This window comes from Sylvia atricapilla, chromosome 9, assembly GCF_009819655.1.
Source record: "Sylvia atricapilla isolate bSylAtr1 chromosome 9, bSylAtr1.pri, whole genome shotgun sequence".
Lineage (NCBI taxonomy): Eukaryota > Metazoa > Chordata > Aves > Passeriformes > Sylviidae > Sylvia > Sylvia atricapilla.
This window is the reverse complement of record NC_089148.1, coordinates 28,077,495-28,148,661: the sequence shown is the minus strand read 5'-3', so window position 1 is coordinate 28,148,661 and position 71,167 is coordinate 28,077,495. Positions and strand designations below refer to the sequence as shown.

Sequence of the window (71,167 nt, the reverse complement as noted above, 5' to 3'; positions counted from 1 at the left end):
GCTGCAGCATCCCCTGGCGTGGCTGGGTGTTCCCAGGGGCTGTGGTCTCTTTTTTGTCTCACACTGACCCCTCCCTCTGCAGGAGCCTTTGGGGTCTCTCCATGGCCGGCTGGTTGGGTGGGAGGCAGGGAATTCACAGCCCTGCCAGAGCTCCCAGCTGGCAGGGCAGCACTGCTCCTCAAAGGGAAGGTCATGGTCCCTTGTCAGCACCAAGGAGGGTTGTGCAAGCCCAGCGTGAGGCAGGGAGGTGTCCCCAACATGGATTTTGTGACGTGGATGTGCCGGGACAATGGAGCCGAAATGATGCTTTTCCAAAAATAAAGCCACCCCAGCAAGGCTTGAAAGGCTCCAACAGCTCCTGTGCTGCTGGCCCTGTTGGACATGTCTCTGCTGCTGAGGAGGGAGCAGGGGCACCAGGAATGCCAGACATTCTCCATGTCCCAGGGACAGCCCAAGGACAGCATTTCTTGGCGTGCCCAGGACAGCCCAGTGCTTTGGGACTGGCCAGATTTCACCAGGCAGTGGGGACTTGAGGCTGGCTATCCCACGGCTGTATTCCTGGTGCACAGCATGGCTTTTTCTGAGGCTTTCAGCTCCGTGGCACCCTGCACACCAGTCCCCAGGGCCAAGCCATTCCCACAGGCTGGCTGAGCACTGCCTCACTGGCCTTGCTCGAGCCGGGTCGCAGCTGATTGCAGAAGGGAAAATGTGTAATGCAGGCAGGGAAACAGGCAGCATGAGCAGAAACCTGGTCAAGGGTGGTCACTTCCTCCGTTTGTATGAGGATTCAGGAAGTCCATTACAAAGCACTCCATCACTGTCACTTAATTCCAGACAGATTACAGAAGATTAATAGTTCTGCTCCTTCTCCCCCCTGCCTGCATGTGCGTGGCGTTACCAGCCCCTCTGTGCACGCCAGGTAGAGTTCCCCAGGACTTTGAGGAGCTCTCTTCAGCTTTCTAATTCCTTCATAATTTGAGGCAAATCATCCTGGGAGCCATCAGTGTCCAGAGGAGAGACAGGGTGGGAACAGCAGATGAGCAGGGACATGTCCTTGGGCAGCAGGGACGAGGCTGTGATGCCTCGCTGTGACCTGGCTGTGCTGCCTGGAGCAGGGACCCTCTTCCATTGTGTCGTCCCTCAAGCTGGTGTTACTGTCACTGCACACCAGGATGAACCCTGGGATACAGCACTGAGGGGATGAGCAAGGCCATTAAATACTGCATCCCTGCCTTTGGCCCCAACCTGATCTCCAGAGGATTCCCAGCTTATTCTTTTGCTTTTTAAAAAACCTCTTCCCATGTAACCTGGCTTTGATCTGAATGAGCTCTGAGTAGGGAAGTCATGTGAGCAACCACAAGAAAAAAATAAATATTTGCCAGCATCTTGCACTTCCTCTACCTGTTTTACACACCTTGGACCCAAGCACTTGGTGTAATCAACTGAGCATGGTGTTACTTTTCACATGACCTCCACAATTCCAGCAGCTCCTCCACTTTCCAATAGGAATATGATGCGTGTGGACACTCACCATGCAAAATTCAGGGGTTCTGTGTGGGGTGCTGGTCCAGGATGGGGAGGCAGGGCTGACCCAAAGTGCCTCAGCAACATCTGCTCCTGGGGAAGTTCTACCATAAATTCATCCCTCCCAATGAGGCTTTGGGAAGAGAAGGACAGTGAAAAGATTCAAATCTGGTGAGTAGTTCCTGTAAAAAGAGAGAGCCCTGGAAAGCATCTCTACTTTTCTATCAGTGTTCCTGAAATGCAAAGGTTAGCCATGGAAATGCTGCAATGTTTCCTTTTTTTTTTTTTTTTTTTTCTTTTCTGAGTGTTCACCTGTTTCAGATCTGCTTTACATCATGCTTCAGTTTCAAAAATTAACTTGAACCGAAGGAGAAGGTTATCCAAAAAGATTACACAACCCCCAAATGAAGTTAAACGTCTTATCTCATGTCTAGCCAAAAAATTTCATTTCGACCCACTAATGAAAGTTTCTAGGGTTGTTTCTTCCATTTCAGTGACAAAACAAGAAAGGTATTATCACTGGGCTAGACACAAACTAATAGTCAGGACTGTAAGAACTACAGGAGAAACATAAGCCGAGGTGATGAATTATCAGTATAATTATCAATATTGCTGCTGTAATAATTTTTTATAGGGATAAATCCTGGTGGTAAAGGTGGTAGGACCTCCGTGATGTGGGATCCAGTGGCACAGATCTATTTTCCTTCAGGGAATGTGACTGGGCATGCCAAAATAGCTGGTGACCCCTCTACTCCATCTGCTTGGCTCCTTCACAGGATGGCAAGCAGACAGATAATAAAAAAAAGGGGTCAGGGAGCTGGGATAACAGAACGTCAGACCAAATATCCTGGACAGAAATGTGCAGGTTGTTCTGATCAAACCCCTCTGAGAAATTGTCTGGTGAAAGACTTGGGCGCTTCTGTGCCTCATAGTTCACACATCATAATTTCTGTGCCTTGTCCAGCATTTTTTCCCCTGTCGTAATCGTATAAAGGGTCTTAGTTCACCGGTGGATCTGGATTCTGCGGTCACAGAAAATGCAAGGATAAGCCCTGTGCCTTAACAGAAAAAAAACACGGTCCAAAGAGCCATTTTTTCCCGTATGACTCTTCAGAGCTGGCCCTTAGTTCACTGCTGGCCAAAAAAACCCCACAAAGGCTTGTTTCTTTCTTCTTCCAGAGTCTCTTATTCCACTAAGGACGCGTTATTATTTTAAACTGAACGGGAATTTAATCAGAAAGGAGTGACGCAGCGACTAGTCACCAGCTGAGCTCTGCAGAGCTCTGAGGGATGGGGCCAAGCCCCAGTCCAGCCTGCCAGGGCTCTCATCTTGGGTTTGGAAATCATTCCTGTTGCCTCCCACGGACGGTCCATGGCCGTGGCAGCTGATGGAAGGAAAGGGGGAATGAAAACCCTTCACCTGCCGCGGCTCTTGCTCAGCTCCCCTCCCTGCCAAGTCCTGTCCTTGCTGGTAGCAGCCTGGAAAGGCCCAAAGCATCTTGAAACTGTGGCAGATGTTTTGTTTTAATAGGGGGGGAGGAGAGGAGGAGGAAAGGGAATGGGTGACAGGCAGTGAAGAAGAAAGGTGGGAGGGAAAATAAAAACTAAAATGGAACCATCTCATCTGCCATTACACCTCTGTTAGCTGACATAGACTGGTTTATCTGGGAGGGATGCTGTGCTGCTGAATGAAAAACAAGCTGGAGGTGCTCACTGAGTACTTCCAACCCGGTCAGAGCACTCAAACAAACAAAACAAAACCCCAAAACTAAAAAAAATAAAAAACCCCAAAAAACAACCCACCAAAAAAAACCCCCAAAATCTAGAAAAGCCAGGAAGGTCCCAAAATTTGACCCCTGAATAAACTCTGACCCCTTTTTGTGCCTCATTAATATAATCTCAATTTTCTATCCTGTTCTCATGCCTCTGAGTTCAGCCCGAGATTTTGTTTTAAATGTCTCTGAAATATGCAGTTGTTCAGGTCAAGGGTTTTGCTTTGGCACTCACTTAACTATTCCTGGCTGTTCCTGTGCTACAGGAGGTCTGCGAGTATTTCCAGGTTTATCAGCAGCTTTTATTCTGGAAGTTGCTCCTCTAACCCAGCATTTTTGTGTGCGTTGCTGATAACCCGTGTCTGAAATAATGGTATGACTCGTTGGGATCCACCTGGGTGTGGAAAAAAGGATTTGCCAGAGGGGTGCAATTTTGACATCTCTGTTCCTACCCAGGAGGCTTCTGAGTCCTTGAAGACCTTTAGACATAATGGAGCAAATCCTCAGTGAAATACCAGTGAGACTCAGACCCCAGGTTCTGCAGTGGGGATTATTTTGTTGAGCATTTTCCCCCCCTCTTCTTATATTCTGCATTTTTTTTTTTTGGTGTCTGTAAAGCAAATCCCCAAGTGCATCTTCTCCCTCAGCCTCGCCAACAATCTCTGATGATGTCCCCTGTTTTTTTCCTTCAGCTGTGACACTGCCAAGCCAACAGCAACATCAAAGAACTCTGCAGAGCTTCCCAAGTCAGTAGCAGTGGAAAGGAAAGGTGGGATGCCAAGGTTGCTGTGGTACAGCAGGAAAGCAGGAAAGTTTTTTCCATCTGGTTAAAGGAACTGTAGACAAATACAGCTAATATTGGCACCAGAAAGCACTTCCAAGAGATCCCCAGCTCACAGGACTCTTTTGTAGCCGCATTGATTGAGGAATTATTTTAAACCGAAAACAAGGATGCAGCCTTCTTGTTCTGGTGCAGAAGAAAGTCGCTGTTGAGAAACCCCACCTGCTTTCCATTTTTAGGGCATTTTTCCATTCTTGGGAAAGACTGTGGACAATTGTCTAACTATATAAAAGATGTTTTATTTCCCTTTGATTAGAAAAAAAATGATATGCAGGATTTGCAACTGTTCTGAGGACAAAATGTGTGACAAGAATGAATGGCTCTTTTTTTTTTTTTTTTTTTTTTTTTCATTAATATGTGTGTCTTTGAACTGAGCTTTTAGTGGAAAAACTGCTCTAAAGAAGCCTAAATGTGACTTGAAGTCTGATCCTCTGCTAACTTGGCAAATACCTGAGGATGAAGTATGGAGAAGAGCTAACCTATAAAGTATCCTGTATTTTAACAGCTTGTTTCCCCATTAAGACTTTTTAGACATCAATAGAACGAATTGTCCTGTATTGTATGTTACATGTCTGTGTGCTGTAAAAACATTAAGGGTTTTGTCAGCTTTCTGCCTTAACCCTTAAAGACGCTCCTGATGCCTGGTGCTCCAGCAAAGTCCTTGTCCTCAGGCTTTTTTTGGGAGCTGCTGTTGATTTTATGGCTGTGCAGCCACATCATGGCCTGTTTTCACCCTCGAGGAGGTCCAGATGCTGCTGGTGGATTTATCACCATTCCTGTTCTTATTTGCTTGTGAGCTCCTCCGTGGACCATGATACTCTCAGAGGAAGGAATAAATAAATATCAAGCGACGAGACACCAAAATATTCTGTAATTCCAGCCTCAGGAGGGCAGGTTCTGCAAGACAGGGACACCCTGCAATGGTGAGTTCCAGGTAGGTATTGCTCAGCTTTTGCCTGTCTCTGGTTGCTCTGACCAGACTTTGAACCTTCTCTCCAGGCTTTCTGGCGCCATCTTCGCTCCTTCCTGCTTTGTTTTGGGACGGGGTGACTCCGTGTGTGTCCTGCCTGACCTGGGAAGCTCTGATAGCCCCAGCAGCAGCTCCCACCTACACAATGTTCACGTCCTCCTGGTTGCTTCCTGCCTGCCTGACCTTGAGATAACCACTGTCCACTCCCTCCACGGGTACAGCCTCTGCAGCAGGTTCCCACCAGGCAGGGGCAGCACCAATTTGTAATGGATTAATTGTCCACGTCCCCACCTTGATTCACAACAAACGTAAGAGAACTCCAGTTTCACTGAGCCCTGAGAACCCCCAAGTCCCATCACTGTTAGCCCAGGATGACATTTGTGCAGGGTTGCCACACTGGACAGCACCTTGAGCTCAGTCCTGCAAATATATATATATATCTATTTCCCCAGAAATACCTATTTTTGACTATGGTTTCATGGTGGCCCTGCCTGCAAACAGAAACAAAGTAAGAAACTCCTTCCTGCCCTTTCCTGGGGCTGAGGTCTTGCCAGTTCTCCCAACTGCATGTTGGGCTGTGGAGAAATTGCCCCCACTGAAATGAATTCTTTCTCCCTCTAAAATATTGTTTATAGCCCAGATCCCCTCCAAGATCTGAGTCACACCTTGGCTGTGCAGTTTGGGCAAGGGGGATGATGGAGCAACACCATTGTGAAGATGCAGAAGGTGTTTCAGCTGTTCTTGTGTTACAACAAATTACTCACTTTAATGATTCAATCAGTCACGACAACCTGCTGGGAGGAGCACAAGAGCACTTGGCTGGTCTAACCACCAACCCCACAGTCTTCAGGCTTCAGCTGTGGACCACCAGGGCCGCAAGACCTGGAGAGGAGGGCTGGGAAATGATTGACGACTTTCCTCCCTGTGGTGGACAACCAAACACAAAATCCTGGCCAGGTATTAGTTCTCAAGAGCTCAGGGGGATAAAAACCCAACCAACCCATAAAACAGTGCAACAAGTGAGCATGCATCCTAGCTGTATTTTTCTAGTTTTCTGGAAAAAAAAAAAAAAGGAAAAAAAAGAAAAAAAAAAAAAAGATGATGGCATGTGGATGGTGGACTCAGGGATTCAGGGCACTCTTCAAAAAAAAAAAGGCTCTGAGTAGTTCAGTTTGGAAAACAAAAAAATGTTGAAGGCCTCCCAATATTTATGCCAAGCTTTTAATAAGCGAGGGGCAGCAGCTGCAGGACTAACCAGGAAATCACCGAGGAGCTGGGGCTTGCCCAGCTTGAGGAAGGTGTTTGTGAGGAGCTGGTGACTGAGCCCCGTGATGCAGGTGGTCCCTTCCAGCCCTGCCTGCCCGGGAATGGCCGTGCCTCCCTCCCAAGCCAAAGGCACGGATGGATTTACCTTTCCCTGCCGTGGTAGGTGCAGCAGCTCTGCTGGAGCCAGCAGGTTTTGGACCTGGAAGTCCCATAGGTGACCCTACACAAGTCTGAAGGGTTCACCCTGATGCCTTGAGCTTTAGATTTCGTATTTTCAGGTTCTGTGCTGCCTAGAGATACAGTTCTGAGCCTCACATTAAGTGCTAATAAGCTCTCTTCACACAGTAGTAGCTAAACAAATCCTTTTCCTGCTGCACACCAAGGACAGCTTTCAGGCCCAAAAGCACAAACAGCAGTGGGCTGAAGGGAGGAGCAAAAAGGATGAGATCTCACAACCTGAAGCTGTAACTGGACAATTAAACCCCAATATGCAAATGGACCAAAACATACAAAAAGTATAAGATCTCGTGAGTGGTCAGCTATTTTGTGGCCATTCTTAGTCCACCTTGGGTGTAGCCCTGGCCAGGCTCTTGCCCTGCCCAAGGTGGATCCTAGAGGCTTTTCAATAAATACCTAGTTTATTTTTAGCTCTGTCCAGTCTCTGTTTCAGGTCAGCCTTCCCAAAGCACTGGGCTGATGACAGAGGCAGCCAGGGCTGCAGATTTACCCAATGGGTTGGAATCCAGCACCACATCACCCCAACAACTCACATCCCCCTCTCCCTTACCCCTGGGTTTTTTAGTGTTTTACTCTCGAACACGAGGAAGCCTCGGTGTCTGCTAAGGGAGACTTTAGCAGAAGGACAAACAGGTCCTCCTTTCTGTCTCTTTGTGTTCCAACAGGGGAGTTCACATCCTCTGCCTCTTCCTCTGCACTCCTGGCGCTCTGGAAGAGCCAAGCACACCCCAGGGACGGCACAACAAACAGCGCCGAGGGGCAGCCGAGGAGAACAAAGAGCCCTTCAGCCCTGTGAAAAGCTCGTCCTGGAAAAGGGAGTCCATCCCAAGGCAGGGCCGGTGCGGGGATTAAAAAAAGCACCAGGAAAGCGGAACAAAAGCAAAGATAACCAGGCTTCAGCGGTCCTCCCGTGCGTGTCCCGGGCTCCCTGCGTGCGTGGGGTTTTATACACGTTTTGCCAGAAAGGAAACATGAGCCTTGTTTATAAAAATTACAGGTTTGCATCCGAGTTTAACCCCAGCCTAAGCTTGGGAGCTGCTTCGCGCAGGGCGAGCTGCTGCTCTGGGCTTTAAAAAGTGCGAGCAGTTGAAGGTTTTCTCACTTAGCTGCTATCTGCTTTTGCCTCCCGGGATTCCCGAGAAAGGTGAGAGCTTTGCAAAGAGCTGCAGGGCTCTTTGATTGCATCATTCCCATCCTGGCATCCAAACCCAGGCTCCTTTTCCTGTGCCCTTCATGCTCCCAGGGCTGAGAGCCTTGAACCCACTTCTGGCACGTAGCCTTGTATCACCTCTTACAGTTTCCCTTGCAACCATCTCGTGTAGCTATTTTTTGTAATTGCTTTGGATTGTCCTTGTACCTGCAGCTCTTGCTGGCTGTCGACAGATTATGTGATGCCTATGATAAATATATTTATGACTAAATGCCTGAACTGTGCAGTATAAATATATCTATATCTGTTATTATATATGTATTAATACCTTTATATATTAATGTAATAATATAAATATATGTATTAATGGTGTAGTGCACCTTTAAGCCTGTGATATGTTTTAATATATTTTATATTATATGTTGTGAGTAGATAGATAGGTAGATAGATGGATAAACACCTAACTCTTTCATTCATTCACAATGAGTGTTTTGGGCATGTAGAAAATAAACAGTGGTAGATAGAAATTCAACCCCAAAATAGAACTGCCTTTGCAATACCACAGAATTTCATGGGAAAAGCACAAACTGGAGGACATGGGAAGGTGCTGCCCATAGAGATGTCTTCATCATATCCTGGGCAAACACAAGTGTTCCAGGCAGAAGAGAAGATGAAGGTCTATGTGGACTATTGGCCTCTTGTCCTGATGATAAACAATGGGTGTTTTTTAATACTCTCAAACTGGGTGTTTTTAAATAGCTGAGATGTTAAATACAAGGTGTGAGTGTTCAAATGCATGATTTAATCCTTGACTACAGCATGGCAATGTAAATTAGCACCATATTATGCCTGGGATTGGAGCCTTCTCCCAGGAACTTTGCTCTGGTACCCACCAATGGGGAGTCCATCCCAGGCTTAAGGAGGGACAAGACCATTAAAATCCATCAAAATTCAAAATAACAGAAACTGGGTGCTGTAGTATTGATCATTACCCTTCTCCCAGGCAAAACTCCTGCTGGGAGCACCCAAAGGTTTGCCCAGTGTTGTGCTGCTGCATCAGAGCACCCAGAACAGAAGACTCCAACCAGGCAGTTGCATAAATGTGAATTTTTTGCCTTGTATCTGTTGTTACAATTCACATGATTCATTGAGCGATTCCATCAGAGCCTGTAAATAACAACCCCCCCCACGCCATTATTACCCTAATAATTCTCCTGAGATTGAAAATGTGTTTATTTTTACTCAGAGATTGTAAAACCACAGGAATAAAACAAGTTCAGGCTGCCAGCACTTTATTTAATTTCTCGTTCTCTTGCCGAAGCTCTGAGAATAACTTCTGTTTCCTGCCGAAGAAGGAAACAGTGTTTTCCTTGACTTGTGTCAATACAACTTCCCTGCTCGTACATTTTCCCACTGCTGGAAATAGGCAGGAATCTTCCCAGTGCCTGAAATTTGCAGCCCATGTGGAAGATTTTGCTCTCCACCCAGTTCACCCTGGGCTGGCTTGGAGCGGGGGGTTGGAGTTTCCCGGGATGGAGGTTAAATCCTGATGGATTTTGACCTCAAGGCAACGCTTCTATGTCTTCTTTTATTTTTTTTTTTCCTTCTTCTACGATTTAAGTCATTCAGCCAAACGTATAATCAAGACTTCCCTTACCAAGAAAGGGCTGCAGCAAGAACAGAGGGAGCAAAATACAGGCTTGGCATGTAATGGGAGCGTGTGAATGTGGGATGGGAAGTGCAAAGGGAAGGACACTGTGTAAAAGCTGCACGGACATCGGGAGCCATTCCTCTGGCATGTGTATAATCAGAGGATAATATCCAGTTGGGAGAACGTGGGGCAGCCTTTCCAGCAAAGGAGACAGCCAGTGCCTGCAGCTCCTCTGCATATTTATTACATCACCATAATGATACAGAGAAATAAAAGAGAGGCAGAGGTTGGCGTTACGAGCGTGTGAGTGTCCCTGCTCCTGTGTGGAGCTGCTGGGAACGTGCCTGGCTCAGCTGGGCTCTGCAGAGGACATCAGAGAGCTACTGAGGGTTTAGGAAAGCAAGCCTGGAAAAAGATGTTTGAAAACACTTGGGCTGGGGGTGAGCATCTCACACCCACGGTGGTGCCCCGAGGAGGGCAGGAGGTGTCTCCATGGAGCTGGATGGTGCTCACAGAAAGGAAAGGGTTGCTGGTGCCAAATCAGCCTTGCTCTGAGCCACCAGAAATGGTGCCAGGGCTGGAAGCTGAGCCCAGATAAAATTGGTGCAAATGGCAAATGGGAAATCACCCCCAGTCTGACCCCTTCTAATGTAAAGACTGCTCAGGGAGGCAAAATGCTTCCGGGGGCATTTAGGCTGGGGTTTTTCTCCAAGACAGACTCTAATGCAATCAGGGAATTACAGGCCTGATGCAAAGATTATACAATTTAATTATCTAGCCTGTCTTATGCAAGAGGCCAGGGAAGATAACATTTCTGCCAGGCCTTTAATCAATGCAATTGCAAAAGCACTGACTGATTTGGGGCTCCCTCGGTTTTCAGGGGTCCTGCTGCAGGAAGTCTGAATTTCCCAGGGGAGGGAACAGATTCTTTTGGGAAATCCAGCATCTTTCAAGGTTTCTCCCTCTATCTGCCCAGATATTAGGCCACTGACAATTGCTGTTCACTTCTGAAAATGGTGTTCCCATCATTGCACCAAAATATGAACTCCAGATCTATAAAACTTAAGCCCCTAGGAACCCTTAAATCTCCACTCTTTTTTTATAAAGACAATGACTTTCCTATAGTTTGGCTCTTCCATCCAAAGATTTCCCAGAGTGCTCTGTCCATAAATGAATCTTTTCACCTGAGGAAGACATCTATCAGCTTCCCCACCAGGGCCATTTCTCTTCTCACTGTACTCCCAACCATCTTGCTATTCTTTCTCTACTTATCTTTTTTTTTTATTTTTTCCTTTCTATTACTGCTGAGGTGATGGCAATTCTCTGTAACAATATAATCCCGTGTAATTTATCATGGTAAGTCCGTGCAATGGAGTCCCTGTTAACTCTAAAGAAAAATTTACAGGCAGGAAAAATCAGTGTAAGCCATAGAGAACTTGCACAGCTGAAGGGCTGCCGAGGAAAAGCTCGCCTGCTGCTGATAATCAGGGCAATGTATCGCTGCTGTGGTCTACTCATAACCCTTGAAATGAGGTTTTAATTCCTGAAGCCTTGCACAAACAAAAGAGTTGCAGAGAAAGAGAGAGAGACTGGGGAGGGGGAGAGGAGCAGTGACCTTTGCAAGTGAACTCGTAAGGAAACAACAACGTGCCTCAGCCTTAGCCTGAATTTTTTTTTTTTTTTTTTTTTTTTTTTTTTTTTTTTTTTTTTTTTTTTTTTTTTTTTTTTTTTTTTGTATTTTTTTTTTTCCTCAGAATGAATTTGGCTGTTGCAAACCCAGAAGCACTGGCTGTCAGACACCAGCCAGATCCTGCGTGCTTTGTTATTCCGGTGTTTGATCCCAGATGAGGCCAAGTCACACTCAGATTTTAGACATGACAATTGGGTCTGGGTCCTGATTGCTCTGGACTGTATTTCTGGCTGGCACCCCAGAAAAATAGAGGGACGAGGCCAAGGTGATGAGTAGTTTTAATCAGTGGAGTAAACCTCATCTACTTTGAGCCTGACATCCTTGTGCACGCACCACTTTCCCTGCAGGATCAGCTTTGTCCAGAAGAGTACAGATTAAGTTGCCCAGAAGGAATAACAACGAGGAGTGAGGCCAGCTATCTCATATATTTTGTGTATGATATATGTCATATACCATTCATGCAGTATCATGATGACCACTTTTCTTTTTAATGGTGATGATTCACAAAAACGTTATTTTACAACCCCGATGATTTCCCAACCTCTCTGCATCTTCTTCAGCTCCTTCCTGTGTTTTTCTCTTTCTCAGGAAAATGTGCAAAACTGTGGCGGGCTGAGGCTCCGATCTGGGGGTTGTTTTCCCATCATTTTGCTTTTGCCATCTTCCAAAAAAGCCATTTATATGTCCCTTGCTCCCTTTTGTCTGGGCTGCCTGTCACAAAGCACTGTTGCCCAACAATCCCCCCACCTCCTCCTCAGCAGAAACCACCGTTTGCCACTGTCATTTTGGTCTGAAATCCCGCGCTTCTGGGAGCAAACAACAAAAAAACCCAAAACACCCAAGTCGCCGTCTCTGGCTCCAAACTTTTTCCCCCCCTCCCACCATCAGCTCCCTGACTCCACAGAGAGCACTCCCATTTCAGCCCTCGCTGGAGCTCCTCGGGGTAAGATTGCAAGAGCCAGAGAAAGACACATGTTTCCCATTACATGCCTAAGTCTTCGCAGAGTCCTGGTGACAAGAGATCTTACAAAATAGCACTCGGTGGAAAGGGGCCGCAGGTTGGGGAGGGACTCGCTGCTTGCAGGGGCAGATTCAGGGGAGCCCCATCATGGATAAAATAGAAGGGATGGAGAGAGGGTAATAGGGAAAAAAGAAAAAAAAAAAAAAAAGAAAAAAAGGCAAGGGATTATTTTAGCAGAAATAGACAAAAATAATTGACTTAATAAAATGCTGGCCCAAGGTGGTCAGGTCTGGGAATATGTTGTTCATAGCATTATTTCAAATGTGTGCTGTGTTGTGGCAAGGAAAGAAAACACTCAACACCTTTGTTTATATAAATTACTTGATTTAATCCCAAAATCATCCTCAGTGCTGCTCTCACACCGCACTGTCCTGCTCCCCCAGCCCTCCTGGAAGCCCCCCCTTGTTTCCAGGGTTGTGTTACAATCCCATTTGTTTCTCCCTGTAAAACAGGCTCATTACGTGGCTCTTCCCATCCCTGCTGTTCTGATAGAGTACCCAATTTCACATTTGCTTACGACACACCGTGATCCCAGCAATATAAATATCGTGGCTGGCCTGGTGTTAATCATCTCGGTCCTGGCTGGTGGGAGAGCAGGAGAAACTGCACTGCAGGTTATTCACAGCATCAGTTTCACTGATTTTTACCGAAATACATCCGCATTTGAATGACACGTTTATTGGAACTTCTTCTGCCGTCAAAGAGAGTTATTGTGGGCACGGGCGAAATGCATTCAGCCATTCTACTCTGCAAGCTGTGGTTAAATGCCAGACCAGGGCTGAGCTGGGTTTGAAAGGCCTATCTATAAAATCTCCTTCGTGTGTCACCAGGACAGGATGGCTCAAGAGTTTACCAGCTTAATATATTAGCCTAATACATTAGCTCTTTAGCCTAATATTAAAATAACAATAACTGCCAGAGGTACAAACATTGCGGCCAAGCGGAGAGCGCTCGGAAAACGCAGCCCTCGAAGGGAGCGGGTCACCAGCCAAGAGAAATAAATTACCTTCGGCTCCCAGCACACCAGCTGTGTCTAAATCAGCTTAAACTTACGCCGTCCACAGGCTGGTTTTATCTCCTTGGAAGAGGAGGAGGGCTGGCCCTGCTTGGCTGTCGGGGGCTCCGCTTTGCAGCCTCCTCTGGGGATGGCAATCACCTGCCAGGTCAGGAAGATTTGTCCCCTTCCTCCTCCCGGCTCTGCCAGTCCTATCTCCCAAGAAAATCTGGTTCCTCTTCTCCCTTCTGCCTCCATATCACGTTCTAGAGGAGATGGTGGCTGCTTTGCATGACACCATGCTCTCCTGCAGTTCCACCATAGGTTCCCTGGGCAGCTGCTGATGCTCCTGAGCTGGGATATGGGAAATATTCTGCAGGGAAGTGAAATCAATGCAAATATCTTCCTCTTAGCTAGTTTATACAGCCTAAACATGTCATGGAGAACTGGTATTTAGATGGGCTTCACTGACAAAGAGGCTTTCTTTCCAACTGTGATGGTTTTATTCGGCACATTAGCACCTCCACGCCAGATCCTCCTCCACGCCAGATCCTCCTCCACTGGGGACAAGCTGCCCTGCTCAGGATGGGGTTTGGTTCCTGTCACAAGGAAAGCAAAAAGCAACGGACACTTCAGGTTCTCTGGGTACATGAAACTTGGTGAGGGTTGCACAAAGCTCGGTGGAGACACAAATCTGTCCTGGGAGCTGCCAGCAAGCACAAAAATCGCTGCTCCTCCTCGCCATAAAACTCTCTGCTGCTTCTGCAGGACACGAGGGGGTTTCACCTCCAGGCCAAGGTTTTGTTTGCATTTTGTGAGTCTGCAACTCTTCACTTTCCAGTGGGTTAGCTGGTTTTTGGGGGGGAAAAGAAAAATCAAACTGATGCACAGAGCTCTGGGGAGCTCATTTGGTTTTTATTGTGAACCTGCCTCTTCTCAAATGTAACACCAAATGAGTAGAAACCAACCTAAGAAGAACTGAAGTTGCAGAGTGAACCTTTGTGTATAAAAGAAGTTGGCATGCCAGGATTTCTCTTGTCTCTAATTTTCCTCCTTGTCTCCTCATTTCTTAGGGAATACCCTGTTCCAGTGAAGGAGGCCAGGACAACAATGGCAATAAAAGCTTTCACGGAGTTGATTCAGACAAATAAATTACATGTAGACTTGCAAAATTATGACAAATTACTTCTTTCCATCTTTGAGATCTCAGTCCCTTGCTGACACCAAAATGTGAATCGAAAACTGAAAAATAACTCTTGCTGGGGATATTCTTGTCAGAACTTTGCACAACTACAGGCAAAAGCCCAAAGATGGGTGCATGCGAAATACAAATGCCTTTTTGCATTATAAACCACTCCAGATCAAGTACTGAAGAATTGCTCAGAAGGAATCAAGAGGAGTTTTTTTGGTGGTTGGATGGGCTTTTTCTTCCCCCAAGAACACAACATTTCCTTATTTTAAAACACTGCTATTTTTCCCAGACCTCGAATTTGAAATGAGACTGGAGCTCTGATTAAAAGTGATGTGAAAGGAAAATGTTCAATTGGATAATGCACTATTAATGTTTTTCTTAAGGGTCTAATGCAGGGGACATTTTTACAGGCTTGTCTTTTTGGGTTCTACTCCCTTTTTCGCAGCTCTATTGTTAGAGGGAGTGACAGCAGAAAGAGGCTGTGGAAGGCTTAAATATGGACAGGAAATTTCCCACATGAGGACAGACAGAAAAATTTGCTGAGGCTTCAAAACATGGCCCTGCTCTCCGGGAAGTGGATGTGAGACCAACACCTTTCAAAGCTTCCAGATAGGAAGACAGCTCGTGTCTTGTCCCACAAATGGTCACAATCCAAACACTGGGGAATCAAATAATTAATTTTAAATACCTTTTTTTTTTTTTTTTTTTTTTTTTATTTAATAATAGCTAAAGCAGGAATGAAATTATTTTGGCTAGATGAACCAGACCAGCTGCACCAATCTGGTGAGACTGGAAGTTTTGTCAGGGATAGGGAGATTTGGCCACAGGTCTGGGGTTCCCACATCTCCACCAAAGGCCTTTGTGGCCAAATACACACATTTTTGGACCACAAAGCAGCTTGTGGTGCCAGGAAAGCTTTCTTCAGGGTAGGTCAGTTAGAAAGAGCCGGTTGTCATGAAATGTTTCTTTTGGAAGAAAACAAGAACAAATAAAGGACAAAGCTGAAGTAGTTAATCCAGGACTTCCCATTTGGCTTCTCACCCTTAGATTTTGAGCAGTCCACGCTAATCCACTTGAAAAGAGTGGGTCAGCAGCTATGGCTTCTCCTTTGAATAAGGTCCCACAGAGATCCTAATTGCTGCCACCCCCCTCACCTGACCCGAGTTTGGGACAAACCTGGTGTTTACTTTCCCTGCACCTCATTTTCCCTGCTGCTAATAAAGGGAAGCAATGACTGCTGCCTGCTTTGATGAAGTCTCCTGTGATCCACAAGAGAAAAATACAGTGCAAATGCAAGGAATGTAATTATTATTATCACCAAAGAAGCTGCCTGCTGACCTCAGAGCTGATTTATAGATTCCTAATTGGTTTAGATCAAAATGGCGATGAGGCAACAAGGCTAAACATGCCACTGCATTTTTGCTATGCCCAATCCAGTCTCAGGGGACAGTAAATAATGCTGTTGACCCATGTTTCAGGGCACTGTGACACCTTCACAATCTTCTGAGCTCCAGGTGCCCCAATGATGCTGGAATCTGGAAATTCCCTGTCGATGCTCACTGTGTCACACAAGTCAGGTCAGTTTTCAGCCTGTGCTTTGCCACAGCGAATTGTGTGCACACCTCAGGAATGAGAACCCGCTGCCATTTGACATTTACAGGGAGTGTTTGATTTCAGAGAGGGGCTGTGGATAACAGCAGTGAAGAGCCCTTCCAGCCCGAAAAACAGCTGCTGTTTAATATTACATAATCATTTTTTGCTGCCTTGGAAAATGGAAGGTGAGGATTCAAAGGCTGCATGCAGTTAAAAATTACAGGAGAAGCCCCCATAGACCAAAAGCCAAATGGGAGTTGAGCTGTAATTATGGGTCAAACAACTCCTCTTAAGCAAAAAGTGTCCTTATTTAATGATGTGACACAGCATGGCTGTAGGGGATTTGCTTTTCAGCAGGTTTTTTCCCCTACCTCTCATTCATTAAACTAATCTGGCCAGAAGGAGAACACAACACAACCATGGGGAGGGCTATAAATCTTCCTGCTTTAGAGCACAACTCAGGCCCTAAGTAAAGGGAGGTTGGGAAGCCACTTCCTCCATCAACAGGTAGTTCCATAATTGTCCTCTCCTGGGCTTTCTCCACCTTCCCCTGCAGCCTGTAACCAGAGCCAAGATCCTGGGCAGAGTGGACACACCACCAGGCCCCCTCTTTCCCAAGGTTGTGCAATGCCATGTCTGTTATCAGCGTCCTCAGGATCTTCCCACAGCTCAGACAAAAGGTCTGGGGTTATTTGTAGATGTCTGTAATTTGCAGGGTCCTCCCTTAGTTTGATTTGCTCTTAAATATAGGACTGGGAACTCCTGTGCAGAGCCGTCCCTCTCATTGCTCGATGTTTCCTGTGTACTCAGCGTGCTGTCAAAACAAATATTCCCCTGCCCCTGTTTACCACCTTCAAGTCTGGCATCTCATACTTCAGGCCCGGCTTCCTCCAGCTGCTCATAAACACAATTGCCTGAAGAGGAGCTATTAAAGGCTTTTAGTAGTTCTAGTTCTTTCCCCCCACCCAGGAAAATGAACCAGATCATTCACCGTGTTTGTTTTTTGGGGGGTTCTTTGGAGGGTTTGGATTTTTTTTTTTTTTGGTTGGTTGGTTGGTTTTGCTTTTGTTTTTGGTTTTTGGTTTTTGATTTTTTGGGGTTTTTTTTGAAAACGGTGGTTAGAAATCCATTTAGCCACTGGCTAAGATCGGGATCACCCATCCTCAGCTTCCAGCCGTCCCTCTGTAGCCAAACAGGCTCCTGGCTGGTTTCCTTCACAGATATTTAAAGACTATAATGGTATTTATCTCTCCTTCCTTTTCTATTTCTGTGCTAGATCCTGGAGCTCGTGTTCCAAGGAGTTTTCATCACTTTCCCAAGGTTTCCGTTTGCTCCAGAGGTTGTGGATGGAGGAGGGGGACCCACAGAGAAGCTGTTGATGGCAGGACTGGCACTGCCACATCCTAAAACTTCTCCCAAGGTCCCCACCAAGGGACTTTGGGAGAAGTTTTAGGATGTGACAGTGGGGTTGGGGTTTCTCACGGGTCCACCCCAGACTTGGCCTGTGCAGCACCAGCTGTTTCACACCAGAGCTGGAGCCCCGTGATGGGAACCTCCTGAGCTTAGACTGAGCATTTTGTCCTCCTTTAAGACCACAGGCTCCTCTGGACACATGATGATTTATCCACCGAGCCACAAACCGCCCCTCAAACAGGTCCCTAAAGTGAACCATGTGCTGCTGTGCCCTGGCAGTGAGCTCTCACTTGGGCTCAGCCCTGGCTCCCTCAAACACCCAGAGCCCTTGGCCAAGGCAGGATTTGGGGTGAGGAAATCAGCATTCCTCACTGCAAGAACACGCTCTTCCTGCTGGCACTTATTGCGACTCCGGCCTGGGTTATTTGCAGGAGAGGGAAGGATGTTTTGCTTGACTTTTATCAGATTATTGATGGGTTCTGGCAGGTGAGTGCCGTGTGATTCATGCCATTAAATGGCAGCAGAACATGGGTGCAGCGTGCAGGGCTCAGGGCTTGGGGTCTGTACATAAAAGGTGCTTTGGACCTCTTTTGGCCAGTTAGCGCCAGCTCCTGATAAAATCTGAAAGAGCAGAGTGCCTGAACAACCTCATAGAACCGGGATTCGCTGGGATCTTTAGGTGCTTGGAAGATGCTACCCAGCCAACTAAACGTGAAACCAAAGCCGGGCCACTTGTGTTACTGCAGGAGTCATTTTAAACCAATCACTTCATTCCTGGTGGAATATTTGCTCCTACTTTACCTCCCTGAGTTGCTCTAGGGAGAGGAAATGGGTCGTTACAACAAAATCACCTTCCCCGGAGGCTTTTTAGGGGCCTCCCCGCTGCTGAGCACCCCCTAAAGGATGGATGGATAAATCCCTGGGGATGGATTAGCACAGCTCGAGGGGAGAAGGAGGCAGGTAATCCCTGCTGGCTGTGCCAGGAGGACCAGGTTTTCCTGAGCTCAGGAGTGACACTGCAGGCAATGTCTCACAGGATGCTTGGTGGTAAGCAAATGCACTCGCACAGCTGCTGTCGGGTGAACACGAGCTCGCCACACTTCAAAATAATTAATCTTCTTCTCCTGCTCGAACCATGTCTTGAAGCACTGAAGGAAAGACAAAAACGTGTTCCTTGACTGCTTTGAGGTTGGAAGTGATTTGTAAGTGATGCCAGAGTGTCAAGGGCACTTCTTCTGTGGTAAGTGTCTGGAGTATGTGAGGCTGCACTAGATGGGCAAATTTATTTGCACACACACACACACACAAAAAAAAAAAAAAAAAAAAAAAAAAAAAAACAACCAAAAACAAAAACAAGTTTAATATTTCCCAACAGGTATTGTTTGGAATTTCCCATTCCATGCGGGGAGAAAAAAGAACAAAGAAAAAAAAAAAGTTAATAATTTGATTTTCTGACTCAATCCAGAAGAAAAACACACAGTGAAATATTGGGAAAACCCCAAACTCAAAACTGCCTTAATTACGTGAGGATGATGAGGAGAATCCCCAAGCATTTTTGGCAAGTAGAAATACCAGCAGATTGGCTTCCCCCTCCCAAGGTTACCTGCCTTGGCTGATAATGCAGATGGGGGGAAATGCCACAGGGGTGTCCCTTGAGGATACACTTCCCTTCTGACTCCTGCCACCCGCCCCTGTTTCCTGGAGAACTCAAACTCACCCACCAAAGTTTTCCGTGGGTGGAGCAGGATGAGTTCTTTACACCCAAACCCACCTCCATGCCCCAACCTCAACCCGCTCCTGTTTGCCTTGCCACCTTAATTTTGCCTCTCTTTGTTCTTTTTCTGTTCTTTCTTTCTTTCTTTTGTTCTCTCTTTGTTCATTTTCTGTTCAATAAACCCCTTGACTTGCCTGGCTTTTATCTGTGAAAATATATTTATTTCCCCTTCTAAAAAAACCCCAAAAAACCAAAAAAGCACAACAAGTGATGAGTGGACCCAAAAGGTCACCCCTCTACCACTGCGGGTGCAGGGGTAAGTGGAGCTCTGCCCACTCCAGTTTTTTTCCCCCTCTTTCTCTACTTAAGCAAAAAATAGCTGCTCATAAATACAACCAAATTGGGAGAAAACGTCCTGGGGCAAACTGGAAGCTCATTACAGGTCCTGGGCTGTCGATGTTTGTGTTAGGTTCCCATTAAAGCACAACGTGTGTTTTTGGGAGGTTGGCTACAGGCAGGCTGCTCCCTCCCAGAGCCTCTGGCTGCTTGCAGAGGTGCCAGCCTGTCCAAGGCTGTCCCGCTATGCGCTAATATCTTCTCCCGGTGAGGTCTGCAGCCTGCTTCATTAGTTTAAGCACTAATCCACGGCTGCCTCGGACTTATTTGTATGGAGACCTGCTCTGCGAGAAAGCTGCTTTCCATGTCTTTCCCCTGAACAGTTAATCCACCTGCTGGGTGCCTTAACCCGGCTGCTTCTGCAGGGCTTCACTGCAAGATAAGACCTGCATGGCTTGGTGCCTCCAGTCAATTTGCCTTCTTTATTCAAATCTTCCTCCGAGAGCTCAGCCAGGCAATTGTCTTCCTATTTTTCATGCCAGTTCAGGCAGGGAGCAGGCACACAGTTATTTGAATGTTTTGTCCATAATAAATAAAAGCAAAGGTGTAACCCTGTGTTTAGCCATCCCTCCAGCCTGGCAGCACGGGGTGGGTGGAAAGTGTCCTGCAGGCTTTTGTTCAGCTCACATTCGCTGGTGCCTGTGCAGTTATTCACCCTCAGCCCAGGGTGCTGCTCAGTGCTCACTGCGAGGTCACATCTGCATTTGTGTCTGGAACATCAGCTGCAGTGCAAGAATTCAGCACAGAGGTAACTTCCAGTTCCTTTGTAGCTCCTTTGGAAAGCTGAGGTGGTTAGAGACAGCTATGCTGTGGGAGTTTTAAGGTGCCTGTCAATCCACACAAAACTTTCTTCCCGTGGCTTAACCCTGCAGCTTCACATCACCCCAAGGAGTCACCTCCAAACCTCGAAGATTTTTGTTGAATACCCCCTACCCTAACTCACAGCAGCCCAGTTTACCTGCCTAACAGTGTCACACCGAATTTATGCCAAGTACAAAGCGATTTATCTCACCCCACACCAGCTTGGAAACGCTGCCCACCCTCAACACTGCTCAGAGAAACTCATCTTACACACTGGAAGTCGTTAATGTTCACTTGTAAAAGGGGGTTTTTCTGCAGCTACAGAAAACCCCATGGGGAGGGTCGTTTGCTGTTCAGGGGTACCCTGAGTTCAGAAGTTCCCCCGGGTCTGGTAGATAAGGTGCCTGACTGAGGAAGACTGAAGGAAGGTAAATTCTTTATTCTAAAGTCAAGCCTTTATTCTCCCAGGCCCTGGGAGGTGGAGGGGTTAAGACCTGATAAGGAATCTCTTCTCCAGAAGAGCACCAGATTAAATCTGACCTACAAGAAGGTATTCCTGCTTAATTGCTTGTACAAAGGAAAATTGGTCCCCAGCTGGTCCCTCCCTCACTGACTTTGTGTTAACTTGCAGCATTTTTTATGTTCTTGTAGGGGAAGCAAAAAACCTGAGCGAGTTTTAAAGTGAGAAGGATTATTTGTGAGGAAACCCCACAAAAAGTTAACCAGGGGATTCAGCTCTGGGAAAATAGCACAATTGAATAATAAAAAGCTTCTTTCTTTCTTTTTTTGCTTTTTTCCCCCTCTTTTTTGATAAATAAAAGGAAAGGAATATGGGGCATGGGAACACAGAAGCAGTAATTAATGAAAACCAAGGGAAGTATTAACATATTTTTAACAGTGAGGCCAATGAGCTGGTGGGACAGCTGGCCAAGGGATGTGGTAAATCCCATTTAATCTGGCACCTTCACACTGAGCCTGGATTTCTTCCTAAAGGACTTGCAGTACCTTGGCTACAAAGGCTACAAATCTAAATCTAAGAGCTGCTGGATGATTCCTGAGAGAGGGCTGGAGCATCATTAATTTGCTGATGGACAGTGTTGGAGACTCTTAGATGGGTGAGCTGGAACTGCTACATGCAACAGGCCCAGATCCATTCAAGGGGATGCTTAGGCTGGCCCTGCTGAAAAGAATTACCTCTCCTGAATTAAGCAGTGTTTTTTCAGCTGCAATCGTCTCATCATTTACAAGCAAAACTTTCATAGGCTTTTTCTGGCTTTTATTGTTTTCCCATGGAAAGAAATACCTTGTAAAGAGAAAAAAAAAATCCCCCTTTTTTTGTTTTAAATGAAAACTTCAACGGGCTTTTCCCTCCCTCCCCTAAGCCTTGGTAGTTATTCTTCCTTTAATTTAAGCAAAGCTTGTATCAGTTGAGGTTATACTTGTGCTTACTTGACTTTGAGGTAAACACGGCTAATCCTGCTTAAAAATGAACTAAGAATATCTACTCAGTTTAATGAAATGGATTAAAATTTTACCTCATATTAAACATTAACAACTTTTCTTGTTCAGACAAGCCCTAGGAGGCTGGAGCAGTGTTATTAATTTGCCTTCAACACCACTAAAATTTCTTTGAAAATAAGCAAATTACGCACTTTTGCAGAAGGCAGATCCCTTTGAAAGGATGGTGCTCACAGGAGATGTGGCTCCCTTTCCTCTTTGGATAAAAAGAGCATTTCTTTTTTAGATTTTATTCTCTTTTTAACGTTTTGTTTTCTTTCTGAGTTCCTTATTGAAACAGCACCATTCTTTCTGTTCCATTCACGGTGTTTCTCCAGGGGAAAGATTGGCCTAGCAAGAATTAAATGCTCCTTTATTTAATTTATATCTCAGGCTGACCTCAGCTCACATGGACTTACACCACACACCTGGAAATGGAGATGTCAAAGTGTGGTGGGAGAGCCCAGTTTTCACACCAGTTCCTGCACAAACGAGCAGATGGCTTTGTTTCAATTTATCATTTTCCAGGCGGCAAGGAGAAGTCACACTTTATTTCAAGTTTGGCTACATTTTGAATCATTTCAGGCTTAAGGAGCGAGCTGAATCCACCACGTGAGCTGAATCATCCCATCCGTGGGAGTGCGTGTTCACCGTTCGGCGTTTTGGCGGCTCTGTTCCTCGCCGTTCTGCTGACACGTGGGAACACTAAAAAGGTATTTTTCCTAAATAACAGCCCATTGTTCCTGCTGGTTATGAACCCTCTGCTCAAAGCCAGGTCAAACCCTGCAGAGTTCATGCCTTCAGACACCCTTTGTGCCACCAGCGCTGAATTACCGGGTGACCTCGCGCTTCACGCGTCCCAAAACTCAGCTCTCAGAGTCACCTGACACGAAATTGGGGGGAAAAAAAAACAAATAAAGAAGCCAAGACTGTTATTTTCTGGGTTCAAGACAAGAATTAAACTGTCCACGAGGCCACAGCACTATATATTAAAAGCAGCGCTGCCTGCGAGGTGCCGTCACGGTGGCACTCGGCGGCTCCGGCGGGGCAGGAACTCGCAGAACGAGACTTTCTAAGGAAACTGGGAAATGTTCCCGGGTGACTTCGCTCCCTTCTAGCTACAGATAGGATGAGGCGTGGATTCATCACAACCAGTCGGGTCATTATTACCCAAACACACACATAGGTGTAGTCTGTGCCCCGAGGAAATTGTAACTCGAGACAAGCTAACGCAGGCACTCCTGCGCCGGCTGGTGCCAGTGGGGGTGGCGTGCAAAGGTGATAATTGAAAGTTGTTGGGTTTTGGGGTTTGTTTGTGTGTCTTCCCCCCACCGCTGAGTCAACAGGAGGTTGTTTTCTGCCTTCTGCTTCCTCCGGTGAAGGTGACAATTTCTGTTCAGTTTTGCTGGGTAATCCAAGCAGTCAGGGCTGTGCCCGGAGCATCACCAGGGAACAAGTCTAGAGGAGATGGGCAGTAGCTCCTATCTGTGGGCAGGTGTATGGACCATGTTTACAGAAGCCAGGAGGCAAGTGATTCACTTCATTCCTAAAAATCTGAACCTCTGATTTGGTGTTCAGAGAAAAAGGTAAGGCCAAGGGAGGAATCGCCTTTTAAGAGAACGGGGGATGAAGGCAAGGGGTGCCAAGGCAAAGATGGGGGAAAAAATGCAGCCAAAGTGGGGTGCTGACTCCAGGGATTGATGTGCTGCACCCCAGCCACGGATGTGGGCTTGACACCAGCCCTGGTGTGCAGCAGGACCTCAGCCCAACACATCCTCTGGCTCCACGGCCGAACGTTGGTTTCGGCTTTACAAAGAGCAGGGTGAAACCTTCGGACAACCAAAACAAGGCAGGCTCGGAGCATGAGAAAAACAGGTCTCTGCTTGTGGGGCCAACCTCCTCCCTCCCCCTCCCTTGATCGAGAGCTTCATATCCGAAAATCATCGAGCAGAAGTACAACAGCTCCAGCCTCTGCAGGCTGCCAAGGCATTCTTGCTGAGTGAAGCTGTTTAGGTGCACCCAGACACGGCCGGACCCGGGGCTTGCGTAAACCTCCCTTCCCCTGGAACAAAAGACCTGCTCCCATGGCAGTCAGGTGCACGCAAGAATCCCCGCCTTTGAAAACGGGTTCGACCGGTCCCCTGTGCAAAAAAAAAGACAGGTTTGACCAGAACGTCCCCTTGTGCAGAGAGGCTCTGCCAGCCAGGCCCCAGCATCAAAGGCAGACAGCTGGGAGCTCCGCAGCCCGATTAGCATCAGCGTGAGCAGAGCCCAGGCTTTGCAGCACTAAAGGCCACAACCAGCACCCAGCCCCGGGCTCCAGCAACAGGTCGTGTTTTGCATGAGTGCATCTGGGTTTGTGCACCCGTCTGCCTCCTCGGGAGGGCTGCAGAGAGCGGCAGCAGGGTGGGCTGGCTGCTCAGCATCCCAGCAGGGAGGACCAAGCAGCACAGCAGGGTGCAAGCCCCAGCTGCACCTGCAGATACTGCAGGAAGTGGTGGTCTCAGCATCCCAGCGCTCATATGGATTTGAGGTTGGGGTTTTTTTGTATTTCACCTATTTGTTTTTTTGTATTTCACCTCTTTGTTTTCTCTTCCTTCCTGCTCCTCAGGAAGCAATGGCAGTAGATACACCCCGTCACTATATTCAAGGTTTGTGGTACCTAGAACTCTGCTCCTTTGGCTTTCACTCCTCTGTGGGGTTTCACTGAAATGCTTGTTTGAAATCAGTCCTTTTCCCTCCTCTAGCAGCGGGATGTTCCTCTGTGCTTGGCTAGCCCAGAGATCTCCATGGACTCTGCCTTTTTCCACCCATGCTGCCAGAAATGATCACCTCCCTTAATCCCCAGGCAGTGAGTGGTGAAACCCAGCTAAGTTGCACCCACCCACCCTCCCAGTTGTCGTGCAAAGCTGCCCTTACCCTCCCAGGATGGGATGGGATGGGATGGAACAGCACGGGAGAGGCGGGCATGAAGCCGAGGAGGAAAACAACCATCGCTCAGCCACAAATAGAACTTGGCACTGCTGATGCTCAGCCCCACATTATAGAGTTCAACCCTGTTGCCTTCCATAGGTTCATCCTACGGAATCCTAGGAGCCTTTTCTCCCTCTCTCCAGGCTGACCCACACATCCTGAGTGAGATCCTGTGACTCGCCAGCCTTGCTGCCCTGCCTGGGCTCTTACTGCCTCCTGTGCCCTTCCCCTCTGACCCTTCTACAAGCCCTTCTCCTTCACCCAGACATCTGCATTCCTGTTTTTTTCCCAAGTAGCTGGGGTTAAGAAGAGAGCAAACACCTTTCTGAGGCCAGTGCTTGCTGCACTGGGGCTGGCTCTGCACATGGACAGCTCCACAGGCTGACAGGGCAGTCTTTCCTCCTCCCATGGGGGTTACTTAGACCCAGGCAAAGCATTTTGGAGATAAACTGGGGATTAAGAGCCTGTCCTCACAGCCATTGCCCTGAAGCTGAAGTCTCACCTCTGCAACACACTCAACCCCCAAACACTCAGAGGCTCAGATCACACGTGGCACCACGAAAACTCCCTTTGCATTTGGGACAGGTGCGGGTTTACGAAGTTTTTCCACGCGTAATAAAATTTTACTCCTAATTAGGATAATAATAGCAAGTGCTAGCTCAGTTCTGCTGGCTTAATTTCCACCTGCTCTTTCTTTGCAGTTTGATGTGGTATTTGCTTCCTGTCATGCATTCTTGCATATTATTTCTGTGCCGTGTTATCTCGCTGATGTGGTTCACTCAAGGAGTGGTTGAAACGCGGCTCTGACCGTGTGTCACCACCAACAAATCCATTTGCCTCTGTAGGAGGAGGAAAATAACAATAATAATAATAAAAATAATAATAAAAAAAAAATCCAGGCTGCCTCATAACTGTGTGCTGTGCACATGTGCCTCTCTGAGCACATGTTGTAGTGAGATTTTTTTCTTTTTTCTTCTTTCCCCTCTTACCTACATTTGCAACCCAGCAAGCTGCAAGATTTTGCTTTAGCTGCCAAGTGCCTGCTTTTCATGAGAAAGGTGTTTGTGCAGAGTGTAGCTGGGAGCCCTCCTAGGCAGGGGCTGTCCAGGACAACCAGCAGCTGGGCTGTGGCTCTTCAGACCTTATTTTACCTCAATAAAATTTATTTAAAGCTTCTAAGATCGTTAAAGAAAAAGGGATGCCTTCAGTAAAATTGGATTTGCTTTAAGACTGGACATAGAATAGAGAAGATCAATGCAAACCCATAAGTACCCCCAGTCAGGAGCTGATGGGATCTTCTCATCACTCCCATCAAAAATGGTCTCTGATCCTTTTTATCCAGCTGCCCTCCTGAATCATCGCATCCCAAAATGCCATCCCAACATCCACATCACACATCCAACTGTCCCACTGGGGAAGGATCCTCTTTTCCTGGCAAGGAAAGGGCAACCCAAAGACAGAATGCAGCTTGCACCAGGATGTTTAGTTGTGTTATGAGCTTTTATTTAAAAAGCACATTTATACAGCAATAATTTCGCAGATACAAACTTCAATTTTGTATTCTACAAAAGTCTTTGAATATTCTTCTCTTTACAAAATGGAACATTACAAAAATACAGACAATTTAATATGTTTTTTTATACAAATGTCTCTAATTGTAGTTATTTTCATTAAAATATTACTACCACAGAACTACAATATTTTAGTCGACTATAAAAAAATTAATTCAATGCTTTTTTAAGCAGCAAAATGTAAATAACACAGGTCAGGACACAGTTTATAGTCATAGTGGATATATCTAAAATTGTTTCAGAAATAATATTTTACATAGTTAATTTTTACGGTTTTATACATTATTTATATAATATTTATAATATAAAAAAAAAACAACATAGCTTGCTATAAGTTGAAATGATAGGACGGATTCTGTGAGAAGGATGTGCAAATGGCTGTTCTGCGTGTTCTGCGGGATCCCTTTGCAAACGCTTCGTGGGAGGGGCTGCAAACCAAGCACCTGTGGCTTCTGGGCCAAAAAAAAAACCCCAAAAATTTCATCATCACGCCCCAGAGAGGCACAGCTGATTTCCCACCGGAGTGACCCAGCGGAGCACAGGACCTGGTACTGCCATGGCGCACCCCGGGCTGCCCCAGGGAGGAGGAGGAGGAGGAGAGGAAGGGGATGCACAAACCGACTGACACCCAGGCCGGGACGTGCCGCCCAGCAGCTTGTCCCAAAACTGCAGAAATAAAAGTTTCCCCGGGACTCAGCCCCGGGGTCATAGTGCCAACGAGTCTTCGGCCGCTCCCCTGGCGCAAACCGCCGGCTCCCGCGGGCGGTTCGCGCACACAAAACCTGCTGGGGTTATTTTGTTTTTTCTTATTTGGGCGGGGGAAAGAGGATGGCTGGGAAGTGGAGGATGCTCTGGGTGGGATGAGCCCTGGGCAGGGAGCGAGCGGGGAGGAAGAAATGTGGCTTCTCTGCATGGAGGAAGGAGCTCTCCGGCCTCACTGCGCGTCTTGGGGCCGCTCGTTAAAGGCGTGTACTGTGAGCAGAGAGAACAGAGACCCTTCGGAGATCTCGGACCGGGCAAGCTTCTTCTAAATTAAGTCACAGTATGGAAGAGAGGAGGCAAAAATAAACTAGGATCAAAAAGAGGAAAAAAAAGCAACTCTTACAAACCAATCCCAGATCTTGACTCAGTGCTGTTGCTCATACATAGTGCTCATACAATTTAGTCGTGAGTTGTTGGGTTTTTTTTTTCCCTCGTGGGCATTGGAAATCTTCGTAGTCGGAAAAAAAAAAAAATCTAGGATGGCCAGCTTTCCAAAAATCCCTTAGTGTTCACTGGGCTAGGAACAATTTGGCGTTCACTACAACATGAACACTCAAACCAATTGCACATCCAGAACTCCGGCACCTCTCTTTGTTTGTTCGGCTTTTTGTGTCGTGTGGGGTTGTTTTTCATTTTTTTTTCCTTTCTCGTTGTCGCCTTTGCCTTAGTTGACCACCACCACCCCTTTCATCCAAATGTCGCAAGTTGAAAAGACCACAGAGTAAGACTTTACTGGTCGGGCAAGAAAGTCTCTCCCTACATTCTACTGTCTGATGAGATTTGAGAGCAGCAGGTAGTTGCTGTCAGCAGTCACTTTTTTTTTTCGAAAAAAAAAAAAAAAAAAAAGAAAAAAAAAAAAAAGAGTTTAAAATACAACACCCATCTGATTCCTCAAAGTTCTACACCATGTTGTGATGGTTATTCCTCTCAATGATGTCCACAGGTGAAAGGATCTCCTTCCGGATGGGAGGTGGAGGCAGGCAAGTCTTTGTCTTAGGCTTGAAGAGATCTGAGACGTAAAACACCTGTAGGAATAAGTGGAAAAGGCAAACTTAGCCACAGTGGGAGATGCTTTGCTCAGAAAGTTGGTTTACAGGATATATACACATCTTTAAGCTGCAAAAATAGCACTTTTTGAATGCCTGCCCATAACAGCTGAGAAATCCCAAGCGCCTGCTACCACCTTTCTGTACAGCACAGCAGAAGGCTCAGACCTCTCAAAACTGTAAAAAACATGAGAGGACAACTTAATTTCTCACTGTGTAATCACCGAGTGCAACACCTAGACCTCTGCTGAACTGGCTGAAAAGCCAGGAAACAGATCCACGGCCTTCACTCCAATAAAATAACAAAGGTCTCCAAAGGGCTGGCCTCACTCATCCTGAGTGGTTTCAGGGATGGAGTTGGTGTGAAACAATTCATTCAGCCAGACATCAGGTAGGCAATTAAAAGCTTTCAAGTCAAAGCTGTGTCAAAAGCTATCAGCAGTGAGTCAGTGGTGAGCAATGCTCCTCACCCCCACCAAGGCAGCAGTACAGAGCTGAGGTCTGGTAGAAGCCAAAGGCTAAGGAGAGGAGGAGCTATTTCTGATCCTTTCTTCCTAAATATCCCGTGATGTAACCCCTCTCCCGGATGTGAAAAAGCCAGAGCCTGGCAATTTCGGAAGGTAGCAACACAATAAGAAACAAAGTGCTGGGAGGAAACTTCTACATCCTCCTTTGGCAGCAGCAGCACGAAGCTTATCAGCCCTCCAGGACCAGGGTACTTTCACCCTTGCCAAACCTCAGCCCCGTGCCAGAAGGGAAAAGAGTCAGACAGCACAGATCCTCTGGATGGAGCAAGAAGTGGCAAGGATTCATCATTTTGTCACCTGGTGCCACAGCCCTAAACTTCCGTCCTGCCATCGACTGCTTCTGCCAGCCCAATCATTTCTCATCTCAGAAATCCTTAAATCCCAATAATCTGGACTAAAGCCATGGGTTTGCCGAGCTGAAATCCCAGGATGAGAAGCACATGGCTGTAGGAATCAGCAGTACATTTGTTTTTTCTCCCACACTACTCAAAAGCAACGTTTAAGCACCTAGATAAATCAGGGGGAAAAATAATTCCAAGGTGCTTAAAGAAATAATATCAGATTACAATTTACAGGCTGGGTAACACAGGGAGAAAGCAAAGGTTTGGCCTTCCCGCATCTCCACATTTTCTAACTACCCGGAGCATTGTGCAGCAGGTCAAGTTGTCCTTGGAAATAACTTTTTCAAGCCCCTATCAGCACAGCAGATAAGGCTCAAGCTGGACAGGCAGCAAAGCTCCTGTAAGCAGCAATTTACTCCTACAATTGCAACCAGGGACGAAGGAAGCTGAGCTGGCATTGCTTTGCGGAAAAGCAGAGAAGGAGCTGATGTACAAAACAGTTCTTTTCTTGATGTATGTGCTGATGTCTGGCTGTTTGGTTGTGTAACAGAGCTGATAAAGTTGTTTACAGGGCATCCAAGTGGAAGCATTTGTACGTTTGGGTAAATAACAGGATCCAGCTGATGCTCCCGAGGGTCACGAGCTGGAGTCTGGCCCCTTGCTGCAGCATCCCAGTGTAAAACCACACTGAACTGCTCTGGCATTGCTTTTCTTTTGGGTTGTTAATAACTGTAAACCCCCCATTTGTCTGGTTTGGTGCAGTTCTGGTGCCATCTCGCCCATTTGCCCACCTCTGAGAGCCGGATTTAGTCAAAAAGGTGTCCAACTTCTGCACCGAGATAGCCATGACAAATCAATTTATGGGAGGAGATTGCCGAGTGCAAGAAGCATCTGGGGATTGCTTGGAGTCTGCTCTTTATTTTTGACAGGAATGAGTTATGGTGGAGTTTCATCCTGGGTGTTTTTACTTTTACTGTGCTGCTTTTCAGGGTTTCATTCAGAGACCAGTTAAGAGGTTTCATTTCTTTTTAAACTGTATTTCACTTTAACATGGCTGGAGGTTATATAAACATTTATAGGAATCATGAAACGTGATCTTTGGGGGTTAAAAGTGTGGTAAATCCTCCTAATGCTTGAACAGTTTAACACAAAAAAGGACTAATAAACGTGCTAAGTTTTTCACTTGGATTAGCTCCATTTCCTGTAGAAGGTGCTCTCCACCCATAAAGAAAACTTGATGGGAGAAGACTGAGAGCATTTTAAGCCAGTATCTCACATTCCCACTTAACAATTCCTATTGCTTTTCATCCTACATGAGGCAATTTTTAACCATATACAGAGGGAGGTTAAAACAACTCCTCTGAGCTAACCAGAGCAACACTGGGAGCGTGTCCTTCTGACATCTCCCCTTCTCCCTCTCCCTCTGATGAGACATAAACCACACAACACACAGCAAGCTGCCTACAAGGCGCACAGCAACTATTTCTATTTGAGAAATTCTCGTTGTATTTCACCCTGGGTCCAAGTCTGAATGTTTCATCAGCTGGAAGTGCTTGACATTAATGTCTTCTGCTTGTTGTTTCAGGCACTGGAAGACAAACGTGTCTGCTGCAGCACGACCTGGGTTTAAGCTCGGGCAGCCTTAGGAGATGAAATCCACAACTGGTTTCTACTGAAAATCGTGGCCTGATAACTGTGGTGTTTTTACAGCCCTTGACCATCACCAGGGTGGACCCTAAAGGCTTTGCTGAGGGAAGGGGTGGCTGGGAGCACCCAGGGGCAGAGTTGGTGAGTTTTTAGGTCCCTCCCTCTGTTTCAGAGCAGCCTGTGTAGGTGAGCTGGGCAAGAACCCCCAGGATACATCACGAATTTCAGCAAAAAGCTGCTAAACTGCTCCTTCAGTGCAAACTCTAGGGTGTTTGGGGATGATTCTTCCTCTTGTCCCTTGCTGCCACCTCCCAAAACGGAGGAAAGTCTGCCAGGCCCTACTAGGCAAAGACTCCCACCAGCAAAGCCACGTTCTGGAGAACAGCACGTTCTGGAGAACAGCATGCAGCCTGATGGAATGGGACAAGGACTGGGTTCAAACCCTCCCTGAGTCCTGAGATGTTCCAGGTGACTGATTCCTGCACAGCATTGGGACTGGGAGAGCAGCTCAGGCTGCCCCAGGCTCACAGGCAAACCTGAGCCTGCCTGGGAAACTCCAGGCAGCTGCTTCCTATGACACAGGAAAACTATCCCAGCCCTGCCACAGCCTCCCCTTCCCAGCACAGCTTCCAGCTGCCTGAGGGCTGGGAGGGGACAGCCAGGCCTGCTGCTGGTCCCAGCCAGGAAGCATCCGGACATCCATCCCAAGCATCCGGAGAGCTATTGTCCTTCTGGAACGGCTGCTGGGATCCAGGGATGCACTGCCTGGTCCCCACTCCCCTTCCCCACGGCTCTTATCCCACCTCCCAGCACGAAGACACACACTTCTCCCACCTTCCCTCCGGGATCTGCCAGCCCTGCACGGGACATGGGCACCAGGCAGCGGCAAAACCCAGCAGCTACTGCTCACAGAGTTAATAATACTCCATAAAAGCTTCCCAACAATGACATTTTTGTTTTGGCTTTGGAATATCATCAGCGAGTGGGAAGTACATAAATAACCTATTTTCTCTCCCTGCAAAATGCAATGTTGGTGAACTTAACTCCTTGTTCCCAAGGCTGATTTACTTTTAGAAAAGTTAAAAGAAAAAACATAAAACGTGGTGAGCTGTAAAAGCCTTGCTTTCAGGAGTTCACACAGACACAGAAAGCACCACAGCCCCCAGCTCCTGACTTGGTGCTCTCCACCCTGCCAACTTAAAAAATCTTCATGTGTCACTGGGAGTTACAGGGCTGTGCAGTCAGCTCACCCTTGGGAGAGCAAATGGCATGAGAAGCAGCCCAGGAGCTGAAGAGAAGCAGGCACAGCTTTTGCTGGCCACTTTCTCAGAGGCCCTTTTGCTCCACGAAAATCCACCAGCCATCAGCCAGCCTCCCCTCATCAGGCTGACACCAGTTTTTTGGACGGATTGTGCGTGAAAGAGCCATAAACCCCAAGCACCCCAGACTCTCTGCTCAGCTCCTGGAGGAAAATTTTGCTCATGAACCTTACTGAGAACAGCTGGAGAAGCCAAAGCTGCTGGTGGAGAGGGAAACACCCTCCACGACTGAACATATTCCCAGCGCCCCAAGCTGCCTGGACCAAACCTTTGGAGCACTGCGCCTCTCCACCACATCCCCAGTTGGAACCGGGTTACAAAGGCACTGCTATTCCCACAGGAGCTCCCCAGGACAGTTCCCAGCCCCGTTTTTTTCCACACTCACCACGCAGTAAGCCACCAGGGCTCCCTGTGCAAAGCCTGCCAGCACGTCGGTGGGGTGGTGCTTGTGGTCGGACACGCGGGACAGCCCGGTGTAAAAGGCCATCATGATCAGGGTGAACTGCAGCAGGGGACGCAGCAGGCGGGCTCCCTTCCACGTGAATCTGGCCTGCAGATAAAACTGTGGGAAGAGAGGGAAATGAACAAACAAACAACAACAAAAAAAAGGTCGCGTTAATGCAGCAGGTCGCCCAAAATGCAGCAGGCGGCTGCTCTGTGGGGGTGGCTGTGAGGCATCCACTGTGGCTCAAGGAAAGGGAGTTGACAAAAAAAAAAAGGATGTTTCTTGCACCTGTGTGGCCTCTGGATTTTGAAGGGATGTGTGGTATGAATTTATCTAATCGCTCAGAATCCAGCCATAAGTGCACACAGCAACTTAAGGAGGGTGCGTCAAAATTGGAATTGGCAATGGGATTTGGATGGATAGTCTATTGGAGAGACGGAATTTAACATGGGTGAAAGAGTTTTTTAAAAATGAGTCTATACATATTAGTCATAATAATTGTGCTGATAACAATGCCTTGTTTACTCCAATGCATTCAACTAATGATTAATAAAGCAATTAAGGGAGGCTTCAGGGCTCACGGAAAGGGGGGACATGTTGGGGTACAAATCCCCTTGGGCCCAATTCATACAGGCCCAGGAGTGTCCAAAGATGTTTTGGATTTTTAACCCATGGAGGGGATGAGGTCAGTCCCTTCCCCAGGGAGCCAGGACCAAGGGATTGGGACCCCCTGCACCCCAGCTCTGCTTCAGCCTCCACACAACACTGCATCCCAGTAAAGAAATTCCTCCCCAGCTTTATCAACGCACAACAACAGCAAGATCCCAAATCTGGGGTATTTAGATACTCACACCATCCCTCAGAGGGAAAAGAAGAGCCAAAGCAGCATGCTAAACCCTCAGAGCCATCCCAAGAACTCCCAGACACGGCCACAACCACCGGCAATGCGCACAACGCCACCCTCCAACACTCCCATTGTGCTCCCCAGCCGAAGGGTTTTTTAGGGAAACACAGAGCAGCTGCCCCACTGCACAGCCTGGGAATCCCCTCCCTGGGTGGGAATGCCAAGCAAAGGCCTGGCTCAGCCCAGAAAGGCTCCAGTGGGGTGATGTCAAGCAGACACTGCAGCCCTGCCGTGACTATCTCGGCCGTTTCCGCTGCGGCAGCCGGGCACGGCAGGTTCCTGTGGGAAACGGGAAGCTGGGAGGGAAGAGAGGGCAGGAAAGCAGCAACTCCTGCCCTGGATGAGCTTCAGGAAGGCTGCGGGAAGGGAGGGAGCAGCCTCCAGGCTCAAAGGGTGTGAAAGCGGCAAAAGCTGCTCAGCTCCTGCAGCCCAGCCCTGCCTGCTCCTGAAGGAAGCACTGGAGCCAGACCCAGAGTCCTTCAAGGGGCTCTGCTACATCAGAGGGCTGCAAAAGAGGTTTACTCCCCCTTTATGACCCCTTTTACACGCCCTGAGAAGTTTGCACTGCCTTGGGAAAGGGAATGGAGCTGTCACTGGGCTCCCTGAGACCACAAGTAACTTATTGACAACATAAAGGCATAAAATGACCTAATTGTACGAATAGTTCTGTAAAAGCAGAACTAACTGGGAGGGGGGAATAATTCTCCCCCTCGATAAGGGGGAACCATCATTTTGGCCGATTTAGTATGTTTGGCTGTGGCATAAACACTGTATCTTTCCTTTTTGGAAAGAACACACACTTGGCTGTTCAGAAGAAATGAAATATCACATAGTCTGAATGGAGCAGATGCTCCAAATTATCCAGATTGTTAGCCAATTAACATGGAAGGGTGCAGTACCAAAACAGCTCAGTGCTGGCTAATGCACATGGTGATTCTGGGGGATATATCTGCAAACCAGCCACGGCCCCATGGAGCGCACCCCACACCCCACACCCTTGTCCCTTCCATCCCAAACCATTCCATGAGTCTATTTTCATGTTCAACAGCCTCAGCTCAGTGCAAAACTCAGGTTCCAGTTTCCAGAGCAAATGCAGCTCCAAGTTTTATATATTATAAACCAACACTCTCAGTTCTACCAGGGAGACTTGAAACCTGATGTCTGATTTTAATCTTCTGTCTTTGTCCCATGTCCAGTGTGAGGATCTCAGCTGAGTTCTTTTTACTGCCACAATAAAGGCCATGGAAAAATTGCTCTTTATTCCCCATTCATAAGGACAAAAAAAGAGTATGACAGCACTCCTCATACTCCACAGGCGTTTTATGAACATGCAGTGTTACAAAAGCTGCTCTCAAATAGCAGGAATCCCTAAATATTTTCAGGGTAAGACTTGGGGTGCTCCAAACTTTGCCTCTGCCCTCAGCATGAAAGAAAACCCCAGTTAATAAGACAAGGTCAAAAAGCGAAAGTAGAATTTAGGGGCTGAAAGGATCAGAATTTCCCTAAAGCAGGAATTAGTGCGATAACCAAGAAATAGGAAGTTCCTGGAAATTTATCTGAAAATCTGCTTATGAAGGTGTTTATGTTGTTTTGGTGTTTGGTTTTTATATTTTTTTTTTAGCTCCTGGAAGCAAAACTGAAATGCTGCCTGCTATAGACTGACAGATTTGGGTGGGAATGTGGAGCTGGAATGGAGCCCTTCCCAGGAGGGGATGGAAGAGCAAGACCACAGCTGGGGTTATTTCCACCACAGATCATCACAGGGCAGCAAAAACCAGGAGCACCAACAGGAGCAAGGGTGGGTGAAACGGGATCACACGGAGTGGGAGCTGTTTGGAGTTCCCATCCGCTGTCTCCTGGCACAGGCTGAGTTACCACAGAGCAGATGGCTGGAGGGACGTCCCATCACTGTCCCTGTGCCAGGGGACTTCCACAGGGCTGGTGGGGACAGCCCACAGCCACACATAGCCTCTGAGCAAACCCAGGAGTGGCTGGCAGGGGACACAGGCTCAGAGCATCACCTCCAGCCTCCCGGGGCTTTCTGAAAATCCAGAAATCCCAAACCCTTCACACTCTCCCTGCCACAGGGCTGGACTCCACCAACCACAGCCCTTAGTCACACCTCAAGTTTCCTTCTGGGAAACAGCTGGGCTTGTTCCTGGCTGCCTGACCCCAAGTGACCTCCTTCTCCAGCCCCATCTGCAAGCAAAGTGGTACCCAAAGTGCTACAAACCTCTCCAGCCCAAACTCATCCCAGTGTAGTGCACTGCCCTGGCTGGACAAAGCCAGCTGGAGGCTGGGGAACGCAGAATTTGGCTTTTAGCACCAAGCTGGCCAGAAGGGAAGGACAGGAGATGGGCAAAGTCTCTTCCCTGCCTTTGCTGAGTGCACAGCACCCTCTCAGCCCATCAGAAATAACTCCAGCAGCTCAGTTCACAGCTCAGCCTCGGCCTCTGATGTAATTCCATTTTATTCTCTTCTTTAGGTCACCACTAAACTCAACTCCAAGTCCACAACCACCACAGAGGTTCCTTCACAAGGGCACATCACTGCTCAGCTGTAGCAGGGCACCTTCAGGACCCTTCAGCAAGGAGCTCCAGGGAGAAGCCTCACCCTCCCCCTGACACATAAACCCAGCACCATCTCTCATTTTCCATTTACATCAGTAGAACACACCACAGCCCATTCTGAGGTCTTCTGCCTCACCCACTGACACATATTAAATACACAAGGTTTGCTTGCCTTTTATCCAGAATCAGCCAGCGTTGCTGAGGGATATTAATTCAGCTTTTCTGATATTTAAATTCAGCTTTTCTCTTTGTGTGATTTGAGGCAACTTCATGCCACAAATAAATCAGCATTATTGTCTCACATGCTCAAGGGGAGTAGAAAGCATCCATTGCTCCCTGCAAAAGCTCCCCCACATCCACAGAAACAAAACAAAGAGGTGTGGGTCAGCTCCAGAGGGCTGCATGGAATAAGCTCTTTCCATACCTCCTCTTCCCTCAGCCTGCTATAAATACGTATTACAGCTCGCTCAGCCAAGGAGTAACAAAGCAAGGAAAATTAGGACAAAGAGGATTACCCAAGAGTTATTTCCCCTTTAAAATTTTTTATACAAAGGCCTGATGTTAATTGAGTATTCCTGGTGACAAGAAGGCTGGGAGAAACTTAGCCCTGAAGTGTCAGCATTTGGAACTAAATCCCAGGGGATTTTATTGTGTTGCAAGTGCCTTTCCCTGGGGCTTATCCCTCAAAGCCCTCCAGGGCTTGGCATCCATCAGTGTTTTCCTACTAGGAGCCCATGGACAGCACAGGGCTCTGCTGGAAATCGAGAAGCTGTGGTAACTCACCCACTGTTCACCAAATATCTGGACAAATCCAGCCCCACGCTGCAGGCAGAGCCCTTTGGGGTGCGTGGGAACCCGTGGATCTTTTAATAGACTGACTGGAATTTTCTGGCACCCGTCTCCAGCAGGTGAAGCAAACTTGAAAACATTTTAATTCAGAATGGGCTCGGAGAGTGAAGCCAGGGGACGCCAGGAAAGACGGGAAGTGACTTATGCATGAAATATGGAGTATTGTTCAATCAGGAACACGCTCGGGACACGGCTGATCTGCCAGGGCTCTGCAGGACACGCTCAGCCCCACAGATCCCCCGTTCTGCAGAAGCTCCTGGCACACTCCTGGCATCCAAAGTGTAGGCAGCAACCTGCTGCAGCACAGCCCTCAATTCCCAGGAAAAGGGGAGCACCTGTTTTGTCTTGATTGGGATGATTCCCTGATTAAATCCATCAAACACACCTCCTGCAGGCACTGGTGTGGTGGATGCCACATTTCTAACCATGCTTTCAAAACCCCAGCTCATTCATTGAGGTGAGCAAGACAGCGGGGGTTTATCTTGCATCAAATAAAATCCCTCTGGCTTACTATAATCTCTTTTTTCTTGTAATTATTTTTTGATTCTTATCAGCCTCTCCAATGTGTCAGATTTTCTGCCTCCCTTTTTCTACAAGATTTCTCTGCCAGGCTCTAGCAGTGACCAGGGAGCTGGAGTGATGGAGAGCAGGGTGCTGATAGATGAGCTGGAATCACAGAATCATTGCTCAAGTTGCCTTTTTCTCCCTTCAGTTTATCACCAAATACTCGATGTAATTTTTCCTGACTTCTTAAGGCACAAGGTAACTGCTCACCTGGTCAGACAGAGTCTGCTGCCAGCCATATCACAGTTTTGGGACAAGGCAAAAATTAAAAATAAACTCATTTTAAAGGGGTTGCCTCCTCCACAGAGAGGGGTAAGTGGAACAGCCAGGAAGTTGTCCTGGGTGAGGGGGTGTGGGGCAAAGCCTGGTGAGTGCTGACAGCTCAAGTGCTCCCATCCGGGGACAGGGAAGGGCAGCAAAGAGAGACCAGAGGCATCTCTGTGCTCTGAAGCATCACACAGGAGCCAAACACCACTTCTAAAGCCTGTTGCAAAGTTTAAAAGAACAGCAGGCAGCAGGCATTGGCGCAAAGCAGCAATGGAAAATGAGCCACGCAGGTTTTCTGTGCACCCTGTGGGAACCTGGAGCCCACTCTGCAGTTTTGGGGTCTCTGCCACCAGCTCCCCAAACTCTGTATTCCCATTTGTTTCTCACCTGCTCCACAAGAGCTGGATTTTCAGAAAAACACACGAAGAAAAAGAAAGCTTGCCCAGCAACCTGCAGAAAATGGGTCAAGCCCTGGTAGAGAAACCATCACCATCTTCACAGGGACCAGCACTCCTTGCTGTTCCCAGATGCTGAGCTTGAAAATACTTCAGGGCTGACTTTTCTGACTGCCCACAGACCTTCCCAGAAATAAATGACTGCCGTGTGAGCAGTCCAAACTCAGCTCAGAAAGTTTTACGATGGGCTGAGCCTCCTGTGAAGCATCACCAAGGCAGCTCTTCATTGTAATACAGCTGGGAGGAAACGGCCAAAAACGCTCGTTGAAGAAATTCAAAAAGTTTTCCAAGAACAAAATAAGAGGGGAAAACAAAGAAAGAATTTAATATGCCGCCCACAACTGCCTGGAAAGCTCAGTGATTCAGTTATTGGAGCTGCTCACAGGGAGGGGGGGATCCAAGGCTGAAAAAGGCAGGAGGGAGCAGTGGTCACTTATCTTTCCAGAGGGTAAGGGATGGGGGAGAGCACTGCTCATAGATAAAAGCTCATGTTTCATGTTTTTATCAGCGCCGTGCTGGCAAGTCCCAGATTACCAGGGATGGAGGAGGAGCACAAATCTTACAAGCAACACGAAACTTGATTTTTTAAAATGAAATAAATAGCTTATAAAAAAAGGAAAAACAGACAGAAACCCCTCTGAGCCCCCCCCTGGAAGGGCATTTGTGTGTGTCCAGCCCCTGTGGGCAGCTCTGCCTCCTGCAGTCCCGGCAGGAAGCACCTTGGCAGCCACCCTGGCCCCAGCCCCGGCGCAGGAAGGGCAGAGCCATTTCTCACTGACAAAGGAAAACCAGCCCTCCCCTCCGGAACCAGGCGGGCAGAGGCTGCTCCACCTGCTCCTCTGGCACATTTCAGAACCAGGCATCACCTCCTGACATGGCCAAGGCATCACATCCTCCCCCTCCATCCAGGAAACGCTTCGGCTCGCCCCCAACTCTCCTCAGCGGAAACCACAACGTGGGGCAAACAAAATTGCACAGGTCGTCCACAAATTTAGGAGGATTTGGATTTAATTGCCACCTTGGCCACATCCCAAAGCTGCACACACAGCTCAGCTATCATCCCAGGAGTCTCTGTCCTAAATAACACCACAGCAGCTGAGGGTGGATCTTCCCACCAACAGCTCAGACTGTTCTTTTTCAACCAACTTCCCATGTCCAGCACTCATCCTGCCATTACTTCCATGGAATGTGGGACTGTGGGACAGGGGGACAGGGGGATCAATCAGCTCAGTGAGGTCACTTACCACCAAATACAGCATGGTGTACAGGGAGAAGGACGCGTGCCCAGAGAAGAAGGATTTCCTGCAAAACAAAGCAGGTGCTCAGAACCAGGCAGTATAATCCTCAATATTGTAATTCTCCCTGTAATATGGTGACATGCCTGTGGCATCTGAGGGTGCCAGACCAGAGGAACTCACAACCCCCAACTCTCTGGGTTATAAAACCTCTGTTATCCGCCCTGCTTGCTGGTGAGGCAGAAAGCAAACGGATGGACAGGATGCTTGCATTGTTTGTCCCTTCCTGGCCTACTCATGGGGCAGCAGTTATTTCCAGGATAACCCAATAACTCATCATTCTCGCCTCAAATAACTGGGAAACCCGAAAGAAATGAGAAGAGAGCAACTTCTCCAGTGGCTTCACTGCAGCATGAGGAATGTGCCCTTGGAAAAGTCAAAATTGGGCATCTGATGGATATGACAGAGCTCCAAGGAGAGGGACTGGCAGCCCTGCCTGTGTGGTGGAGCCTTTCCTGAGGAGAGGCTCTGCTCTGCCACACGGGACAGCTCGGGCTGCTCACCATGAGCTCAGCTCTGGGGGTGAATTCCCACACAGAGCAGCAGCTCAGGGAAACAATAGTGTAGGAGTAAAGGGAAAGGAAAAGAAGCATTATTCAGCTGGGTGCCACACTTCCCAAGGGAAACTGCTGCTCACTGGGAAACAGATTTATGGCCTTCGCAGAAAAAGCAGCATTTCACAGAATCCTAGAATAGCCTGTGATGCAAAGGGACATCAAAGACCAACTCATTCCACCCCTCTGCTATGGGTAGGGACAGCTTTCACTAGACCAGGTTGTTTAGATCCCCATCTAAGATGGCCTTCTAGGGATGAGGCATTTATCCACAGCTTCCCTGGGCAATCTGTTCCAGTGCCTCCTGACCCTCACGGGGAAGAATTTCATCCTAATATCCAAACTAACGCCACTCCCAGTTTCAGCGAGAGAAACCTGAGACACATTTAGCAGCACATCAGCAACCCTTGGGTGCCTGGGGGCTCTCACCTGGCTTCCTGCACCCTGCTGTCACTTCCCCTGCAGGTGTAGTTCTGGATGTAAACTCCCTTGGCGCAGTTGATGGTGGAGAAATCCAAGTCGCAGACCGCCAGGAAGTGCGGCCGCAAGCGCCCGACGGACACTTTGGCAATGTCTGTGAAGGACTGGCTGATGGCACAGCCGAAAACAAAGCAGCCCACTTGCTTGTAGAGAGCTGCCACGTAGGGGTTCTGGATGAAGGAGCGGGATTTCTCCTTCAGGTAGTGGATGCGGTAGAGCTCTCCGGTGATAATCTGCGAGGGAAGCACAGCAGAGGGGTCAGAGAGCAGGGAAAAATGCTCTGCAAAAGCCAGGGGTGGGTGTGAGAGCAGGGCTGAGCCAGCCCTGGGATCTCAAAGCAGGAATCTGCTTCTGGGGTGAGGATGGGGAAGCCATGGCCCAGTTGTCTCTCCATCCTCCCTCCTCTTCCTTCCCAATGCTTGGAGTGTTGCTTATGGAAAAACCCAAAAAACAAAATAAAGAAGGGCAGGTTTTGGGTTAGCACACTGGCATATCTTTACAAAAGCGAAATAATACCCCAGCGTAGCGGGAAAAGAAAACTGACATGAACCAGATAAAGAATTAGTGTGTGTTGGGAAGGAGAGGCCAGACCAACTACCCTCTTATCAAACTGATTTTGGAGGAAAATAAACCCACAGCCTGCTTATCTTCCTCTCTTAAAATCATTAACACAACAGAGGAAGAAACAGAAAGCCACGAACTTTTCAGATTCTGTCCCAAAACTTGCTGCCAGCAGATCCAGTTCAGAGTTTTCAAGGCCTCCATAAAGCCCAGCTATTTTGGGGGCATTTTAAGAGGCTATTGCTCTTACATGGCAGCAGATTATGTTTTCCTTGTGTCAGAGGTGCTGAGGTCTGATAATACGGCCATAAATCACTGTCAGGGAGCAGAGGATCCAACTTCTCACACTCATGACTCTTAAAAGGCAGGTTAATGAAAATCAGGCTGTGAAATGAAGTCCAAATGTCTCACCTCTCCCAAAGAGCCAAAGGTTTAAATTGTTCTCCGTCACGCTACACACCTAAATTTTAAGCTCCAGATTTACAGCTTTAGGATTTCATTCATTACTCCAAATGTTTTTATACCTGAGTAATAAATTGAGGCAGAGGTTTGGTTTGGGTATTTTGTTTTGCTTTTTTTTTTTTTTTTGGATGCCCCCTTGTCTCTGCCCCTCTGTAGTCATGGGGACTGTGATATGTAAAATTAACTGTCAGGAAAAATGCCTTCATGTTAATCCCTTTCTGGAGCAGCCAGCAATATTCCTCCTGGCGTGGCAGCCTGCCAGCCATAGGCAGGAGACAAGGCTCCCCTGCCTACCTTGTTTAAAAGCTTGGCACAACCTTTGGAAACTAATAAACTGTAAAAGTATGGCAATTAGACTAAGAAGAGTTGAAGCTGTATCATTGTTTGAACTCACACGAACCAGGGCTTGGAAAAACAAAGGTTGACCTAAGGCACCTGAAACTGCAGCTAGCAGGCTTTATCAAAGAGAGATACAACTGTAATAACAGAAAATAAATGCCAAGTTAGAGCAGGCTCTTCTACCGTGCACAGAAATGCTTTGGGTGGCTCCACCACCATTTGGGGTTTACATGTTACAGCTGAGATTTCCTCTTGGAAATCTGGTAGTGACCATGGCTTGTTTAGGGAGCTGCATCATTTTTATCCTCACAGTTCCCAAAGACCATGGTTTATCTCCATTTTGAACCACTTTCCAGCACAAGCTACCAGCCAGGAAATCTACTGGTGTGAGGCCTGCAGAGGGAGGTTGTCCTGGATGGACACAGAGGCTCCTGCACAAGGGCAGATCCACTCCCCAAAGCCTAAATTCATAAGAAAGGGAGCTCTGAGGCTCAAAACTCATGGCTTTCACAGTGGGAACAGCAGGCAGATTAAGGATGACATCTAATACTGGGAGATGTGCCATTACTGCAAACTCACAAGCAGATCCATGCAAACCTGAGGCTCTTGGCTTGGGGAAAGGCATGTGACCATTTTAAACAGGGACCAACAAAAGTCTGGGGATTAATATTTTTCTCTCACTGTTGGTGGTCTGGGTAATTGCACACATGTAGCAGACTGTAAATTGGAGCCTTCATTCCCTCACTAAAGTGCTGCTGGGTACCCAGGAACCCTCCCCAGTTAGTGAAAGCCATGGATCAACTTAATGAGAAGATAAAAATTGGGTAAACTTGGTTTTTTGGCAGTGCTGTCCCAGATAAAGCAGGACGGTGAAAAACTAATGCAGCACAGATGTGCACAGACTGGAAGGACATCCCGAAAAGAAAACAAGTTTTAAAGATATCAAACTCATGACTTTCACTCCTGGCGAGCCATCCACACAGGACTTGTGCCATTCCAGGTGATGGGCACAATTCCCTGGCACACATATTTTAAAAAGCTCATCACTAGAGACAAGCCAACATCAAATTTTTCTGTCTATGAATGCTTTTTGCAGACTTTCAGTTGTCAAGTCCATTTTATGGTCATTATAAAGTATCACCAGCAATCCAAGTAGCTGTAATTACTTCTAGAGCTTTTCTAGACACTTGCTTTTGGTGTAACATCCTCTGTGCTAATCACACTGCAGCGTATCACCTTCAACTGTAAAAGAGCCAGCCAATCCAGGTGTGTAACTTAGATCACCTTGCAAATTAATTTTATTAGCAAATTTTTCACAGCCCTTCAAGACCTATTTGGTTTGGGGACACAGTCCCGTAGGAGTGGTACCCCTATACAAGGCTCAGGAAGAGGAGTGTCACCTTCCCCTGGCCACCCAAGGGACCACCAACATCACATCAACCACCTCCTAGCAAGAAGAGAAGTCAGGAGAGAGGTGAGAGTGCACAGCCCAGGGGCACGAGCCTCCCCAGTGTCATCTGCATGGAAATTTGCCTGAAGTCAGTAAATACACAGACATTAAAACCAAATGCATAATCCTCTCCCATCCTGATGGAAGCAAAGGTCTCGCCTCTGCCCGTTTACTTAACAAACTCTCTGGGTGTCCTCAAGCCACTTAAAACATGACCTGGACCTTTTTACCCCAGGCTAGACTGCCTGTGACGCCACGTAAAGCGAGGGAATGAAATTTTGGCTGCTCCTTCCCAAAAGCCAGCTCCCTGGAAGTCCTCACAACCACTGCCCTGCCTTCCAAAGGCAAACGATGTGAGCGAAAGGAGCAGAGTCAGTGCTCTGTGGATTTGGAAGGAATTCCTATTATGCTACAGTAATTCTGGTATCTGAGTTACATCTGAAAAAGGAGGTCAGGCTGACTTCAATTTTCCACACAGGCTGCCATAGCAAAGAAATCTATTGCTTCAGTTCCTCGTTAGCCATTTGTGTCACTCAACAGCAAATAACTGAGCTTTTGAATTTACCTTATTAAGTTACATTTGTTGTGGGCACAGTGAAACCAGGGCAGAAACATCCAATTCTTTGGGGATTTTCCTTCTCTTTTAATTGACCTGCTATTTTCGTGGTAGAGAGTTGATGGATCACACAGGCAGCTGATTATGTTTCCAGTTTCTGTTCCAACTCCTGTATTTGCCACTGCCTCATTAGGGATCAGAAGCACACTCTGCATGGAGCTGGCGTTCCGATAGCCCCGGCAGTAATGCGAAAATGAGAGGCTTTTTCATTTCATTTTTATGGCTTTTCCACACTCAGGGGTCACTTACCTGCAGGGTGAAATTCTGCTGTGTTTATAGAATTGGGGGCCTGGCACCTTTTGGGCTGGTTTTGGGGAGGGAGGGGGCAGAGAGACAGGGCAATTTTGGGGACCTGCTTTGCTGAGCGTGTGTATGTGGTCAGGGAATGATGGAGAGATGAGGAAACGATGGAGATACATCACAAAGTAGCAAGGCTGAGGATACTGGGAATATTTTGGGGTAACACCAAAGCAGGCACTGTGCCATCCTATAATATCCATTGCTCATGACATTCCTTCTGTGGGGGAAGCTGAAAGGGGAACAAGTGCCCCTGTTCTCCATTTCCATCCCTCCCAGCTGTAGGAGCAAGAGGGAGGTGGCACCTCTGGGAAAGCACCTGAGCTGTTCTGGCAGCAGGTGAGAAGGAAAATGTAGGTACTTTTCATAGGGGAATGTCATCTTAGCTGAAAGTGTTTAGGCAACAACCAGGAGACAGGTCTTGTCTTCTGCCCCAGACCAGGCACACGTGGGCATCAGGAGGCTCAACTCACGGCTTGAGTTCAGCTTTTTGGCTGACAAATAAAGCTCTGGCCATGCAACCACTTCCTAGCACAGCTCTAGAAAAACTGGCAGAAGGAAAATGAAGAGGCATTGGGAAGGTGGGACATTAACTACATTTTACAGTGAGTGAGGACTCTGGGAGCGTGCTCCCCATGGAAGGTTTTAATTGTCTTTTAAAAACGGCTGTAATATGCAATCTCTTAAAAACCTAATGCTAACCTGTTAAATTTTCCAGGCACTGGTTAGCTGCAAAGATGTATCCTTTCTTTGTTTTTTAAACCTTATAAAATAGGCAAATACCACAAGCTATTTGAATAGGGACAAACCATGCCAAGTCTGTACTGACACTCAAGTGTTCTTGCCTCTACTCTGAACTCCTACTGGAAGGTGAAAAAGTTCTTGTGCAGCTCAAAGACTTGCCCAAACAGCTTCGGGCGTGTTTACAGGCTCCAAGAGCAAATCTCATTCCTCTCATTACAAGCTTTCATTTGTAAATGTTTGCAACTCCACCGCTTACAAAAGTCAAACAATCGCAGCGGAGATGCGCACCACTGCTGATATATCAGTGGCAGCATCAGCAGGACAAAGAGGTGCCAAAAAGGCCCTCCTGGGACAGAGGATGAGGCTCTGGAGGTGGCACTTACCGCCAGGATGGCGATGAGGATGCCCGCGGCACACAGCACCGCGTCATTGATGGTTTCCACATTCTTCTGCGGGTACCTGATGCTGTCGTCGTCGCAGTAGAAGCCCCTCTGGTAGGGCTGGATTGTGCTTGTCTCGATGATGAGGAAGGGCAACCCGGCTGCAAGAAGGGGAGACAACGACCAAAGCCATCAGTAATACAGGCAAAAATCCAAGCAGCTCGCAAAAACCCCTGCAAGATTCAACTAGAAAACCCTTTGCAAAGCACACATCACCGTTCCTGGTGCTTTTCTTTCCATACCGCTATCTTTCCAAAGGGAATAGCACTGGGATTTGTTTTTCCAAGCTGGCCTTGCAGGGAAAGAAAGCATCTCCTCTGTTATGGTTATCAGATGTCTGCGCAGCCTGGTTCCAGTTAAGCCCTGTGCGCTGCAAATATTAACTTACAGGAACAGACCCCTGGAGCAATCCCTCTGCAAAAGGCCACGAAAACCAATCTGGCACTTTTCTCCGGGGAGGGCCCGATGCTGTTCCCAGTGTGCCGGGCAGAGCAGCCCAGGGCTGTGCAAACAAACACGGCAGGATCGAGTATCCGCAGGGCTTCTCTCCTACCTGCCCAGCTACCCTCCATCCCCATCACTTCCCTGCCTCTGAAGCCTTCCTTGGCTCACTCCTCTTGGTGTTTACAGGGCCTGTTGACAGTTTTCTGCGGGTGTTTGTACCTGCTAACGCATCAACCACGTGCTCTGAGCAGCTGTAGGACACCCATCCGTGCAAGGACCAGAGCATCCACAAAAGCCATGAACTCCCATCAGAGCCTGCTCACCTTCAAGCCAAATAAAGCCACGTGAAATCTGGGTTTTAAATACTGTCTGTGAACCCTCTGTGCAGGATTTCTGTGTCAGTACAGCTTGGCTGGATCTTTGCACCAGCAGGATCTGCTCAAGAACGTGGGTCAGGACACAGAGCATGGAGGGAAATTGTGGCATGTCCATAGCTCCATACTTTTTAAAGTTTTTCAGACAAATACAGCACTGCCTCAAACCCAGAAGGGTGTTTCCCAGCCACAATGTCACCTTGGGCAAGGCACCTTCCTTCCCTTTGCCTCAGTTTCCCCATCCATCACTGCTGTTAAGCCCATCATCGAGAAGAGCACTACATCCCCACAAAACCAAGCCCCAAATTCCCTGAAACCCGTGTTGAGAGTAAATCACCAGCCACAAGGCACAGGAAACCCTCCTCCCACTTGCAGAGCGAAACCCAGGTAAGGGGAAAAACAAATGCACAGTGGTTCCAGCTGTCCTTGGGCCAAGACAACAGGTCTCACACCCAGATCCTACAGAAGGCATTAGGGAATACTTGTCGACCACTAACTTGCTTAAGTATCTGTGGGTTTGTTTACACAGCTAGCAGTCAAAGACATCAGAGGGTTTTTCCTCCCAAAATGAATGAAAATAATAAATAAAAAAATGAAATGCTGTTGGGTCTGACCCAAAGTTGTCCTCAGTACATTTGTAGTGAACATCATCTGCTAGATGTGAGCAACACCATCCACGTTGTTCAGAAGTGTCACCAAAATAATGTTTCCCACGTTGTCCACATGAACCACCCTCTGGATTTCACTTTGCGCAATCCACTTTGGCTCCTTCTCCTGTATGTTAATGGCTTTGCCTAAGCCAGGATTGCTACGGGGTTTTGTTAGTCCTAAGGAAAAAATCCACCACCTGTGAGCAGGAACAACACATACTGAAGTAAAATTTTCAGGTACCGAAAAATGGTCTAGGCCACTGCTCAGGACCCCTTTCCAATCCTCTCAAAAACTCTGGAAAAATGGGTTAATTGCAGGTTCTGGGCCCCGAGTTGCTTGGCAAGGCGGGACAGTTTCCACCACACGTGTGAACCAGCGAGGAACAGTTTCAGAACTGCCCGCCCAGCTCAGATTCGGTAAATAAAACCGGACATCTCGCGTGAATCCAGCTGATCCTCATTCCACCATTTAACCATTTTGATGCCCAGCCAGCTTGGCCCCAGAAGCCTGCCTCTGGTGCCAGCAATCCCATTTTAATGGGCCACTTAAGAACCCCTCAGGTGTCCCCGTGAGGGATGGCAGGGGGAGAAGCGCTCGCTCATGTCGCGGGGTTGAACTCGGGGAGCAGACACACCACGGGGTTACGTGGCTCATTGTTATTCCTCCAGTTCCTCTTGTTAATGGCTTTCACATGACAGGTCTGTAAAACACATGTTCCCACAGACAATAAAATACATCTGAAAGCTAAAACCGGCCCTAAAAAAAAAAAAAAAAAAAAAAAAAAAAAAAAAAAAAAAAAAAAAAAAAAAAGAGACAATGGTGTTCCTATATATTCTGTGAACCCAGGAGTAATAAAGATTTGTTTCTCCTCCATTCATTGAGCAGCATGGGGTAGTATTTCCATGTTTCAATTATATGTACACTTGCCACAGCTATAATAAGAGTGCAAGTGACCTATATGGGACGCATTTTCATAAAGCACATAGGCATAGTTTGGAAAATCCAATGGGTTTGTTTTCTCTCCTACAAACTTGTGGTTTAGTGGGATATTGCCAATCAAGTCTTGATATTTTTCCAGCAAAACACTAACCTCAGATTCCCTTTTCTTTTTTTTTCCCTTCCCCTTTTTTAACATGAGAAACATAAACATACTCCCTATAACTGAATGAATATCACTTAGAAGACATAACAGGCCCTGGATTTTGAGGGTTGGGTGGGAGGCTGCTCTTTCACCCAAGGAATGGAAGACCCTGGTCCATGGCAAACAATAAATTGTGCTCAAGATGGCTCTTCTTCCACGAGGTTATTTCTTGGAGGATGGGTTGTCTGGGGGACGAGGTCACCACTCACATTTTTTTTTGGGCAAGGGGGTTAAAGCACAGAGAAACCTGTAGTGGTGCCAAAAGGCTGCCAGAGAAAAAAAACACTACAGAGGGAAGTCTGGGAGAAGACAGAAAATTAAATGCAGAGAGAGATGCCTCTGGGATCCCTCAAACAAAACACCACAGAGACATTGTTCACACTAGGAGATCTGCCTGAGGCAAAAGGATCCAGAAGTGGGGCTTACAGCCCACACACCTTGGAAATGGAAGGTGAGCAGAGTAGGGCTGTACTGTGAGGATGGAACATCTGACCTCATCACCCCTCCTGCCCCAGTCTGCCTCTCTGAGTCAGCATTTCAACAGGGGGATTCAGATTCTGCACCCCTGGCTGCAGTGGTCTGGATCTACAGATTCAACAGCCGGACCCCATAAAGGTGTAAAGTCTTGGGCCACCACTACTTCCCATCCCTACACACAGTACCAAACTACAGAGGAGGCAAGAAGTTCATTTCAGGAAACAGTGACTTGCACTGAAGTGAATGACAGATGTACAAGGCAGCCAAAAACATTACACTGATTTGGGGGATGTTCACTTTTCTCCAAGAATGGTGTTATCTGGTCATTCTGTCTGTGGGTACAACTCACCTACGTGTGCACACTGACTGCAAAATCTTTAGGAATGCTGCAGAAGGGCCTCACATCCTCCCTAATCCTGGTATCTCCATGCCGAGTAATGGCACAGAAGCCTGTGCACCGTGTCCTAAAGCATGGACACAACACGGGCACATCCAAAGAGACCTGTGCAACCAGAGAAGGGCTGCAGATCCCCATCTCATGGGAAACTAAAGCATAAAACAAAAGGATTTTCTTCTTCCAGTGCAATAAAGGTAACGGCGCTGAAATCACCTTCCGACCTGTAACATCCCTCACAAGGTGAAGGACAGTTTCTTTAGCTGGTACAACGGGGATTTTTTTGCTTTAATAAAAAACAAGGAAATCCCAACCACAAGCTTTTATCCAGCTATGCTGTAGGAGATCAAACAGGGCTCCAAACCATGAGCACAATAAAATTCTCTCGGGGACTGATCTTGCCCCATCCAAAGGGAGCAGGTGTGGACACTGAGGAATTGTGTGAGGCACTGCGGGATGCTGTGGGGCTGGACATTGAGGGATGATGTTGCTTTTGTTGGGAGGAAGTCCAAGTGACTTGGTGACCTCTAACTGCTGGTGTCCTGTGCTAAGGTATTTCAGGGCAGGATTTACATTTATTTGTCTTTCCATTTAATAAAGCCGATCGAGTTTGGAAATCCAGCACCAAGGAAAAAGTATTCCTTTCTTTGGTCAGCACCTTTATTAAGAGGCAGTTAATAGGCAACAATCCTGGGAAGGCTGGCAGCTTGAAAGCTAAAACCCCACCACCAAAGCCTAAACAAAACCCCCGTGTACTCTCTGACCAGCTTGAAATGTGCATAAAAATCAAAGGCAGGAGAAAAAAGGGCTCTGTGTTGGGCACAGCACTTTGAATCTCACAGTCTTTGAAAAGTTAACACTTCTGCAGATTTAATGGGGGGAAAAAAAAAATTTCAAAAGGGGATAAGCTTTCATTGGCCACTCATCAAAAAGTGGAAGGGGAGGAAGGCAAGAGGCATTTGTGCAGTGACCCACCCAGGCCCCTCTCATCTTCCCAGCCCAACCTTTGCACCAAATTAAGCACCATCACCACCTCTTCCTTTTTAAACTTCTGGTTTTGATGGAGTTTAGGGTTGTTTTTCATTAAATCTCTGTTCTTTAACCCTGCAGGTCAGTGGGATGTTGCTGCTTGTCTCAACAAAACAATGGTAATTTCTAACAAGTATTCCATGATGCTTTTGTCTGCCACTGTCCAGGCCCTGGGTGTTCTCAGGGTTTCACTAGATTAGACATCTACCTAAATAAGTGAAAACGACCATTAATTAATTTGGCAGGGCTGAGTGGGGTATCTAATTCCTTACTCAAGCCAGACTCTGTAAATATTTGGGTACCTACAAGAGACAGGCTTTCTATTTGAATTACTTAGTGGCTGATCTTGGGTACACATAAACCTTATTTGATTTACAGTATTTGTACATATTTAAAAATGCATATAAACTAGATTAGCCTACGGTAGGCTTTTATTGGGGCTTTACAAGTTGGCTTCCCAAAACTTTCAGAGAAGAACAGCCTTGGCAACTGCTGCCAGAGTGAGCAGCTCTTGAAGCCAACTTACACTGTACGTGTATAAATAGATATAAAAACATATAAATAAAATGTAATAACCCAAAGGATAGAAGTATTTCCACATTTCTGCCATATCAGGCACGCGCTGTCAATCAAAAGAGAACCAGCACTGGGTGAATCTGAAGGAATGGCAGGAGTGTTGTCAGCTAAAAAATAATCTTATGGGACCAGATTCTCACCCCAGTATCAGCCAAAATAAGGATCTTAGTGCAGATTGGATCCAGCTATTAAATTCAGGTTTTTTTAAGGTCTTGGAAGCATCAGTGATGTGCCTCCTTCCCAATATTTTTAACTGAATCTGGATATTTGAGGACCTCATATTCACCAGGACCAGGAGACAACTGGGCTAACCATCAGCTCTGCTATTTCATTACCTGCACAGTCTTAATTGTTCTTCACCTTGATTCCAGCAGTCCAGTAGACTGATCTGTGCATCTGCCTGTATTTTGGAAACACATCTAATATCTTTGTTTGCAAAACAGATTTCCATTCAGCTCGATTACAGTTCCACTGCTCTCAGCTACACAGACACATGAGGAGAAAAAATTCTCCACACAAACAAACCCCAGACTTTACTGTAAAACAGGTACCTGCTTTAGAGTACTAAAGAATCTATAAACAAGGATCAGTATATATTGCATTCCTCTGATTTGACCTGTTTGGAAAAGTTTCTGGGCACAATGGGTTGATTTCCACCAAAAAAGAGAAAATAAAATTTTTTAAAAAAATTGAAATTAGTTACTTTTCTACTTGCTGCAAGTTTGTTCATGCAACTCCCATGAACATTTTCCCCATCTATGCTAATTTGGCTGGCATCCTTCCCATGAAGAGAGTGACGTTTCTGTTGTCCATTTTATTATCTTTATTTTTCAGCTAAATTGTAATAACCTCAAAGCAAACCTCATCATTTTAGGTCCATCAGATGCTAGAGATTCCAAAAGACTTCCTAGTGGCAGACAGAGGTTCATTTTGACTTAGGTAACATTTTCTGGGTTCTTACTTTTTGGGGGTTCGTTTCTTTGTTTTTAGTATGAACTGGTTAATCGGGAACACTGGGTTAACATCTTCTCCTGCCTGCTAGTGCAATAGCAAACAAGAAGAAAGCAAAAAAAAAATTATTTTCTGCATGGACAATCCCATGACACTGATGACCCCAGGCTGCAGAGGTATTTGAGAAGTGCCCTTCAAAGCAACCAAAGGTGGTGTCAGCTCTCTACCTGCTGCCCAAACTCATCCCTGGAAGTGTTCAAGGCCAGGTTAGATGGGATTTTGAGCAACCTGGTCTAGTGGAAAGTGTCCCTCTAAAAGACAAGCTTTAAAATCCATTCCAACCCAAATCATTCCACGATTCCATGATCCTCATCCTTTGTGGTTAATTCTCCCCTGTGCAACCTGGAGCATATTTATTAACCCAGCCATCCTGAGAGGGTATTATTACAAAAAGGTTCTTGGTCACAGATACTTGAAGTCAAATGCCAAATTATCCTCTTGCACTGCAAATTCTTCTGGATTTGAAACCAAGAGTAGAAATACTTCCTCATGTGGCTGGAGTACAACGTGCCAGCCTCACGCTCCAAGAGCTGCAGATGAACAGGAATGCTGCCACTGGTTTGTTTTTTCTTCTGGGAGAAAAAGTGCTTTTAGTGAGTAGCTACCACCTATTTTCAAAGATAAGGACCACATACAAAAGAAGAAAGAGAAGGGAATTCTACACCGAGTGTTAAATTGTTCCTCATGGGAGTTTGGCATGAGCTGATGCATTAAAAAACCTTTATATTAAAGTGCACATTTATTTTCAATACCTAAGAATGCATTAATAGGAACAAAAGGTCTTATCCAAGGCACAATATGTAGGTCCATATAAAATTCTGCATTTGTGGGGTAAAACAGATTTAAACCAGACTGGTCAACCAGCAAATTTGGAGGGGTGAATATAAAAGACATTACCAACAGGAATCCAGAGCCAGCTCCAGCCAAACTTGATGGAAACAAAACCATCATTTCACATTGTCTATGGCAAGGGATAGAACGCAACACCCATGAAAACCCCAAAGTGCCAACACCTTTTGAGGCACCTCTGCACATCCACGTACTTTGGAAGTCTCACAGATTTGACAAGCCTGACCCAGCTTGAAGAGAGAGGGAAAAATTTTAAAAAACAAAGATCTGCCTGTGGACTCTGCAATGGTGAAGACAAACAGCTGGTGTGAAGAACACACTGTGGTGACTATTATGTTTTCAATTACAAATGGAGAGAGCAGGGTGTTTGCTCTGCTGGTCAGCAGGGTTTGGAAGGTTTGGAACAAGCCTCTCACCATCTCTCCCTGGGCTCTGCCTTCGAGGAAGGGCTCAGGACACTGCCCAGCCCCAGCAGCACTCAACACCCCGTTTCTTTTGGGGGCAATCTAGGAGATTTCTGCCAAACCAATGGGTGATCCCCTGTGTCCCCGTCATCCCACGAGCTGGGTGAACACCAATTTCACAACTCTGTTCTACTTATATAGAATCACAGAATGACAGAAGAGGTTGGGTTTGATGGACCTTAAAAATCACCCAGTTGCAACTCGTGCACAGGGATGTCACCCACTAGATCAGGTCACTCAGATCCCCATCCAACCAATTCATCACCCTCTGCTCAAAAAAAAAAAAAAAAAAAACAACAGTGAGCTGTAGGTGCTATTTTAATACATAAAACAGAAAGCAAAAATTTTTTATCTCGGCTTCTTGCCCCCAAACACCCCAACACAGAAGCCCTGGCTCCTCCTCTTTGCACAGACACCCCAATCATAACAAGAACAAGCAGAAATATAAAACTGTAGCCAGTGTAATGCAGCCAACAAAATTCTATTATTTTTAACTCAGTAAAGACACAAAGCATATGAAGCCAAAAAAAAAAAAAAATCCAGTTAGCCTAGTCAACATTAGGTCTCTTAAATAAAAATTCATCAAACTTTGTCACTGAACTTCCCAAACATCTTCCTGAGCACCACGGCCAGGCAGTGCCACTGTAATTAAGCACGTTTTTGGGAGCAAGTGCCCCTGTGCAGGAGGCGGCAGAGCCCCTGGCCATAGCCCTGAGCCTGCCACCAGTAGCTTTTTGACCCAGTTCTGTCAATGTACCTATTGTAAATGCAAAATCCTTCTTCGGATTTGAAGCAGCAGCCACCTGCACAAATAAGGCTGGGTTATAACTCTGTAACCCAATACAAGCACTGGAAGCTTAAAAAGTTTGTATTCCAAAAAGCACTTCTGACCTCTTCCTTAAAAGTTCACTAATCACTTTTAATTCATAATTTATTTCCTCTTAATATACTTGCTTTATGTAATGCCCCCCCTTTCTCCACCCCCACCCCCCCCCTTCCTCTCCTCCTTTCTTTTTTCTGGAAGTTCCCCAGGAGAAAATGGTATTACACAACTCCCTTGATTAACTGGAAATGAAGCTTTTCCCCCTCGGTAGTCGCGATTTGGTAGAATTTCCAGGACATAAAGCACGGCCCGGAGTGCTGAAAGGCAGAGAGATGGGGGTGGAAATGATCCAAAAGCCCTTAAAGTGATGGGGGTTGATCTTGGTGGTCCCCAGAGCAGAGCTCTGTAAGGTTTTGCCTATTTATCAACGGGTTAAAAAAGTGCAATGTTACCATCCTTCTTGTTCCTCCGTTATTTTGACTGCATAGGAGTGGCATCTTAATGTACAGCAATACCTGATGTGACTGAGATTGTGCTGGTAATGTTTAAAAAAAATAAATAAAAATTGTGCTCCTAATTAAAATAGCTTTGTATTACAGGGAAAGGACACTTTTTGCAGGGGAGGGAGGAGGTATGACAGCTGCTGCCTTGGCCATGCTGACACCTCCTTGCCCACAGGAAGTTTGAGTTCTTTTGGTGGAAAGCAGCTGGGAGCAGGGTATTTTGGAGGCAAGACATCACCTGCAGTGACAGAGGTGTCCACCCCGTGCTGCACACAAGGACTTACCTACCCTGGCCCATCTGCTCCTGGATGAGACCTTGTGAATTATTTGCGCCCCTAAAAACCAAACAGAGTTTTTTTGGGCCAGCATGGTTCAGTGCTGCACACCGTCTTGGGCTTCTGGGTGCTTTTATCCCTCTAAGAAACTGAAAATCCTGCAAATCCAGTATAATAGTAACACTGGGAACTTCACCACTGTGTCCTGCAAGCACAGGGCCAGGCAGGGTGGGCACAGCCACCTTGTCACTCCAGCCCCTGTCCCATGATAGCCCAAACCTCCCCACAACAACTGCATTTTACAGCCAGGTGACACCCCATAACTCTGTTTCTTTAAGGGACAGGATGAATTGGGCCACATCTGAATGGCACAGGCAAGGGCCAAGGCTCTATTCACACTGACTGGAGGGACACAACATGTACCATGCCTTTTAAAGCCAAGAATGGAGAACTCCCAATTCCCATTTCCAGGCTCCTGCAACAATGCCGTGCCTTGCTGTCAAGGAACGTGTGAATAAATTGAGGAAAGAAGGTTAAAGGAGCCCAAGGGAATAGGAGTCCCTTTTTCTTTATTGCAGTTAATTTTGACAAAGGCTCTTCTGTTTCCTCTTCTCCCCCTCCTTTTTATTTTTTTTTTTTTGGAAGAGCTTTGTGCCAAGCTGCATTATTCCTCTTCACCATGGTACTGCCATGAAACCCGCCTGGCATGTTTGCCTGAAAATCGCAGGTTTTCATGGAAATTGTTTTTATCTCAACAACTACTCCCTTTGTCACCTCAGACATGGAAAGAGGAAGAGAAGGGCTCAGGCTCAAATCCCATACAAGCAACAAAACATCCAGCAAAAAGCACCATGACCTTCCAAACCCAGCACCACGAAAACCTGCCCTCCCAACAGGGCAGAAACCCTCCAAAGACCCTTTCATCACCTCACTCAGAACACCAGCACAACTGCAACCCCATGAGAGCTGCAGTTCACAGACTCAGTTTGAAACACTCAGGCTTGGGGGAAAAAAAAAAAAAAAAAAAAAAAAAAAAAAAAAAAAAAAAAAAAAAAAAAAAAAAAAGGCATCTCATTGGTGGGATTGTTTTGAAGTATTTTTTAAGTGGAAATAGTTTCTTTTCTTGCAGCCCGTCGTGGCAACCAGAGCCCTCTGGCTCCCGTCAGCAAGGCAGGAGCTCCTCAGGGGTGTCCTCTATTTCCAGCCTATTTACTGCTCTGTTGAGAAAGGAGCCTATAGATGCTCCAGTTCTCAGATTTGGGACTTTGGAGGGACTGGGTTATTCAACAAACCAGCCCTTTCTAAACACTTGTCAAAGGAGTGATTTGATGCCTTTCAGTGCTCACCATACAAAACACTGAAAGACCAGAGGACTTCAAAAGCCGCAGGAGCGGAGCTGGAGTTTGGCAGGAGTTCATTAGCTGCCTGTGTCCTTCTGTGTGTGGCTTGTAATTACATGCAGACCCGGTGCCAAATCCTCATCTACTGAGGGGTACCAATTAACGTGCTGCTGGATGATTCACAGGTAGCTAACGCCGAGATTTATGCGCCCGGCGTGCCGAATAGCCCATGCTTTTTGGTTATTAATATTATCATTACTATTATTTTAAGCTGGCCTTTCCCCCCTTTCTTTTCAAGTTATCGTATGAAAACAAGGTTTTGGCAGTAAAATTGGGGTTGTCCAGCCTGTTCCCAGAGCCACGCACTGGTGGGCCTGATCCTGCTGACACCGTGTACCACGTCTGCAGGGAAATGCGTATCCCTTGGAGCATGAGCCATGGGCTTGGAAGTTTAACCACCTACCGTGATTTCCCCTTTGTAAAATGCAGAGGTTTTCTGCTGCAAGGAGAAAAATTACAAAATTGAGGTACCATTTGCACTTTACATTTGGCTTTCCTGCTGCTTGCACCCTCTTACACCTATGGGTAGCAAAACAGTAACAGCAGAAGCTTTAAGAGCAGCTGGGGGAGCTGAGGAGGCAGGTAACTAAAAGTGATAATTTATTTTTTGAAGGGGAAATGTACACAGAACTGCAACTCCTGTAGGAAAACATAAGAGTTGTTAGTTTCTCTGACAAAAGATTAAAAAAAAAAACCCACAACAAAAAAGAGCCTTTCTTCTCTTACTTGAAATCTGCATCCCTTTGCCTCTCTTTCTGGGGATCTGCATCCCTTTGCAGCCAGCTGGCTCCCAGTACAGCCCTTGGCAATTAAAACCTTGGGAAGTCAAACACAACAGCATGGAAGTGAGCCTTTTGTTTTCCTGTTTTGTCATTCCTGTCTTGTGTTTGATCCCAAGATTTCTCAGGCTAGAGGGAAACCATGGGCCCAGCGGAGCATCTTGGCACTGACAGGGCACAGGTCTCCAAGCCCACACTGGTTTACCACTGCTGATGGTTTTCCCATGGGGAGCATGGAGACCCAGGCCTCATCTCCTCCTGCTTGACTTTCTGTCTTCCAAAAAAGCACTGCTCCCCAGCCCTGGGGGATAACAATTCCAGGAGGGCTGCAAGTACAACCCTACGCTCGCACCACTTTATCCTCCTCTAATAAACCTTTCACTGCGTTTGACACGATACAGGTCTTGTCCAGCCATGAAAGCTTTCCTGCTTATCAGGAGAATTTTTAATCAACCAGCAGGGAAAACATGGCCTGACATTTTATTGCTTCCTTGTGCTTTGCTTTTAGATGTTTCAGTTTCTTCCAGCTTGTACTCTTGCTAATCTCTTTAGCCAGGGATCAGTGGAAAGCCTCAAGTTTTCCATACCCAGAAGCTTCCCCTGGATCATTTGGAGTCAGGCAGAGGAGCATGGGGACAGCGGGGGGTTTATGGTGGGATGGAGAAGAAGGCACCAAGCTCTCCATTCACTGCAGGTTCTGGAACAGGGTTTTGTCCCGGCCACAATTACAAAACAACAAACAACGTCTGTGGGGAAGGGTCATAAGAAGTTCAGCTTTCCTCTATTAAAACCATCTGGTGCCTATAAAAAAACCCCAACTGGTTGGTTGGGATGGTTGGTAGCACCTCCTCGCCGCTCGGCTCTTCCTGGCACCTCGCGGTGGCACCAGAGGTGTCACAGCTCAGGACGGGGCTGCCATGGGAACAGGCAGACACCCCTTCCACTCTGCATCCCTCCTGCCGCAAAGAAGGTGCCCCAGCATCCACCTCATTTCACTTCTTATCTGAGCCAGAACTTCTTTACGAGGTGCCTGTCCCCTCAGGAACTCCGGCTGCTGCCAGAGTGCCCTCAGCGAGCCCCTGAGAGGGCTGAGCTTTCTGAGCGAAATAAAACATCCCTGTGAGGCCTGCATGGGACCCTGAAAAGGGTTTCTCCAGGTCACAGTCACCAACGGGGTCCCCCTCCAGCATCAACAGCGAGAGGCACGGCCAAACCTGCAGGGGGTGGGAACCTTTATTAAAAACAAAAAAAAAAAATGAAACAGCAACAACAAAAACCCCCTAAACCTCTCCTTTGTTTCCAACAGAAATAAAAGAAAGGGGTGAAAAAAAAAAAAAAGGAAAAAAAGGAAAAGAAAGGAGAGGAGAGCTTAGAGCCAGGTCCCCAGCCTGTAACACAAAACCAGGCTGTGCTGGGAAACCTTACACCACGCAGCATCCAGCTCGTGTACTCCTGCTCCGCTCACCGTCTCCCGGATGCTTCCCCAAGCCCAAACTGCCCTTGAGAGAAGCCAAGCCTCAGCCTCTGCTGAAAAGCCTCTTTGTTTGGATTCCCTTTCCAAATCAGCGTATCCTGAGATTGAACTCCCTTCCACCCCTCTGCAGGGCTTTTTAATGTCGGGATGCCTTTGGCAGCAGCCAGGTCTGCCAGCAGGTTTGCGGTCCCGTAATCGCGCTCAGCCCGCGGAGCCGGGGCGCGCTCAGCACGAGGAGCTTTCTCCACGATAAAGGAGGCAAAGGCAAGAAAGTACTGCAGAATTACTTCAAAAGGTCCTTTAATCATGAATTGTGAGCAGAGGAGCTGAGTTCTCCTTAATTAAACAATAGCTTTAATCAGCCTTCAATAGCCGGCATTACTCAGAGGGTGGTGAGGCCCTGGCACAGGGTGCCCAGAGAAACTGTGGCTGCCCCATCCCTGCAAGTGTCTCAGCCCAGGCTGGAAAGGGCTTGGAGCAACCTGGAGCAACCTTGGAGCAACCTTGGAACAACCTAGGTATCCCTGCCCATGGCAGGGAATAAGGTGAGTTTTGAGGTCCCCTCCCACCCAAACCAGTCCATTGTGTGACATCAAGGCACACCAGTGAGCTGACCATTTCGTCTTTCTTAAAGTGGCAATAAATGAAAGAAAACCAGACAAGGCACCAAAGAAACCCAGGCACGAGGTCTGGACCACGCACACAACACCAAGAGGGTCTGACTCCAAGTACTGCCCTGTGCCAGGCAACCCCAAAGCTGTCACTCACTGAGGCCTTCAAGACAGACCTCAAGCCCATCACTCACTGCACACAGAAATAAAACGCATTTTCTTGCACTGCCCACTCTGTCTGCGAGCTCAGGGCACAACTGTGCTACACCCATACAGCCCCTGACAGGCAGCAGGGCTCTCCTGTGTCCCTTGGGACTTGCAAACGCCCCAAAATCCTGCGTTCCCACAGAAGGCAGAGATATGGTACTCCCAGGGCAGGATCTCTGCTCCAGCACTGACCCAGCTGAGACCCACAAACAGCACCAGGGCAATAATTTCACCCCTCAGAGAAAACACAGCAGATCTTGCAGCACGGGGGTGTTAATGAGGATATCAGCCTGACACCTCACCCTGACACTAAAGGGAAAACCCTCTTCTCCAAAACCAGCCTCAGGCCCGGGACTTGAAGCACTTTCACAGGGGAAGAAGATGTTTTTCACTTGCAGGCAGCTTTAATTTACCTCAGTGTTACATCTTTCCCTGCGAAAGCAAAACACTGAGATTTAAGCAGGTGGATTTTCAGCCTGTGGACCCAATACCCACTTGTGGCAGAAAACTTCAGCAAGAGCAAAGTACCTGTTGTTATATCCACAATCCTGATGTATCCCAAACACTATCCCACTTGCCTGGCAATTTCAAACATGGTGCTTGCCTACATTCTGCAGTGGCTCTCAGAGTTTTGCACACTGAGGAAACTTCTTTGTGCCCATGGAGATTTATCAAAACGGGCTTTCTCCAAAATGCTATCCGGCTTTTTTCCACGTATTTGTTTTGCATTTGACAAAGACTCATACCAGCTCAGTCAGAAAAATAAATGCCACAAAACTTCTCCTTTAAGGAAAAAAAAAAAAACCAAAAACAAAAAACCAAACGCAAACCACCCAACCCTCACAGCCCAATGCTTTAGAAATGCTTCCACATGCTAATCAGCCTCCTATTCAGTTCCAGACTGAATAGGACTCCAACAATGACAAAGAAATACGCTGAACCTATCCCACATTTCATCCCCTTCACTCAAAATGTTGCTGTTACCTTGGTTTTCAGCCGCTTTGTGGGAGCTGCAGCAGAATGACAGCTGCATGCTAAAGCTGCAGGGATGGTCAAGAAACCAAGAGTGCTGGATGAAAAAAGTATCTGGCCCAGATTATGTGGGGGAAAAGAAAAAGGGATTATTTGAGGGGATACTAACTGATGCTGCAAATTTTTATGAGAGTTAATATATAAAAAAAAAAAAACCACCAACAACCCTCCCGCTCTGAGTTCTCTACAAAAACCACAGCCTCTTGTGGTCAGGCAGCAAAGGGAACTTTTTCTCAGCGTGGCAAGTATGAGTAGGATAAAAGCCCCTCCAAACCCTTCCCTTTGAGAACCATTCGTTTTTGTTATGTATTATCAACTGGCAGATGCCTTAGTGCAGCTTTTCCTGCATATCCTTAACCTGAAAAACTCCAGCTCATATTCTGGGAAAAGGACAAGCCAGCTCCTGCTGCAGTGGGTGAATCCAAGGTTGTTTCCCATTTCTGCAGAACATGGAACCACCAGAGCAGAGGCACCTGGGCAAGTTTTCATAGGAATTCAGGTGGGAAGCTCCAGGACAGGTGCACACATGTCCTAGGGACACACTTCAGCTCAAGCCCCAGCAATCACAGACTCCCCCACAGTCGCTGGGAATCTGATTTCAAGATACTTTGGGGAAGCCTGGCAGGACTGGCAGAAGTTTGCAGCTCCGATGGGGAAGTCAAGGAAGGAATTGGAGGTACCTCAGCAGCTCTGAAAGCCCCACTGGGCACCTGGGTGCCTCTGTACTGGAAACACTGCCTTCAAAGTGTGCCCTCGCCGGGCTCCAGCGCCTGCCCACGCACCGAGGTGATGCTGCTCCTTCTGCTGCCTGTCTCCCTAGATTAGAAACTCCCAGAGGCACAAAACTCCCGTGACATGCCTGGGCAGGACCAAGGGCAGCACAGCCTGGCACAGGGATCCTCGGCCCGGCACCTGAATTCAGGGAGAAGCAGCTCCCCAAAAAAGCGACGGCCATCTGATCAGTGATCAAAGAGCCGCCCCAGAAACCTGCTAACACCAAACTGATTCACAGCTATCGACTTCAAAGGAGTTTTGCTGCCTGCCATCAGCTCGCCAGCCATCCAAAATTACTCCCTGAGCATCACTCAGAACACAAATGCAGCCAGTGGTTACTGACCAGACCTGCTTATCAGCATTTCACCACGCTGTTTGCGACTTTCCCTTTGGAAACCAGCACTTTAAAGGGTGGTGGATCTTGCAGAAAAGCCTTGGAAGCCCTCAAAATGCTTGGGATGTGGGACTGGTTGCCACGGCTGCTGTGCAAAGACCAGAGCACAGACCTTGCTGTCTGCTGGGTGGGAATGATAACCAGGGCTGGGCTGGCTGTTCCCTCCAGGTTTAAAGGAAAGTCCATCACATCACGCCCCCACCCCAAAAAAGTCATACATCACCTGCTGAGTGTCAAGGAGACAGGAAGCCCAGACCCCATTTGGCAAATTGGCCTTCAAATTCAGCGGCTGGACACTTGGAGGATGTGGTGAGGTCTCAGCTTCACAGGAACACATACTCAATTAACCGAAAAGTGATTAATATGTGCGTGCAGTGCCTGCATGGTCAGACACAGGGGCACTGCTGGCTGGTCAAAAATGGCAGTCATTGTTTGTGATTTTACAGGTGAAAGCAGCTCATTTCTTCTTTTGTGCAGCACCAGACTGATGCTGCCAGGAGACAGAAGCTCTCTCTCTGAAGGAGTATCATTTCCTTCAGGAGGGATGGCTGCCCAGAACATCCCACTAAGTAACTTTCACTTCTTCTCTTTAAAGCCATGGAAGGAAGAACCACGCTGCTCTCAGCTCCAGCAAAGGTGACGAAGCTTCAAGAGGTGCAGTCTGACATCTGCAAGCTCCTGAAGCAGGGAAGGACAGCTCTGTTCCACAGCCTCCTCTGGTGCTCAGGACAAGGTGTGGGTGAGCCCAGCAATGCCAGCTGCTCCAGCCTTAATTTGTTGTGTTTTCCGAAGTATCACAGGCTATGCCCAGTGGTGTGTTCTATCAGAAAGCCTGGAGGCACCTCCCAAGCTTCTCAGTGCTGTGATCAACAAACTTTCACACCTTTCTGGCCAAGAAATTCAAAACCATGGGAAAGTAGTAGAGGATTACGAGCAGTGTCCACTGAGTCAGTGTCACCACCACTGTCAGAGCAGCTGCAGCTCCATCTGGACTCTGGCTGGCAGCCCCAGCCTGGCCCTGATGGAGGGCACCATGTGCTCAGAGAAGCACATGGATGTACGGACATAATCGTGTTCCAGGGCTGGAACAGGAACACACAGCACAAAGAGCACAGGCATTTTCAGAGCATCACAAGCTCTGGAGTTAAATTACATGTTCTGCTGATGACTTGAGTCTGTTTTCAAGCCTCTGTCTCCAAAACATCCAACACATGTGAAAAACAAGCCCACTTACGTGACTGACTCCAAAGGATGGAGTTCCATGGGAATTTCTGACACTCCCAAACCTGCCAGGACAAAGCTGATTTTCAAACTCCTTCATGCATTCTCTCGGTAACAAACTTATGCTTAAGGCTTGCTTTCAAACTGCTGGCATCAAAATCCAAACTAAAACACTTCAAATTCCCTGGTTTTCGTGGCGTTCTCCTTCCTCAGGTCAAACTGGAGGAGCAGCTTCTGCTGATCACCATCCCACTGTTGCAACTGAGCCCTTGCGTGCAGCAAAGAGGCAAGAAGGGATTCTCCAGTTTCCCAACAGCTGCTCCAACACATCCCTGGGCACAGACACCCGATCCCCACGAAGGAACTTTCCACCTGCTCTAAAACTGTGGAGCAGGTAGTGCCCCTCCAAGGTGGATGTCATGGGAGAGAGTGAAACAGAGATGAGGTGGCTTTGAAAGGGATGCAAATGCCCTTCTGAGACAGGGGCCCACTGATCCATGAGGAGTTGTGAAACACAGGGCACCCTCCTCCCAGCTCTGGGCAAAACTCACCCAGCTGAGTTATCTGGAAAGGCGGATGGAAGGTTGGCCACAGGCTGGGCCTCCAGACACATTGGCAAGGGGGGCAGCACAGAAGTGCATTCAGACATTCTGACTTCAGACTTTTGTAATTACAGGATAAGTGCTGGATTGCTTTAATTCACCTCTTTCATTGAGGTTTTTATCATTCTCAACTCTGAGCCTTTCTTTTTTTTTTTTTTTCTCGTTTGTTTGTTTGAAATACGAAACCCGACCTATGGGAAAAGCCCAACAAGGGCCTAAGACTGAACAAAAAGGAAGAAATGTAAAAAAATAAAATATATATATATATATATATATATGACAGCACTCACACAAAACCCCAGCTGGCAGGGGGGAAAGCCACATCCTGGGAGGGGGTTTCCCCGCTTCCTTCCCCTGCTGGGACACAACCCCTTGGGATACCAGGGAAGCTGCTGTTCCCAGCGCTGGCTGTGTGGATGCTGGGATGGGAGGGTTTGAAGGCTGCTGCTTTTCCCCACGCTGCCTTCAACAGGCAGGCCCTTGTTCCAGGCACAGGCAGGCCGGGAGACCACAAGGGTCCCTTCTGGATTACTATGGATGAAGTGGGAGCATTGTACGAAGGGAACGGGGAGGATGGAGCCGGCTCTGCTGGAGCGAGCCACGCAGCAGAGCTGGGCCTTTGCCTCCCCCTCTTTGAAGGCATTTCAGGCAGAGATGGAGCCACACAAACACCCTGCCCATCTCAGAGGCTGAAGAGGGGCCCTGGTTTGCCAGAGGTTCCCCAGCTGTGGTATGCAAACCATTTTTGGGTGGTACACGGAGCACACGCATCTGGAGAGACACCACCAGCCTGTATCCAGACAAACAGAGTCAGACCAAAGCAGCCTAGGAAAGGCATGCATATTAAATCGAGATTTAAAGGGTATAAAAATAATCCGTTTGATCTGGGAGTGATGTTTATATTATTTTCTGCGCTCACTACAAACAGACAATTAAAAAAATGTCATCTGCTGTAATTGTGATTCCCATCTCCTGCCTGTCTCAGCAGCAGGTACACAGGATTCAAAGCACTCCTGGCCATGAAGCAGTTGCACGTAATTCTGCTTTTCCTGGAGACACATCTTCAGGCTGGCCAAGTTCCACCAACTCGGGAAAGCCAACAGATTTATACCCCTGAGGACTCGGGCTGCCATAGGTACAGCATTTCCTTGTTCTGCAATTAACACCTCAAGTATAATTGTCACTAATAATCTCTTTTTGATAGGTAGGTTGTCTTTTTTGTTTGTTTGTTTGTTTTCACAAAGCAAATGCAGAAAAAGTGGATTTCAAACACCTCCAAAATATTTCTCTCGCCTTTACTTCCAGTCATCTTCGGCTCCTTTGGTCTTTCAAGGGAGGCACAACAGATGGGTATCACACTTTAGGTGCTGACTGTTGGTTCAAGAAGCTTTTCCAGGCATAAAAAAAAAACTCCTTTACTTCTAAGTTATGGCAGAGTCCAACTGCACAACAACCCCATGCCAAGGTGCCAGTCTGCCAACCTGCCTGTGCCAGAGCAGCCATCCCTGGCCAGGAGCTCGCTGCCACCACGAGATCCTGCAGGTACGGAGTGATACATAAACATTAACGACCAAACCCCACCTAGGGATGCCCAAAACACGATGATGACTCTCCACCCACACAGCTTCTCCCGTGTGGTGAGGGCTCAGTGCTCCCTGGCACAGCGTGGAGAAGGCAACACCGAGGGGTTGGGACTGTCCAGCTGGTTTGGTACAGCCAGGACTTGCTGTCCCTTGCTGGAAACAAGAAATGGTTGGCTCAGCATCTTCTTCAGGTGCACGGAAAGACGTCAGCCATGCGACAAAGTGAGTGCTGCGCAGTGGGGTAGTCCTAAAAGTGAAAACAACAGCCCCAACCCAAACAAAGCAAAGTTGCTTAGCTCATCACATCCAGCTTTACACCATCCAAATAACTCTAACCTCACCCCTCATCTCCAATTCCTCCCACTCCTTACGCTTAAATGACAATCCCAGGCCTGTTTGCACCAATTTTTGTGATGAAGTGACAGGGCCACTGGCAGAACTCAAATCCTTTTTGCTTCTGAGAGCTGCAGGACTTCACAATTTTCTGCACAGAAGAGGAAAGTCAAGAGTAATCTAAACTGTTAGCCCAAATTATAAGATTCTATCCCCACTTATATAAACACGTCAAGGTCCAGCTAGCATAAATATTTACTTTCAAAGTTCATTTTAGCATCAAGCTTGCTACAGGAGATGCCAAATTTGTGAGAAAGCTGCAGAGATATTAAGGTTGCAGGAGGTCTATCCATCTGTTGCTTCAAATAACCTCCCCAAGGCAGTAAAACTTGTGCTGTACAGATTAACCGGGATTGACAGAAGAGAGAAAATTAAATTAGAGGCAGAAAGGAAGAAGGGCAGTAAATTATGTGCAGCTTACATCCCACCAGCCTGAAACACATGCTCCCATAAACTCCATTTCCACAAGCCTCAGAAGCAGGTATGCCAGATGAAATCCTTCTATTTTATGGCACAAGCAGGACTTTTTGGAAGCTGTTTTACCTGCACAAGCCGCACAAATACAAGCTACTGAAGACCCTCATCTGCCCTATCACCCTTGCTGACACAGCCTTCCCCTCTTCTGAGATTAAACGCTTGACTTAGCACCCATCAGCAGAACACAGGTGGCTGCTCAGAGCTCGCTGAACACCAGGGGTCCCTGCCAAGGGAAAACAGCCGCTCTGAGAGGAGTAAATTTAACCCTAGATACTGCATTTGTGGGGCCAGGCTCCAAACCGTCCCACCTCAAGGGTCAGGTCAGGAGGCTTTTCCCTACCTGGCCACATCTCCTGCATCAGGAGGAGGTTTGGTGGCAGGACAGCAAAACACCATGGCACCAGAGAAAGTTGCCCCCCCGAGATCTGTCCCAGCCAGGATGACCCCAGTTCCCCCCAATAACAACTCTAAGCTCCGGGTAGGAGGTGCAGGAAAACTCCTGGCAGAGGGATGGGTTGAGGATGATCAGATGAAGGTAGAGTGAGGTCCACCCATCACACCTCTTGTTTTGCTGCTCAGAGTTCCCCACTGCTCTACAAAGCGAAGACACCAACCAGCTCAGCAGGGGGAACTTCAGACCCGCCCAGACTCCCTCGATCACTTTTTCAGATGTTTTGCAGTGATCAGGAGACAGGGACAGGGCAGCGGGGACTCTTCCACACCACCAAGCTCGTCTGTGGCCCTAACAATTTCAGGAAGCATCTTCCAACTTTTAAAACAGAGGCCTCCCAAGAGGAGGAAGCAGATGGAGAAAGTTATTTTTTCCCCCCCTTGCATGACCTGCTTTAATAAATGCACACTCAGTCCTTTTCTGCCCTTTTTTACTGAGTTAAGCACGGGCACGGAATTTCTGGGAAGTTCACAGTGTCGGCGCTCAAACCTCTTGTTCATGCAGGAGCCCAGGGATTTGTGAGTGCCAAGAGCACTCATTAGAGGAGTGGGCTGGTCAGTCAGTAACATCCAGCTCCCTGCCAACTCAACTCAAGCTGGAAATGCAGGAGAAACTGAGTGTCTGGTCCAGCGGATCTTCATCCAACCCACTCCACCTGCCCATGGCTCCCAAGAAAAAAAGATACAAATCTTCCTCTTATGCATTTGCTACCAAGATAACCATTGTACTGCTCAAGGATGAAAGGCAAAAGTGGATCTTTCTAACTACTCTCACCAAATTAAAGCTGAAGGAAGCTCCTGATAGCTTTACTAATTCAGACTTTCTCAGATGTTTATGATAATTGTCTTCTGGGTAATTTGTTTAAATTTATGTGTAAACAAAGGGTTTGTAGACATCTACAGCCTCACAGAGAGCGTGTCACTTCTGAAAAACATTTCAGCCATAGTTCACTCTTTTCATTTTCCCCTCAGAGGAAACCAGTTCAAGGCCAGATTACGGCGTTACCTGCAGCAGTGCAGCATCACAAGCCTCTGCAAATCAAATGGCCAGTTTTAATATTTCCTAAAGTGGTCCTCAAATGAGAAAAAGCCTTCCATTCCCCTGCTTCTCTGAATATCTTCAGGCAGCTGCTCAAGAGACATAACTCAGTTTGACTGCACTGCAGGCCACTGGCCATGTGCCCCCATGCACCAGCAGAAGACCTCTGCTGGTCCCTCCACCCCAAAAAGATCATTTTGCCCAATTCTGCTCCTCATTAGCTTATAAAGGACTCTATTTTTTTTCTCCCCACGGAATATGTAAATATCCATCAACCTGTACCTGTTCGCCTTTCTCTTACAGGAAGGGTTAAGCTATTTTCCACTTTCCAAGTGGTTTTTTGAGAGAATTTTTTTTTTTACAAGAAAATGGGAATCGAGTGCTTGGAAACTATAAACTCATCGTCTTCCCTAGCAAAAAAGAGAGGGAAGAGCAAGCCAAGCCTCCTGTGTGTGGGGCAGCTTCCACAGCAACTCACATCCAGGCATCCACCAGCAGGTCCAATACTCCTGGTCCTGGTGTATTTGCAAAGCTCATCCCCAAACACACATCATGAGCTATCCATCCCCAAACACACATCCTGGCCTCTCCATCCCATAATCACCTCCCTCACCATGTCCCACCCATGCTCTTCACCAGCCAGTGATCAGCCAGATCTAAACTTTTCCTTCAGCTACTGCATTCGTGCTTTTTAAAAATGTTCCTCACCCTAAAAAAACCCCAACAAAACAACGAAGAAACCCAACAAAACCCCCTAAAGAAGCCAACTCTGGTGTTTACTTCCCGATTTCCACCTGTAGCAACCTGAAACAAAGCAACAATCACGGTTTTGCTGCATCACATTATTTATTCCCTGCTAACAATACTTTCCAGTGATGCTTGATAAGTCCTGTTTACCCAAACCAGCACAAGTAGAATAACACATGTCAACCAACTGCTTTTTCATTTAGGACCCTTAGCCCAGAGAAGGGGAAGCAAAACCCTTTCCCCATTCAAACAGCACCTACTCATGCCAGGAATGCCTCAAGTTAAGAAAACTTGGGTAAATAAAAGTTTTAAACTTCTGACTCCTAGGAGCTGTTTTACTAGGAATTCGACTTTCTGCTTAAATAAGTGAGGTAAGTCCAGCTAGTTATGTTTCTACTTTTATTAGTTTCATGTATGGGATACCAAGTATTTTTATTTTTTCCAGATCTGAGAAGATGAAGCTTTCTGCACTGGCCCCTGTTCTTGTGGGAATATAAAGAGAAAACCATGCCTCTCCTCCTAATGTATTAGTGCCCCCTAATATACACCAGATGATCAATAAACTGCATAAAAATTAAATCAAACTGACAGTCTTTAAAAAATGAGCTCTAAGCAGAAACAATTGTTTTAAAGACTGTGGTGTCTGGAGTATTAAACTCACGTGCTGTTGTGTTATTAATCTCTTTGTTGGAAGCCAGTTGATTTCCCCTGCCTGTGTCTGTCAATTAAATATTCAGCATCGCAGCCACAATGGAAGGGTTGATGTTTTGGAATGCAAAAAGTTGGTTTTTTTTGAGACGCGCTGTTGACAGTTCCCTTCCATGCCACAGCAAAAAAAAAGCCATAGCATCTCCAAAAGCCGAGCAAAGGCAGGCAAACCCAAACCTCTGCCAGGCGCTGCGGGAGCGCTCCGGACTTGTAAAGGAATGAGTTTAGCGAGGTGGGAGAAAGAGAGGAGCGCTGGTAAAGCCGCTGCCAGCAGAGCGACACAGCAACCGGAGCGGCCAGAGCTGCTATTTTCCATCACTAAGTAAAAACAGCGGCCGTGCTGCCCCGTAGAGCGCTGCCTCCACCTGGAGCCTGCCCCGGCGCCGCCGAGGTGCCGCCGAGGCAGCCCCGGGAGCGGGGCCCGTGGCGGGGGCACATCCCCGAGCCCACAGTGCCCCCTGCTCCCGCCTCCGGCAGCGGGGCACAAACCCACGGCAAACCAGCGAGCAACGAGCGTGTCGGGGTGCGGGGGCTGCGGTGCCCGGCCGTCCCCTCACGGAGCCGCGGCCGTCCCCTCACGGAGCCCCGGCCGTCCCCTCACGGAGCCCCGGCCGTCCCCTCACGGAGCCGCGGCCGTCCCCTCACGGAGCCGCGGCCGTCCCCTCACGGAGCCCCGGCCGCCCCCTCACGGAGCCGCGGCAGTCCCCTCACGGAGCCCCGGCCGCCCCCTCACGGAGCCGCGGCAGTCCCCTCACGGAGCCGCGGCCGTCCCCTCACGGAGCCGCGGCCGCCCCCTCACGGAGCCCCGGCCGTCCCCTCACGGAGCCCCGGCCGTCCCCTCACGGAGCCGCGGCCGCCCCCCGCGCTCCCCAGCGCTCCCCAGCGCGGCCCGGCCGCTCCCGGCTCCTCCGCCCGCTGCCCGGCCCCGCTCTGCCGCCGGCGCCGCTCGGCTTTTGTTCGGGAAGCGGCGCGGCCGAGCTCTGCCCGCCCGCCGCCTAACTTTCCCAAAAGTTTTCCGCGGGCAGCGGTGGAGGGGAGGCGGGGAAGGGGCTGCGGGAGCGGGGAGAGAAGGGGCGCGGAGCCCGCGGTGCTCACCCATGACGAGGCAGAGGCAGTCGAGGCAGATGAGCAGGGCTTTCTTGCTGCTGCTCTTGGCCGGGTTGTTGTTGAGCGCCGGGCTGCCCCCATTCTTGCTCTCCGGCGGGATCGCCTTGTCGTACTTGTAGCTCTGCATTATCGGGGGCGAGCGCCCGGGACGAGCCGTGCCGAGCCGAGGCGGGCCGTGCCGGGCCGCAGGGAGCCTGCTCGGAGCCGAGCCGAGCCGAGCCGCGCCGCCGCCGGATCGCACGCCGTGCGCCGGGGAGGTGCTGCCCGCGCCGCCGGAGCCGCTCCCGGCCTCTCCGGTGGGGCACGGGAGGCGAGAGAGGCAGGCGGGTCTTCCCAAGGAGAGACGAGTTTAAAAAAAAAAAAAAAAAAAAAAAAAAAAAAAAAAATCAAAGTAGCAAAACAAAAAACCAAAACAAGCTCTTCCCCCCCCCCCCAAAAAAAAAAAAAAAAAAAAAAAATCCACCACAAAACCACCAGGAAATCAGCGAAAAGGGGGCAGCTGAGCGAGAAGTTTGCGGGTTGTCCCAAAAGCGGTGGAAAAAAGTCCTGGAGGAAAAGCCGGGGGGAAGGATTAAAAAAAAAAAAGTGTATGTATATATATATATATATATATATATTTCTCTCTCTCTCTCTGTGTGTGTGTATATAAGTATCAAGGTCTCAGTCCGGGAGAAGGTGCGGGGGATGCTGCCCCGGGGGCAGGTGGGCTCCGCTCCGCTGCGCTGCGCTGCGCTGGGGGCTCCCGCCGCGCCCGCCCCGGCCGCTCTGGGAGCCACCGGCTCGGTTCTGCACTTTTATTTCGCGAGCCTTTCCACCCCTCAGGAAAAAAAAAAAAAAAAAAAAAAAAAAAAAAAAAAAAAAAAAAAAAAAAAAAATCAGTCACTTCGCCTCGGATGGGCTATCCAAGTAAGCACAGCCCCTTTCCTGCATCTGACATTTTACATAGATAATTAACTCCACATTTTTACATTTTTTTTTCCTGAGGGAAGTTTAAAAAAAAAAAAAAAAAAAGAGAAAAAAAAGTTAGGAACTAAAGTTTTCTCTCGCAGACCAGAAGGAAGGAGCCGAGTGCCTCTAGCGTTCATTGGTACGGGAGTGCAGGGGGGAAAGGAAAACAACCAGCCGATCCAAGGCTGGAGGACTCCCGAAAGTTGGGAACGGTGCAAGGGACAGAAAACTGACAACAAATAACTTCATAAATATTTTTCTCTTTTTATTTTTTTTTTTTCCTTCCTGCCCTCCTGCTCTGTTCCTTGTGCTGAGACAGGGGACGGGACATGATGTGTGTGGTACCCACAGATCCTGGCAGATCCCAGCGCGGCGACCCCGGGCTGAAGTTTTTGGCTGTGCCACCGTGCCAGGTGGCATCTCCGAAGCGTGGCAGCTCTGCCCTCCCGCAGCAGCAGCATCACCTCCATCAAATGAGTGTAACGAGAGAGAGCTGCGTGAGGAGGCATTGTTGTGTTGGTTAATCGCTCCTTTGGTCTAATCAAAAATCATCAAGGAAGTAAAAGGAAAGGTTTCCCAGGAGCCCGAGCTGGCAGGAGGGCAATGCTCTGCTCCGAGCAGGGGTGCAGGAGGTGAGGAGAGAGCTGCTACCCCAGCGATCTGCTCAAGACGGTGTTTAACCACTTCTCCTCTTATTTTTGGGTCGTGCGTTTGACCTCAGGCTCTCACCCGTGGTGCTGGCACACATCCTGCTGCATCCCTGCTGTTTTCCAGGCAGGGCAAGGCCACCCTTCCCTGCTGCTCCTGCTGGAGCTGCACCCCACAACCCGAGCTCTGGAGAGTGCCCCTGCCTGGGCATGGGCAGGTTTTCCAGGAATCTGTTTAGACACATCCATGGGCACACTGAGGCCAGCCCGGGAGGGAGGAAGAAAGCGAAGCGGCTGTTTTCAAATTTTACTTTTATATGCGCGGTGTAAAAAGAAAAGGGAAAACAGACCTTGGACCTTCCC

At 47.7% G+C, this 71,167-nt stretch overlaps 1 protein-coding gene across 1 annotated transcript; it reads right to left on the bottom strand.

Annotated features, from left to right (window-relative positions):
• Positions 1-27,856: 27,856 nt before the first annotated feature.
• PLPP3 (phospholipid phosphatase 3) lies at positions 27,857-69,618 on the bottom strand. The gene is made up of 6 exons (XM_066325427.1): positions 69,198-69,618; positions 45,144-45,301; positions 40,241-40,524; positions 39,207-39,264; positions 32,294-32,470; positions 27,857-28,053 (listed from the first exon to the last, which is right to left on the bottom strand). Exons 1-6 carry the CDS (start codon positions 69,334-69,336, stop codon positions 27,928-27,930), a joined length of 942 nt encoding a protein of 313 aa, XP_066181524.1. The 5' UTR covers positions 69,337-69,618; the 3' UTR covers positions 27,857-27,927.
• Positions 69,619-71,167: the final 1,549 nt, after the last annotated feature.

What these genes read in the sequence shown, in the direction of transcription:
- PLPP3 (XM_066325427.1), bottom strand. Translation starts at nt 69,336, where the DNA reads ATGCAGAGCTACAAGTACGACAAGGCGATCCCGCCGGAGAGCAAGAAT. An exon ending in ACACCATGCTGTATTTGGTG is followed by an intron (nt 32,471 to 39,206) that starts GTAAGTGACCTC and finishes CTCTTCCCACAG; the next exon opens with TTTTATCTGCAGGCCAGATT. An exon ending in CCCTGGTGGCTTACTGCGTG is followed by an intron (nt 28,054 to 32,293) that starts GTGAGTGTGGAA and finishes TTATTCCTACAG; the next exon opens with GTGTTTTACGTCTCAGATCT.